The sequence below is a fragment of the Homarus americanus genome, unplaced genomic scaffold (genome assembly GCF_018991925.1).
Source record: "Homarus americanus isolate GMGI-L3 unplaced genomic scaffold, GMGI_Hamer_2.0 scaffold53277, whole genome shotgun sequence".
Taxonomy (NCBI): Eukaryota; Metazoa; Arthropoda; class Malacostraca; order Decapoda; family Nephropidae; genus Homarus; species Homarus americanus.
This window is the reverse complement of record NW_024712723.1, coordinates 1-67,500: the sequence shown is the minus strand read 5'-3', so window position 1 is coordinate 67,500 and position 67,500 is coordinate 1. Positions and strand designations below refer to the sequence as shown.

The 67,500-nt window shown below is 45.0% G+C and overlaps 4 protein-coding genes and 1 long non-coding RNA gene across 9 annotated transcripts; 2 read left to right on the top strand and 3 right to left on the bottom strand.

Annotated features, from left to right (window-relative positions):
- Window positions 1-15,435: 15,435 nt before the first annotated feature.
- Window positions 15,436-30,381, bottom strand: LOC121864121. Its single transcript, XR_006088555.1, has 3 exons — window positions 30,158-30,381; window positions 29,111-29,176; window positions 15,436-15,496 (listed from the first exon to the last, which is right to left on the bottom strand). It is a non-coding gene; the product is annotated as an uncharacterized LOC121864121 (long non-coding RNA).
- LOC121864075 (serine/threonine-protein phosphatase 6 regulatory ankyrin repeat subunit A-like) lies at window positions 19,801-40,101 on the top strand. 3 transcript variants are annotated; one of them, XM_042362981.1, is made up of 9 exons: window positions 19,801-19,837; window positions 31,901-32,202; window positions 32,315-32,366; window positions 32,586-32,892; window positions 33,620-34,032; window positions 34,382-34,702; window positions 36,180-36,452; window positions 36,692-37,102; window positions 37,792-40,101. In XM_042362981.1, exons 3-9 carry the CDS (start codon window positions 32,331-32,333, stop codon window positions 39,436-39,438), a joined length of 3,408 nt encoding a protein of 1,135 aa, XP_042218915.1. In that variant the 5' UTR covers window positions 19,801-19,837; window positions 31,901-32,202; window positions 32,315-32,330; the 3' UTR covers window positions 39,439-40,101. The 3 variants fall into 3 exon arrangements, with proteins under 3 accessions (XP_042218915.1, XP_042218922.1, XP_042218930.1); XM_042362988.1 differs by lacking the exon at window positions 19,801-19,837 and having other exon boundaries at window positions 31,795-32,193; XM_042362996.1 differs by lacking the exons at window positions 19,801-19,837; window positions 34,382-34,702 and having other exon boundaries at window positions 31,795-32,202.
- LOC121864095 (carbohydrate sulfotransferase 11-like) lies at window positions 40,029-53,419 on the bottom strand. 3 transcript variants are annotated; one of them, XM_042363004.1, is made up of 10 exons: window positions 53,103-53,419; window positions 51,932-52,164; window positions 51,488-51,637; window positions 45,347-45,519; window positions 44,698-44,784; window positions 44,316-44,536; window positions 42,942-43,043; window positions 41,544-41,799; window positions 41,370-41,415; window positions 40,029-40,233 (listed from the first exon to the last, which is right to left on the bottom strand). In XM_042363004.1, the coding sequence occupies exons 4-10, from the start codon at window positions 45,467-45,469 to the stop codon at window positions 40,043-40,045; spliced, it is 1,026 nt and encodes a 341-aa protein (XP_042218938.1). In that variant the 5' UTR covers window positions 45,470-45,519; window positions 51,488-51,637; window positions 51,932-52,164; window positions 53,103-53,419; the 3' UTR covers window positions 40,029-40,042. The 3 variants fall into 3 exon arrangements, with proteins under 3 accessions (XP_042218938.1, XP_042218953.1, XP_042218943.1); XM_042363019.1 differs by lacking the exon at window positions 45,347-45,519; XM_042363009.1 differs by lacking the exons at window positions 51,488-51,637; window positions 51,932-52,164; window positions 53,103-53,419 and adding an exon at window positions 45,686-45,934.
- LOC121864113 lies at window positions 46,357-50,097 on the top strand. Its single transcript, XM_042363032.1, has 4 exons — window positions 46,357-46,657; window positions 47,618-47,791; window positions 48,312-48,467; window positions 48,665-50,097. The coding sequence occupies exons 1-4, from the start codon at window positions 46,483-46,485 to the stop codon at window positions 48,910-48,912; spliced, it is 753 nt and encodes a 250-aa protein (XP_042218966.1). The 5' UTR covers window positions 46,357-46,482; the 3' UTR covers window positions 48,913-50,097.
- A 2,341-nt stretch (window positions 53,420-55,760) lies between the features above and the next one.
- On the bottom strand, window positions 55,761-66,149 carry LOC121864066 (tachykinin-like peptides receptor 99D). The gene is made up of 8 exons (XM_042362970.1): window positions 65,863-66,149; window positions 64,454-64,585; window positions 64,183-64,313; window positions 61,080-61,314; window positions 57,173-57,277; window positions 56,599-56,700; window positions 56,324-56,475; window positions 55,761-56,084 (listed from the first exon to the last, which is right to left on the bottom strand). The coding sequence occupies exons 2-8, from the start codon at window positions 64,563-64,565 to the stop codon at window positions 55,761-55,763; spliced, it is 1,161 nt and encodes a 386-aa protein (XP_042218904.1). The 5' UTR covers window positions 64,566-64,585; window positions 65,863-66,149.
- Window positions 66,150-67,500: the final 1,351 nt, after the last annotated feature.

Here is a 67,500-nt window from a genome sequence, read left to right as displayed (position 1 = left end):
CCATGATGGAGCTAATACTTGTGTGTGGTTGAGTGTTCTACCTCCTCTTCCTCACCTCACAACCCTTCCCTCACCTCACATCTCCCTCATCTCATACCTTCCTCACCTCACCTCACAACCCTTCTTTCCAATCTCTGACAGCAAGAATAATATTTGCTAACAGGAGAAAGAGAGAGAGAGGAGAGAGAGAGAGAGAGAGAGAGAGAGAGAGAGGGAGAGAGAGGAGAGAGAGAGAGACGTTACCCTCGGTACTGTGAACATTCGGGTCAAGACGTTCTTGTAACCCTTCCTTGTGTGTGAGGGCTGGTAGTGAGGGCTGGTGTAGTGAGGGCTGGCCGAGGACTGGCTCGTGGCTGGTCGTGAGGGCTGGTCGTGAGGGCTGGTCGTGAGGGCTGGTAGTGAGGGTCTCTGTCTCTACAATCAACAATTACTTCAGAATGGCCCTTGATACATCCACTGACTCCCACGCCTTATACACACACGCCTTATACACGCCCCATACACACACGCCTGGGTGGCCTCAACCTTGACATCCTTCCTCCTCCTCCTCTTCTTCCACCTCTTCCTCCTCCTCTTCCATCCCCTCTCCCTCCTCCTCTTCTCCCCCTCTATCTCTTCCACCCCTTCCTCCTCCTCCTCTTCCATCCCCTCTCCCTCCTCCTCTCCTCCCCCCCTATCTCTTCCACCCCTTCCTCCTCCTCTCCCATCCCCTCCCCTCCTCTTCCATCCTCTCTCCACCTCCTTTCTTCCATCCCTTCCTCCCTCCTCCTCCCCTCTCCTCCCCCCATCTCTTCCAATTCTTCCTCCTCCTCCTTCTTCATATAAACACACAACTAAATATTGTCAACAATGACACAAACATCAGATAAAAATATTCATGACTGGTTTATCTGATGTAAATTCGCCAAATTATGCTGCTATGGATGATCTTGTTAATTGGTGTGTGTGTGTGTGTGTGTGTGTGTGTGTGTGTGTGTGTGTGTGCGTGTGTGTGTGTGTGTGTGTGTGTGTGTCAGCCTGTCACGCCAGTAGCAGCTGCCGCTCATAGGTCGCATAATTCCCACGGCCAGTAGCAACACACACCCCCATTACTGCCAATCAACACCCCATGGTCACTGTCCAAGACCACGCCTCACTTCTCACTCAACACACCTCACATTACCTCAACACGTCACTCTACCCCTACTCCTTGTGCTTTGACCAGGTGCTGTGAGGCGAGAGGTGAGGGAGAGGAGGTGGAGGGAGAGTGAGGTGAGGAGAGTGAGGTGTGAGGGCAGTGAGGTGTGAGGGCGAGCGAGGTGAGGGAGAGGAGGTGGAGGGAGAGTGAGGTGAGGGAGAGTGAGGTGTGAGGGAGAGTGAGGTGTGAGGGCGAGTGAGTGTGAGGGCGAGAGGTGAGGGAGAGGAGGTGAGGGAGAGTGAGGTGAGGAGAGGAGGGTAAGCGACGTGAGGGGTGAGTAACAGCTGCTGCATGGTACAGTACCTAAGGTTGTGGCTGTTTGAGTGTACTACAGTTAACAGCATCATGAAAAATGTCTTGATGAATGCAGTCACGACAGCTTACAGTGTGTGTGTGTGTGTGTGTGTGTGTGTGTGTGTGTGTGTGTGTGTGTGTGTGTGTGTGTGTTTTAAACAATGTGGAGTACATTATAACATTCCTTTACATATACAGTACATGTATAGAAACAGTGAGTAGATCCGGGTCGAGATATCGTTTAAAAGCTTCTTCCCATAAAGTCCCATAAACCACCATGAGACCAGACAGACGCCTTCACTAAACCATTTCACCCTCAGTCGTCATTAACCTCTTCACTCATACTTCTAAACCGATCGTAAATTATGCTACGAACTCGAGTTAATCCTTGAGTTTAGGTTAATTTAATCCTTGTTTGTTAAGTTAATCCTTGAGTTTAGGTTAAGTTAATCCTTGAGTTTAGGTTAATTTAACTTGAAAAGGTTGTTAATCTTGAGTAAAGGTTGTTAATCCTTGAGTTTAGGTTGTAATCCTTGAGTTTAGATTGTTAATCCTTGAGTTTGGGTTGTTAATCCTTGAGTATAGGTTAAGTTAATCCTTGAGTTTAGGTTAATTTAACTTGAGTTTAGGTTAAGTTAATCCTTGAGTTTAGGTTAAGAATCCTTGAGTTTAGTTAATTTAACTCAGTTTAGGTTGTTAATCCTTGAGTTTAGTTGTTAATCCTTGAGTTTAGGTTGTTAATCCTTGAGTTTAGGTTAATTTAATCCTTGAGTTTAGGTTAAGTTAATCCTTGAGTTTAGGTTAAGTTAATCCTTGAGTTTAGGTTAATTTAATCCTTGAGTAAAGGTTAAGTTAATCCTTGAGTAAAGGTTAAGTTAATCCTTGAGTTTAGGTTAAGTTAATCCTTGAGTTTAGATTAAGTTAATCCTTGAGTTTAGGTTAAGTTAATCCTTGAGTTAATCCTTGAGTTTAGGTTAAGTTAATCCTTGAGTTTAGGTTAAGGTTTTAATCCTTGAGTTTAGGTTAAGTTAATCCTTGAGTTTAGGTTAAGTTAATCCTTGAGTTTAGGTTAATTTAATCCTTGAGTTTAGGTTAAGTTAATCCTTGAGTTTAGGTTAAGTTAATCCTTGAGTTTAGGTTAAGTTAATCCTTGAGTTATAGGTTAAGTTAATCCTTGAGTTTAGGTTAAGTTAATCCTTGAGTTTAGGTTAAGTTAATCCTTGAGTTTAGGTTAAGTTAATCCTTGAGTATAGGTTAAGTTAATCCTTGAGTTTAGGTTAAGTTAATCCTTGAGTTTAGGTTAAGTTAATCCTTGAGTTTAGGTTAAGTTAATCCTTGAGTTTAGGTTAAGTTAATCCTTGAGTTTAGGTTAAGTTAATCCTTGAGTATAGGTTAAGTTAATCCTTGAGTTTAGGTAAAGTTAATCCTTGAGTATAGGTTAAGTTAATCCTTGAGTTTAGGTTATCGCAGGTGTAAGGCAGCCCGGGTGTAGGTTAATTAGCTTAAAAAGGTGATGTTGTACAGTGTGAGAGCCGCCTTAGTACCGTGGGCCCCAGTACCATTAAATCCTAGTCCTATTGGGCCCCAACCTAACTAACTTCCTCATAACGATCGGAGGTTCAAGCACTTAATGAAACCCAATCCTTATGCCACCACACTTACAAAGGGCCCGTCCTAAATAATGTAATTTTAATGGAGCCCCTACTTCTAATGGGGCCACAATTCTAATGGTCGACAATCCTTAAGTAAACCTAACATAATGGCCCCTAGTCCTGATAGGTTGGGTTAGGACCCGGAACTGAACCCGTCCCATGACCTGCATCCATCACCAACCTGTAGTTACTGAGTGAGGCCAGACCGGGCCAGACAGGGTGAAACACGCGGAGCATCTCTCTCTCTCACACACACAGTATACCAAGAAGCAGGTCATTGAAGATTGGCGGGAGCTGGAAACGAGACACCCCAAAACTCAACATCACACCTCCACTCACCTGATCACACCTGAACACACCCAACAATTAGCTGGTGTGATACTGTACGTCTAAAGCTCCACATTAAGAACGAGGCTACACTGATGGGGCAGTTTGTACACGTCTTATCTAATGTTTTTCTGAGCCTCAACACCGCAATTAACGAAACAAGTTGTTCAGGAGAGTTAAGACACACACACACACACACACACACACACACACTAAAAATCTTCACATTTTGTTAGTGTTCGAGATGATATTTTAACATACTACCATGCTATTGTACTATTCCAGATGATACTAAATGTTACATAATACTTCCTTGAGATAAATGTATAGTATATATCAGGTGCAGCTCAGGTTCTCAGCCATGTTAATATTGTTATTATTATCCACTCTGTGTCTGTGTTTTTCTGGTTAAATAAACCGTTTCAATTCAATTCAGTAAGTCCGGTGAATGGGGGGGTGAGTGAGGGTGGTGGTGATGGGGGGTTGGTGAGGTGGTGGTGAGGGTGGTGGTGAGGGTGGTGATGGGGTGATGGTGAGGGGGTGGTTGATGGGATGGTGAGGAGGGGGTGGTAGGGGTGGTGGTGATGGGAGGTTTGGTGAGGGTGATGGGGGAGTGGTGGTGATGGGGGTTGGTGAGGGGTGGTGGTGATGGGGGGTTGGTGAGGGTGGTGGTGAGGGTGGTGGTGAGGGGGGGTGGTGATGGGGTGATGGTGAGGAGTGGTTGAAATTGATGGTGAGGTGGTTGATGGGGATGGTGAGGAGGGTGGTGATAGGGGTGGTGGTGATGGGGAATTGGTGATGGGGGTGGTGGTGATGGGGTTGGTGATGGGGTGGTGGTGATGGGGGGTTGATGGGGGTGATGGTGAGGGTGGTTGATGGGGGTGGTGATGGGGGTGATGGTGAGGGGGTGGTAATGGGGATTGGTGTGAGGGGGTGGTGATGGGGGGTTGGTGGGGGTTGGTGAGGGGTGGTGATGGGGGTGATGGTGGGGGGTGGTGTTGGGGGATTGGTGCGGGGGTGATGGTGAGGTGGTGGTGATGGGGGATTGGTGAGGGGTGGTGATGGGGGTTGGTGATGGGGGGTGGTGATGGAGTTGAGGGTGGTGATGGGGTGGTGGTGGTGATGGGGGTTGGTGAGGGGGTGGTGGGGGATGGTGAGAGGGGTGAGGGTGGTGGTGAGAGGGGTGGTGAGAGGGGTGGTCGGGGGGTGTCAGCTGTCAGTAGGCATCTCCCAATACAGAGTCCTAATGACCCGCCTGGAGGAGGTGATCCTGTCAGCTCCGTCAGGCTCTACTGCAGGGGTCCGCCGCCACCACCTTGTCCTGCGGGAGATGGGTGGGTGCTTGGGTATGGGTGGGTGGGTAGGTGGGTGGATGGATGTTTAGGTGGGTGGATAGGTATTTGAGTGGGTGGGTGTCCGTCCACACAAGGTCGTCGTGTTGCTTTCAAACCATCAGTAAGGTCGATGTGAGGTGGATGACGATGATGGATGACCCGGACGAGGAGAGAGGAGACAAGGATACGAACGTAGTAGGGTCTCTCTCTCTCTCTCTCTATCGTTTTTTATTTAAATTTCGTTTATCTAATTCCTTCACGTCTGTTTATTTCCTTTTCCTTTTCCTCTGATTCGCGCGCGCACACACACACACGCACACCATCGGGTAGTGTGTGTGTGTGAGCCACCTAAGTTGTGGTGGCCTGGGGCGGCTCTTGCCTTATGAGTCACCTGAACCAACGGGTCTGGCAGACATTGTACCCTCTCTCACCTCACCTCACCTCTCTCACTTGCCTCACCTCACCTCACTGCACTCACCTCACAAGCGACAACCAAACCTTACCCAAACAATGAACTTCTACTCTACATAACAGATCAATGACGCAATATATAATACTAACGAGTCAATGAAAGAGTATTTTGATAATTATAACAGAAGATTAGATTAAATTTGAGAGGTACTGGTCAGTCTTGAGAGGTAGAGGCTATCAAAGACTCGGGGGTGAATAGTTGTGCTGGAGGCCGCTAGACTGCATAAGAAGCCCCGCCTCTTCGGAAGGCCCTTGAAGAAGCATAAGACGCGCAGGAGTTTTGCCACACAGCTGCGACGCCCCGAGGCGGGCGGGCAGGCGGGCGGGCGGGCACACCACACCGCACCACTCACATTTGAACCTGTTGCCTCCGTCTCTTTAAATCCGCGACGGAACTTCCTCAACTGTCACTTGGGGTATTATCTCAGATAGTCCTGCCACCGTCTCTGTCCCGTACAACATTCAAATAAAAAATAAATAAGATGATCGAGCAAGTAATATTAACATGTGTGGAGCACCTCAAGATTCCCTTACCTCCCTCTCCTACCTCTCTCAAGCTTATCACACCTGAAGATTAACCACCCTAACGCTACCTGGGGGGGAGGGGGTTAGGTTAGGTGAAGTTAGGTTCCTCTATATAAGATAAGATTAGGTTAGATTAAGTTAAGTTACATTAGATTAGGTTAGGTTTCATTCTGTTACGTTGTGTTAAATGAGGTTAGGTTACGTTACGTTGGGTTAAGTTAGATTATACTAGGTTAGATTATATTAAGCTAGGTTAGATTAGTCTAGGTTAAACTGGTTAATCTTAGAAGCTGGCGTAGGGGGCGAGAAGGGGGGGGAGGACCTACAGGTGAACACAGTAGGCTGACTTAATGAGGCGCTACGTCTACAGGTGACTGAGGTGAGTGTCGCTTGACGGTCCAGGAACAGGTGACTGAGGTGAGTGTCGCTTGACGGTCCAGGACCAAGGTGGGCGGAAATAAAGTCCACAGGAAAAAAGGTCACATGACTTGTACACATTGACAACACAATATATCTATGATGGCATTGCACGTAGGTTAGGTTAAGTTAGGATAGATTAGTGTTAGGTTAGATTAGGTTAGGATATGTTAGGCGTTGGTTCACGAGTAATAATAATGACATATATTAAAGAAAGATTTGGATTTTATCAGTGAAGTCAGTTGGGGGTTGAGCTGAGAGGTGACCACCGCCCTTGGATAACTAAGCCAGTGTCTTCTTCCTCCTCCTCCTCTTCTTCTCCCTCCCCCTTGTTCTTCTTGTTCTTCTTCTCTTCTTCCTCCTACTCCTCCTCCTCTTCTTCTTCTCCCTCCTCCTTGTTCTTCTTGTTCTTGTTCTTCTCTTCTTCCTCCTCATCTTCTTCTTCTCCCTTCTTGTTCTTCTTCTTCTCTTCTTCCTCCTCATCTTCTTCTCCCTTCTTCTTCTTCTTCTTCTTCTTCTTCTTCTTCTTCTTCTTCTCTTCTTCTTCTTCTCTTCTTCCTCCTCATCTTCTTCTTCTCCCTTCTTCTTCTTCTTCTCTTCTTCCTCCTCTTCTCCCTCACCACCAATCACAACTACCCCCCCCCAGGTAACGTTAGGGTGGCCAATCTTCAGGTCATCTTATACTACAGTAAAAAATTATCAACAATGTGTGTGAGAGAGAGAGCAGACACCTGGTGTAGGCTTTGTGCCAACACCTCGTCCATTAGTGGTGGCAGGTGGTCAGGACCTTGGACCACGGGAGAGGAGGAGGAGGAGAACGAACGGGAAGAAGAGGGAAGAGACAAAGAAACAGAACCAAAACAAAAAACAACTACAACAATTCTCAAACGTAAAACAGAAGCAGGTTGTAACAGATTAGGTATAGAGACAATATTTTTTTTTACCCATCCTCAAGGAAGTAACTATTTGGTGTGTGTGTGTGCGTGTGAGTGCGTGTGTGCGTGTGTGTGTGCGTGTGTGTGTGTGTGTGTGTGTTACCACCATCACTATTCACCAAGATAACATGGCACTAAATAACTCATTAAACTAATTATGTAACTCAAGACGTTATTTAAGGACCTCCTCACCAGCCGCTCCCTCCCTCGGTCCTCACAACCATTATGACTCTTGTTCTGCGTCACCTGATGATTAACTTTATTACACCCCGATGATTAGGTTACGTTAGGTTAACGTTAGGGTGTCTAATCATCAGGTGAAATAAGCTGGGGTGTCTAACGTTCAGGTGATGTTGTTCCTCCCAGTGCTATCTTACTGAGAGAAGTGACCAACACACACACACACACACGTCTCGCTACCTTGTGCACTTCGTAAGACATGTAATTAGGGCCACACCTGACCTTGCTGCATACCTCTACCTGCCTACCTGTCTCTCACCTGATGCCCTCCCTCCCTCCCTCCATCTCCACCCACCTGATGCCCTCCCTCCCTGACCTCCACCCCCTCCCTCCCTCCACACACCCCTGATGCCCTCCCTCCCTCCCTCCCTCCATCTACACCCCCCCTGATGCCTCCCTCTCCACACCCCCTGATCCCTCCCCTCCCTCCCTCCTCCCTCCATCTCCACCCACCTGATGCCCTCCCTCCCTCCACCCCCCTGATGCCCTCCCTCCCTCCATCTACACCCACCTGATGCCTCCCTCCCTCCCTCCACCTACACCCACCTGATGCCATCCCTCCCTCCATCTCCACCCACCTGATGCCCTCCCTCCCTCCATCTACACCCCCCTGATGTCCTCCCTCCTCCCTCCATCTCCACCCCCTGATGCCCTCCCTCCTCCCTCCATCTACACCCACCTGATGCCCTCCTCCCTCCATCTACACCCACCTGATGCCCTCCCTCCCTCCACCCCCCTGATGCCCTCCCTCCTCCTCCATCTACACTCCACCTGATGCCCTCCTCCCTCCACCTACACTCCACCTGATGCCTCCCTCCCTCCCTCCTACACCCCTGATACCCTCCCTCCCACTTTTTGTAAAGAAAAGAGGAAGGAAGGAAGGCTAGAAAGAGGGAGTGAAGGAAGATAGGAAAGAGAGGGACCGAAGGAGGGAAGGTAAACAATGGGTGACAGTCATGGGCCACAAAAACTGGTCTTGGTGAACAGTTACGTACACACACACACACACACACACGCACACGCACACACACACACACACACACACACACACTTGACCTCTTGAGTACGAAAACTAAACATAGGTCATCATACACCGGAAGTTTAGGTATTGTGGTTAAGTCATCGTACCAGGGGTTGTCATCGTACTCAGGGTCATCGTACTCAGGGGTTGTCATCGCGTTAGGGGGTTGTCATCGTACAGGGGTTGCATGTGTCATCGTACTCAGGGGGTTAAGTCATCGTACTCAAGGGGGTTAAGTCATCGTACTCAAGGGTTTAAAATATATTACTGGACTTATTCACTGTACTCAAGGGGGTTAAATACAGGTAAGTAAAAAAAGTACAGGTTGAGATTGGTTGGTTGGTCACATCAGCTAATCAACGTAAACAACTATGGCGTCTTCCACCAGCCAAACCCACCTGATGTTGTATTTCTCTATGGTTCACTAAATACAAAATATACAATAACAAATACAGCTGTAGTATTTTGTATTTGTAAAAAAATATATAAACTTTCACTTATTCGTCTGAGATGATAAGTGTGTGAGACAGATAGTAGTTTGGAGGAGAGTAAACATGACTGTCTACTGAACTGTCTGTGTTTAAGAGTTATATATAAACATTAAGTTAATTTATCTTCAGGAACACATTGATCATCCATGTGGGTGAGACTCAAGAGCTGGATGAGTGGCAGAACATCCGCATGAATAAAAGAATGAAACCGCCTGAATGTATAAGTGGTGGTAGCAATGAGGTGATGGGATTATGAATGGGCAGGAGAGTGTGTGTGTGTGTGTGTGTGTGTGTGTGTGTGTGTGTGTGGTAACAGCATGAATGAATAACAATGACGGAGTAAGGTGTCAGGTAGCATGACAACTCTCTGGACCTCAGTACCTTCGACCTATCACCACCTGCCGTGCTTGTGTCGTGTTCTCAAACAAAAACAACAACAATAACAAAAACTCCCCCACTTCTCATTATTCACTACCGGTATTTTCCTCCACCAGTCCACCAGTGTCTTATCTTCAGGTGATTCAAAAAACATTTCAACATTAGAGATAATAATACACTTATGAGCTATTAATGACGTCACTCACAGGTAAATAAAACACACCAACTAACACTACTACAGCATAAGGAACCTCGCAGCCACACACACACCTTATCAGCCCCCAGCAGGAACTGAACAATCACATTTCTGGAGAAGCACCACGGCGAGAGACACGACCCACACATTACCACACTTGTGAAATCTGGACATAAACGGCATTGCTCTCTCTCTCTCTCTCTCTCTCTCGTGACTGTACCATGACGCTGCTGGCTCCACTGCTGCCCTCCACCACCCACAAAGACGTCCCACTGAACACCGCCACTACGACAGGTGAAATACAATAACAATCCCTCATAACTTCCCTTTAAAAACTCTCTATGGCGATAAAACTTGCCGGATTAATCCCTGAAATCTCCCAACAATCGGGGGAAATCTACCAGTCGCTCAGATTCTCCCCCCCCCCCCAACAGCGTGACGGACGAAATAGAATGAAAGGCGAGAGATGAAATGTGAACTAAACCCCAGAGAAATGGAGGAGTCTGCCCCTCGATCAGTCCTCCTCCCGTTTTCTGAATGAGCGAGCCAACCAGCAGCTGCCTCGGCCGCCTAATATGGGAGGGTGAAAGTCTTATTTGAATTTCGAGTAGACAAAAAAAAATAACTTGGGCTGCGTGTGACTCCATGGCAGGGCGGCTCACATGTTACCTTACCACCTCATCTCACTTCAACCTCACCTCAACTCACCCCTCCTCATCTCTCCCCACCTCACCTCACCCCACCTCACCTCAACCCCACCTCACCCCTCCCCACCTCGTCTCACCTCACCTCGAATCACCCTACCGCACCTTACCTCACCTCACCTCACCTCACCTACCTCTCTATAATATATGGTAATTAGTGAGATGTGTTCACCTGAGGACTCCATAAATAGTGTGTGTGTGTGTGTGTGTCACAGTGAGAAAGAAAGAAAGTCAGAGAGAGAGAGAGAGAGAGAGAGAGAGAGAGAGAGAGAGAGAGAGAGAGAGAGAGATAATCAATATTCTCCCTCCATATATCAGGAAGTTATCGCCACATGGAGGGACCCAAGACATTGGTGGCCAACTTGTTCCTATTGGTATTTATCCCGAGTACGATACCAGCCCCCTGAGTACGATACCAGCCCCCCGAGTACGATACCAACCTCTTGAGTACGATACCAGCCCCCTGAGTACGATACCAGCCCCCCCGGGTACGATACCAACTTCATTTACTTAATACCATTACTTTATTACTTCTAAGACTTACTTAACAAACTGACATATTTAAAACGTATAAAAGTTACTTAAATCTGACTTACAAACTCCTGCGCAATCTTAGCGCCTGCTTATAACTTGTTCCACTGCTTCAAGTACTTATTGAGTGAGGAAACCACCCGCTGTCTTGTGTGTGTGTGTGTGTGTGTGTGTGTGTGTGTGTGTGTGTGTGTGCGTTAGAAAAATGTAAATATATTCATAGGTCAGATATAATGCATAGTGTGAGAGCTGGCTGAAGCGGGTGTTACTGTACACACACACATCAATATCTCATTTGCTGTTATTGTTGTTGTTATCATGGGAGTGAAGTCATCATACACAAGTATAGTGTGTGGTGGCCGGCACTGCACCTGACCACTATCACTTCCCAAGCAGCACCACACCCTATCACAGCTGGGTGAACTGTGGGGTGCCCTGAGGGTGAACCAGGACATGTGGTGAGTGTTGTAGCCACTCTCTATACTGGAAGGTTATCACAACTAAGGATGTCTCAGATAAATGCATACACACAGGTCTATATTGCTTTGAATGTTTGTAAAATTTTTCTGAGACACCCTGAATATATAAACGGGGTAGGTAGGTAAGGACATTAGATTAGAGGAAACTGCAGCGTGCCTATTGACCCATCCTAAAGGCAGTCCCATTTACACCCAACCCCTATTGCTCATATATCCATCCAACCTATGTTTGAAGCTATCCAGCGTATTCGAGTTAATGATGATGTTTGGTAACTTGTTCCACTCATCCACTACTCTAAAACCATTGTTGCGAGTTCGCTCCTGGTTGAATAGTTTGAGTACCTTTGTTATATCACCTTTGTTTAAATTCTCGGAGAACTCTTAAGCTGACTTAAAGAGAATAAAAAAATAATATTGAAAAAAAGGTATTAATAGTAAAAATAATCAAAATGGTGACTAAATTACTCAGACTCTACCTTGGTGATGCTTCCTGCCGCCACCAGTCAGTCAGCCAGGTCTACCCTGCAGAATGTTAATGACACCTCACCACCGCTTGCTAGTCCACACAGTCACAACACTCATAAAATTATTCCCAGAGAGAGAGTCATTTGTAGGTCAATTGGGTCCAAGTCCTGGTGGATCCAAGTCCGATTGGACCCCAGGCTTAATAGGCCCCAACCTAACCCGTCTTACTTATTAGGGCTTAATAGAATTGAGGTATATTAGCACTGAAGCCCAATAGGACGAGGGCCCACTAAGACTGGAGCCTTCTACTACCGGAGCCCAGTGAGATTTGGTCTATTAGCTCTGGGGCCCATGGGGACTGGGGCCCATTTATCCAGGCACCATCACGTACTGTAGCGTGGGAGTGTGTTAAGTCAACATCCTGTGTCAGTGTGTGAGGTAAGACGCCCCAGGTGCTTCCAGGTCACCACCCAGGTGCTCCCAGGTAACCACCCAGGTGCTCCCAGGTCACCCAGTTCACCATCCCATGTGCTCCCAGGTCACCATCCTATGTGCCCCCAGGTCACCCCCAAGCGCCCTCACGTCACCCCAGAGTATCCCAGGTCAGCCCCCAGCACCCCTAGGTCAGCCCCTACAGGTGACCCCGTCCTACATAAAGCGGCCATCAGTCTCCGTACATCATCACAATATACAGGACCGTGTAGGCGGCCCCTGGCGGCGTCTGGGAATGTGGGCGTGGCAACCAGGATCCTATTGCAAAGGTGAGTGCAACATGCAACCCCAATGACTAGCTATCACGTGTCCAGTGTAACATATTGACGAGTGAGTGACGCGTCAGTGGCACCTATGCTGTACCTTCAGTTCTTATCCATTCAAAGGCTAAAGTTAAGTTTAAGAACAAATCTATCTATCTATATATCTATCTGTCTGTCTGTCTGCCTGTCTGTCTGTCTGTCTGTCTGTCTGTCCACCCACCAGCTGAGGAAGGATCCGAGAAGCATCAACAACAAGGAGAGGAAATAACAAGAGGGCGGTGTAAGGCGCCAAACATTACGACACAACTGTAACCCTTTCCTTGAGTACGATGGCATTAACACCTTGAGTACAAACGTATTAGCTTCTTGAGTACGTTGACATAAACCTAACCTAACTTATCCTATACCTATCCTAACCCGTTATTTTAATCCAAGTGTTCGGCTCCTATTCCTAATCCGGGAGATCAATTTGAGTTGATACCGCGTCGAGGATGTCCTGAGAGAGAGAGAGAGAGAGAGAGAGAGAGAGAGAGAGAGAGAGAGAGAGAGAGAGAGAGAGAGTGGAGCAATTTATTCAGAGCTCAGTGACATGTACACTCACCCACCATCCGTTCACAATAAGCTGCAGGTATTATCAAGTCCTCCCCCCTCCCCTCCTCCCCTTCCTTTCCTCCTCCTCTCTGCCTCTATCCTTCCTTCGTCCCTTACCTGTGTGTGTGTGTGTGTGTGTGTGTGTGTGATGGCCCCAGGCACCACCATCACTATATCACCAACATCTCCAACACGAGTGAGGTCAGGAATGTGGAAGGATTATGTAATATTAACGTCTATGGATGAACACACACACACACACACACACACACACACAGTTATATGACCAAGAATTAAGTAAACTATGATTTTTTGTATTTTCTTATTAATAAATCTTTTATATTTTATTTATTATTAATTAATCCTTATTTTCACCACCTTAATGACTTAACAACCCGCAGGTAACGTTGAGGTGTTTAATGGTAAGGTGTTTAAGGCTGGTGGGGGGGGGGGGTGTTGGTACAGTCATGTGAGATGCAGAAACAAGTGTCCCGAAGGATACAGGTGAGTACAGGTTGTCGGTTACAGGTATATAATATCCATGTCGAGGCGGCTCGTATGTGGGCGGGAGGAGTGTGGGCGGGCGGCAGCAGCACCACCAGGTGTGTGTGGGCGGCCCCGGCTTACCTCGTCAAGGTTATTGATTCATTAACGGCTTCATCCTACCCATAGTGACACGGGGAGACCCTCATACTGTACACCTATAAATACACTTAATGACTTCACAGGTAACTTCAATTATTCATCCTAAAATGACTCGTGAATTCCTGTAGACGGGACAGGTAGCAGTGGATGCCTCAGGTGATTACAGACCCAGGTAAGTGATTAGCAACAAGAAGCGAGGAGGAGGAGGAGGCAGGTGATACCCTTCCTCCTCCTCCTTCCACTCCTGAGGTGCACCTCCTCCTTACTCCTCTACCTGTTCCTCCACTTCATTTACCTCTTCCTTTTCCTGTCCTCCCTCATTCTCCTCCTCTACCCCTAACCCATCCTTCTCTATCCCCCCTTCCTTCTCCTATAACTACCCTCTACCCCTTCCCCCTCCCCCTTACCCCCTTCCATCCTCCTACCCCTCCCTCTGGCCGCCCACACACTGGACCTAACAAGACTCCACCCAGCCTTAGCACCGAATCTCTCGCCACAAGCTCTCCTCCGTCTCCTTCCTCACTGGTGTGTCTGTCACCTCACCTACCTCACTGTCTCAATCATTAACACACGGTAACTCCCTTTTAAAACACTTACACATCTTTATCTGAGACCTGAGGTAGTGTATGTATGTTTGTGTGTGTGTGTGTGGGGCGGGGGATCGTGTATGTATGCATGAGTCTGTATGTGTTACTGTGTGCGTGTGTCTGTGCGGGCGTGTTTACCTTTTGTCTCGTATCTTCCCGCCAAAAATTAGCCAGGATAATGACGTCATCGTGGCTATAAATAGGGATGACGCCCAGCTGACTCTATTATTCCGCCCAAGGTCTTGTTTTTAGGACGCCAATTTGAATAAAGATTATCAGTTATAGAATTTACACCTTAAAACATGTTATCAAGTGTTTGTGTGTGTGTGTGTGTGTGTGTGTGTGTGTGTGTGTGTGTGTGTACAAATGTCTACCACACTTTAATGCTGGTTCGACTTACATGACAAAATGATGACTTATAAACTGCCGAAAACTAATACTTTATGAAGTGATAAACGTCTTGAGTACGATGACTTAACTTCTTGAGTGTGATGTCATGGTAACCTTGAGATTAAGTCATCATTTTCAAGAGGTTGAGTCTCTGTACTCGGGGTGTTACAACTCTGTACTCGGGGTGTTACAACTCTGTACTCAGGGTGTTAAAAGGGTTAAGACATACAGCATATTGCACTCATGGGGTGAAGCTAATGTACTCAAGGGGTAATTCAATGTACTCGAGTGGTAAAAATATCGTTCTCATCACAGCCAATGAAGAATTATATTAACGTTTATAAACAAATCGCATCATATTTTCGTTGGCTTCAAAGAAAACGAAGAAAATTTTAAGCCTAACTAACTTAAAAACTGTTTCCCCGTTAATACACCAATATAGACCTTGTTTACATGACCTTTAGGGTGTGTTAAGGGTTCATCTGATCATTAATTAGTCTTCTGTGAGTTAAGGGTCGCGTACACTCATGCCTTGCTGAGTGTTAAAACCTACGTTACGTTTCAGGGTATTGATATGACGAGGTGAAGTCTTTTAGTGTTTTAGAAGGTGATTTAGCGTTAACCAGTGTTTATATTATCTGTATGATGTCAACAAATGTGGGCTCTTATATGGCGATTTTACTGAATAAATATTTCCCTTTGTGGTGTAAACGATATTCCGGGAGACATTATAACGTCATACGAGAACATTATCTTAAAAACTGCGTCAATATGTATTTAGTTTTGTTTAATATTTACACAGATAAGACTTAAAGGTGACGTTTACGCTAACTCACCTGTTATTGAAGTATCTGAGCTGACTCGGCACTCCGGGGGGACATGGTTCAGCGGCTGAGAAAGAGAACGGATACAATTTAGCATCACAGAAAACGTAACTTTGAAGGAGTCTGTATATTCGAGTGGTGACTACACTAGTTTCCTTCGATCCCCGTCATGGATAGTCTGTTTCAAGAGAAAGTTTAATAAAGAGGTTGTATAAATCTAGTCTCTCTCTGTACTGAAAACAAGTATCTAAATTATATAAATCATCGTATATGTAGGTAGTTAGTACACAAATCACATATACACCACAACCCCATACATACATACATACATACATACATGCCACTGTAGCAATACTGAGCTCAGTTGTGGCACTCGCATGGCTGTCAAGGTCATAGTGCCAAGCAGGTGCCAGTGTATATATACCACTACCACAACTACTACAACTACTACTTCCACCACCACTACTACCACAACGTTTTCATGGGCTCCAACCTCCATTTTGAGTTATGCCTTCTACACATTTTATAATCTAACTATCCTAACAAACACGTAACTACCCCACCGAGTTAGTTAAGCCGTAGATCTATATGGCTGACTACCACTACCACCATTAGTACTATAACCAATACTACCACCACAACTACCACCACCACAGCGAGGGTGGAGGCGGTGAGTGCAATGACCTGTCCTTGGAGATTGGAAATAAACACACACGCACATATTTGCACGTACACGGTGTATGTGTGCATAAAAAACGATCACATCACCTGACACTGAGAACACATACACAGGTAAACATCTCAACACCCCAGTATTTATCTCTACCAAAATATTATGACAGGTAGGCAGGTGAGCAGTGTCTAAGGCAGAAGAAAACTACTTAAACTCAGCCAAATTTTCCATCAGAACTTGTATACATAAATTGTTTGGCATCACCTGAAGAATAGGCCCCCCCCCCCCGCCCCCACAGCTTATTTTACCTGATGATTAAACTATTTTCTGATTAATGTTTATATTTTTTTAAGTTGTATTAGCAATAATAAATATATTTTGTTCTAATTTGGAAATATTTTTGACATTTGGTGAAACATATTGAAAGGTATGGGAGGGAGGGAGGGAGGGTACGAGAGAGGGTAGGAGGGAGGGAGGAATTCAGAATGCCTCCAATGATGATTCAACTCTCCACAAGGGAATCCAACACGCTGCAGCCACGACCATTATGCCACAAAATCAAATGGCGTATATAAGAGAGGAGGGGTGGTGCGGTGAGCCTCCAACAGGTCCACCAGAGTGTTGCACAATATTTATCTTTTTCACACACACAAAACTCAGTGTAACGAGAAGTAAATTATTATACTTCAGTTTCCCCTGACCGGAACAAGGGACAGAGAGAGAACGGTAATGTACTGTATGTGTCTTGGTTCTGTATCAGCGTGTGCTATTAGTGCTATTGGCTATAAGATGTGTCCTACTAGTCACTACAGATGGTTAATAGGCTCCACCTCACAGAAACCCAACACTACCATATAAGACCACCATCTACCATTGACCTTTTCGCCTGACACTATTATTATGGCGCACCGCTGCTATTATTAGTATTATTCCACACCACGCTTGTGAGATCTCTTGGCAAGGTGGTGAGGGGGGGAGGGGGGTGATGGAGGTTAGGTATGAGGGAGGGAGGGAGGTGGGCAGCCTTCCCCTGACAACACCAACTTGGCTCTGGCACCCACAACAAGTTCTCTCAGGTGACATGATTGTACTTCCTCCCAGCAGCTACCACAACTACCATCATCACTACCACAACTACCACCACCACCATCATCAACACCACCACAACTACCACCATCACCACCACCACCACAATCACCACACCTACCACCATCACCACAACTACCATCATCACTACCACAACTACCACCACCATCATCAACACCACCACAACTACCACCATCACCACCACCACCACCACACACCACACCACCACACCACCACCACACATCACACCACTACCACCACCATCATCAACACCACCACAACTACCACCATCACCACCACCACAATCACCACACCTACCACCATCACCACCATCACACAACTCACCACCACCACCACAATCACACACCTACCACCATCTGTCACCACATCAACACCACCACAACTACCACCATCACCACCACCACCACAATCACCACACCTACCACCATCACCACCTACCATCATCATACCACAACTACCACACATCTCTACCTCACCACCACCACACTACCACACTACCACCATTGCCACCACACTACCACCATCACACACACACACACACACCACAACCACTACCACAACTAGCCAGGCAGCAGCAAGCAACCACGTCAGGCAGCAGCAGCAACCACGTCACCAGGCAGCAGCAAGCAACCACGTCACCAGCCAGCAGCAAGCAACCACGTCACCAGCCAGCAGCAAGCAACCACGTCACCAGCCAGCAGCAAGCAACCACGTCACCAGGCAGCAGCAAGCAACCACGTCACCCAGCAGCAAGCAACCACGTCACCAGGCAGCGTAAGCAACCACGTCACCAGGCAGCAGCAAGCAACCACGTCACCAGGCAGCAGCAAGCAACCACGTCACCAGGCAGCAGTAATCAACCACGTCAGGCAGCAGTCACCAGTAAGGCAGCAGTACCAGCCGTCACCAGGCAGCAGTAAGCAACCACGTCACCAGGCAGCGGTCACACCAGGCAGCAGCAAGCAACCAACAGGCAGCAGTAATCAACCACGTCACCAGGCAGCAGTAATCAACCACGTCACCAGGCAGGCAGTGCAGCAACCACGTCACCAGCAGGCAACCACGTCACCAGCAGCAACAGTAACCACGTCACCAGGCAGCAGCAAGCAACCACGTCACCAGGCAGGCAGCAAGCAACCACGTCACCAGGCGGCAGCAAGCAACCCGTCACCAGGCAGCAGTAGCAAACCACGTCACCAGGCAGCAGCAAGCAACCACGTCACCAGGCGGCCACGTCACCAGGCAAGCAACCACGTAAGCCAGCAGCAAGCAGCCACGTCACCAGGCAGCAGTAAGCAACCACGTCACCAGGCAGCAACCACGTCACCAGGCAGCAGCAAGCAACCACGTCACCAGGCAGCACGTCACCACTATATATTCCGGTAAAGTCAGTCACCAACCGGCATAATATTTACTTTCAGCTGTAACAATATGCTTCCTGGTGCCGGCGACCTGTGTGCGCGGCTGTGTGTGTGTGTGTACTCGGCTGTGTGTGTTTCTGTACGTGGCTGTGTATGTGTGCGTGTACTCGGCTGTGTGTGTTTCTGTACGTGGCCATACTTAACAACTATCACGTCCACTACAACAGACACCCCTCTCGATAGCCACACACACACATACACGCGCGCATTGATCTCTTTTTCCGACATTAACGCAAGGCAAGGTAGAGGTGAGCGTGAGGAGATGGAGGTGGGCGTGAGGAGAGGGAGGTGGGCGTGAGGAGAGGGAGGTGGGCGTGAGGAGAGGGAGGTGGGCGTGAGGAGAGGGAGGTGAACGTGAGGAGAGAGAGAGTACCACTAGAGGGAGGAAAAGTGATGGACGTCACCGGAAGATGTCTCGTGATCTTCAAAGAAACATCAAAAAATTGCGCAAAAAATTACCTACAAAGTTGTCTAGACTCGGTGCTGAGGGTGCCAGACGCATGACTGTGGTGGCACTGTCGCTCACATCTGCAGTACGACATTTGAGCCCCCCCTCTCCCCCACCCCACCATCTACCGTGTTGACTTCCAGGGCGTCTTGTGTCGTAAACCTGACTACATTAGACCCCATAGACACGATCAGCTCAGTTTAGGTGATGGTGATGACTGTGGTGGTGGTGGTGATGACTGTGGTGGTGATGACTGTGGTGATGACTGTGGTGGTGGTGGTGGTGATGACTGTGGTGGTGATGACCGTGGTGGTGATGACTGTGGTGGTGGTGATGACTGTGGTGATGATGATCGTGGTGGTGATGACTGTGGTGGTGGTGGTGGTGATGACTGTGGTGATGATGACTGTGGTGGTGGTGGTGATGATTGTGGTGGTGATGACTGTGGTGGTGATGACTGTGGTGGTGGTGGTGGTGATGACTGTGGTGGTGGTGATGACTGTAGGGAGGTGGACGGTGAGGGAGGTAGGGAGATAAGGAGGCTGACAGTAAGGTAAGTAGGGAGGAGTAGTCAAGAGACAGTAATGAGAGGTGATCAGGGGAGGGAGATGACAGCACCGTGCCAAAGTCGACAGACTTCTTCTCTCTCTCTTCTCTCTCTCTCTCTCTCACACCCCCCTATTACTCTCTCCTCCACAATAACTCCTCACGCGCTAGCTTCTCCCCAACACTGCCCTGCGACACACACACGGACTGGGGGTAAGTTGTTGATGTCCACTATTTTGGTTGGGGAGGAGGGCCAGGGTCGCCAACCCTCAAAATGACTTGACTGAATGGTATTATGACGTAATTCCATGACTAATCAATCATTCAATCAATCAACTGTGAGATTCGACTGATCATCTATGTGCCCCAGTCTTAATAAGTCACGACCCAGCCTAGCTTACCTAACCTTAGCCTAGCTCTAACCTAACTCAACTCCAGCCCAGCCTGGCCCAACCTAACCTAGCTTCAACCCAACCCAGCCTAACCTAACCATGTTATTGGGGTCCAGCTCTAATATGTTGTTGTCGAGCTATTAACACCAGTCGGTCGTGTTAATAAACTTAACTAACACGTATATTTAAACCACATGAGTCACTTATATACATGTGCATGCCTACCAGGTGTGGTGGGGTGTGGGAGAGTGTGTGGGGGGTGGGGTGTAGGGGATGTGGGTGTGGGGGTGAGGGGATGGCTGTGGGGGGTGAGGGGATGTGTGTGTGGAGGATGTGGGGTGTGGGAGGAGGATGTGGAGGGATGTGGGGGGAGGGGATGGGTGGTGGAGGTGTGGGGGTGGTGTGGGGCGGAGGAAGGACCCGGGAACCCCTACCACACACACAGGTGGGACTCAAGTAAAGATAAAAACACGAGGTAATTATCTTGATACAAATACTATAGGCCACAACAAAGAGGTTTTAACAGTTAACTGAGGCAACACAGTCATAGAGCCACACTTATATAACGCCCGGTCACCTGGAGGTAGAGGTCACTGGGGTCTCACAAGAAGGTCATGGAAGAGGTCACTGGGGTCTCACTAGGAGGTAGAGGTCATGGAAGAGGTCACTGGGGTCTCTCACAAGGAGGTCATGGAAGAGGTCACTGGGGTCTCACTAGGAGGTAGAGGTCATGGAAGAGGTCACTGGGGTCTCTGACAAGGGGTCATGGAAGAGGTCACTGGGGTCCACTAGGAGAAGTCATGGTAGACGATATATGGTCAGGTCCCACAAGGATCTGTTAAAGGCAGTACGCGTGGAGGAGGGTGAGGAGGAGGAGGAGGAAGATCACGCGCTGGGGGAGGGAGGAGGGTTGATATATGGCTAACAGAGGGAAACGAGATGCCCTGGGAGGAGGGAGGGAGGGAGGGGAGAGGAAGGGAAGGTTGAAGAGGAGGGAGGGAGGGAGGGGAGAGGAAGGGAAGGTTGAAGAGGGTGGGAGGGGAGGGAGGAAGGGAAGGTTAAGAAGGGAGGGAGGGGAGAGGAAGGAAGGAAGAGGGTGGGAGGGAGGGGAGGAGGAAGGAAGAATCAGTTAAAAACCATCGTAAATACACTACACAACAACGTGTGTCAAGGAATAGTCCGAGAAGACCGACAACTCGCCAACTGCACTGGCTAACCATTACCCCGGAACACGATCAGCAAATCGATTAACATCGAGGTTCCCAATTCCACTGCTGGTAGACAGAGGCAAATGGCGTAAAAAACCTGCCCATAGCTTCACCCTGCCCGGTGATCGAACCTGTGTCACTGCCTGGGAGGCGAGGATGCTGACCATTGCACCACAGGTCGCCACACATACATACATAACGAAAGAAGAGAACCAGGGAAAACACAAACGTCTTGACTAACAGGTTTCATTAATCACCAATGTTTCGTAAAATCATTTACCATCAGAGCTTACTGTATAGAGAACAACCAAAAGGTTTTAACACATTACAGGTCATACACAATAAAAACGGAACATTATTCTAAAATTGACCTTCCGCAAAACTTTAAAAGAGCAATATAAGTTAAAACCAATAAACATGACAGGAGACCTACGTACACAACTAAAATATACAGGAGGTATTACCTTAATTTAGACGAGCCTAGTGTGAAAAAACACAACAATTCACAGGAAGCCATAACACAAATGGATGGCTTTACTTAAAGTTTCCATATCGAGGAGGCCCGTCTCACAGTTGGTCCTGCCAACAACTGTGGAAACGGGTGAGATGTTGGTGGGCGTGGTTACGAATAAGCTGAATTTGGTGGTTGGGTAATTAACTGGGCCGTTCAGGCCGTGCTCATTAAGCGAGTTATCAAATGTCTTTTAGTTTTACCTATATATGCTGCCCTACAGCTAACACGTAAATTGACAAACAACTTACGGGTGTGTGGGTGGTGTAGTGCCTTTAGTTTCAAAGAATTTTTAATTGAACTCTGGGCTTTGAAGACTAGTCTAAGAGAAATTTGTGGATAAAATTCATTGAGGAGCTTCTTAAGTTTGTTTGTAAGGGTGAAAATGGGTTACTGTGTGCAGGATGGTGACATAGATAGAATATTTAGGGACGGTGAGGCGCTGTGGGACCAAAACCCTATGAAGTGTTTTGCCTCTATAAGCGTCTGTAAGTTCTTAGGAAACCATTGTTAAAGAGTACAGTAGTTCCTTTATGAGAACATAAGAACATAAGGAGTCTGCAATAGGCCGGTTGGCCTGTATGGCAGCTCCTGTCGAGTTACTACCACTCTATCATCCATGAATCATCCAGCCTCCTTTTAAAACTTTCCAGAGTTCCAGCACTTACTACAAAGTTGCTAAGCTTTTCACCTCGTCCACCGCCCTATTTAGGAACCAGTTCCTTCCTATCTCCTCCTAAACCCTAAACATCAACGAATCCGTTGCTCCGAGTCCAATCCTGCTCGGATATTATAAGAACTTTATCTATATCCCTTTATTGATTCCTTTCACCCTCAAATACTTCTATCATATCTCCCTGCACTCTTCGTCTTTCTAGGGATGCAAGTTAAGTTTCTTTAACCTATCCTGATATGGAAGGTTTCTAAGTCGGAATCATTTTTGTCATTCTTCGCTGCACCGACTCTAGTGAATTTATATCCATTCTATAATAGGGGCACCAGAACTGAACCGCGACACGACTTTTATCTTTGATTGTGCCTTTGGTAGCCCGTACAGGATACCTGGTTTGGACCCGCTAACGAAGGAGGTCATTTATGATATTCTTGTTTTAAGTTAATCTTGACCTCATACTTAAGAATTACCTTGAATAAGTCGTCTAGGATGGGGGCCAATTTAGTGCGGTCGTTAAGTATATTCAATATTTTCTGAATGTATAACGTTTTATTAGTCAAGATGTTTGTGTTTTCCTGGTACACCTCTTCGTTATAAAACTACGCTTTCCACGTAACAAGTCCATTACTGAAGTTACTTAATACATACTGGGCCATCATGAACAGTAATAAACAATAAGTCATCTTAGTCGATTAAACCAAAAGTATCTCGGAGCACCGGCTGATTAGACACCACAGCTTATTTTACTTGAAGATTAACCATCCTAACGCTAACCTAACCTAATACTAATCTAGCTTAACCTAATTAAGCAACCTAACCTAATTCCCTAACCCCTTCTAACCCCAGGAGGCGTTAGGGTGGTTAATCTTCAGGTGAAATAAACCGGCACAGGTGAGAGAGAGAATCCCGTCGTGTGTGTGTGTGTGTGAGGAAGACACGTGTAAGACGCTCCCCAAGCCCTTAATGACAAACAATGGTGAGAAATGGTTGGATTTGAGGCACAGGGAGTGTGTGAGGTGGGTTATGGGGGTGGGGTGGGTTATGGGGGTGGGGTGGGTTATAATGGGTGGTGGGGTGGGTTATTAGTTGTGGGATGGTGTGATTAATAGGGGCATGGGTCACGAGGGGTGGGGTGGGTTATTGGGTGGGGACGATAGTTTCATAAAATAACCCTACACATTTAGGTTAGGTGTAAGATAAGGAGTGAAGATGAGGTGAGGGTGAGGAAAGAGGTAAGGTAAGGGCCAGAAGAGGGGTGAGGTGGGTGAGATGCTTGGGATACCCCCCACTCATGATACACGAGGGGGGTGGGTTAAGGCCCTGGGCGCTTTTGAGTAGCTGGAAAGGTTATTTTTATCTTTATGGCCTTTAGGGAGTTTTAATGGTGGGGAATTATTCTGGCGTCGAGTTTATTATATTTTCTAAAAGGTATTTCTGTTTTGATGTTGTTTGTTATTATCCCAACTCATCCTAACCTAACCTAATCCACACCACCATCACCAACACTACACCACCACACCACACCACCACCACCACACCACCACCCTCAACACGCCCTCAGTCACACTTCAACGTAAGCTCCTTCTTCACCTGTACAAGATAATTAACAGCGAACAAAATACCTGTAGATGAGAGTACTGTACAGGTATTACTGGTGGAGAGAGAGAGAGAGAGATTGGTGCTGTGCCAACATAAGCTCAGTGCTGGCTGGTGACACACGCGACCACATCTTGCTGGTGATGGTGAGGTGGGACCACACCTGCTGACCACATCTGCTGATCGCACCTTCTGATCATACTTAATGACCACGCCTACTGACCACAAATACTGATCATGCCTGCTGACCATACCTGACCATACCTGCAGACCACACCTAATGATCATACCTGCTGACCACACCTAATGATCATACCCGCTGACCACACCTGCTGACCACACCTGCTGACCCCACCTGCTGATCACACACTTAACACCACTACAGCTACCTTTCTATTGTTAAATGAAGGGAGGAAGGTGAAGATGAGGGGAGAGGGGTACAAGAGGTGAGGGGTGAAGGTGAGGGGAGAGGGGTGAAGGTGAGGGGAGAGGGGCTGGACGCTGTGCAACACACCCAGGTGGTTACCTCATCAAGGCAGCTGGTGCCAAGTTCTCAGGTGGTACACACTGCAGGTGATGCTCTCTCTCTCTCTCTCTCTCTCTCTCTCTCTCTCTCTCTCTCTCGTGTTCACACCAGTTAATGCCTTAAGGTAATTTAATATAAGATTATTTTATCCGTAAATTATGAATTTATATGTAATTGTGAGAGAGAGAGAGAGAGAGCCAGGAAGTGAATGCACCAGACACACTGTCATGTGATGCCATGGGTCTGTGGGCTCTGCCAAGTTACCCTGGGGGGGGGGAGGAGAGAAGGAAGGTAAGGGAAAGGGCAGAAGGAAGGGTAATTAATAGGAGGGAAGAAGGAAAGAGAGATAGACAGATAAAGAGTATTAAGTCATTACAGAGAGAGAGAACAACATCCTCCACCAACAACTAATCATTAACATTACATCAACACAGGTGAACACGACCCGGCTCAGGTGTCACTCACAACCCCGATATAGTGATGACTGTGTGTCGCTCCCCCGGGTAACAAGGGCTCCTGTTTGGGGGTTTATTATGACACCTGTTGAAGGTATTAGGGGGGGGGGGTCAGATGGGGCCCAGTTCTAATAGACCCCAATCCGGATGACCTGAAGATTTGTTCTCACTCTATCTTACAGGAGGAGGAGGTCAAGGTAGCACGTACACACACACACACACACTTGGCTAACAGACACACCGTCAGCCTGGTGGTCTAACTATACTAGTTACGTTACGCTGTAGGTATCACATCACAGCCACTAACTTCCAACTTGAAGAATTTCGTGTAGTTTCGTCTCACAGAGTCCTTGTGGGGGGGGGGAGGGGGGGCCTGCCTGTTCGGTGGGTTATGATGGATTTTGACTAAATTTAGCGTGTGGATATTGTCATGGCGGTATCCGAGACGTATTCGATAATCCGGACGAAATGTGAGGAGGATAGTCCGGATTAACCAAAAGTCCGGACTATCCGAAATAAAAATAAGCATATACAGTATAATACTCCCACCAAATCCAAAACACTATACCTGTACAGTACTAAATTATCGACACTGCACTCTACTGCCATCACTTCCCCATCTGTAAAGTTAGGTACTGGTACCCATTTAAACCTGCGTAGACTGTGAGGTCCCCGAGATCGAACCAAATTCCCAAGAGACAAGACACTGGCGTGTGTGCGTTGTGGCGCCGGGAGGGGAGGCTGCCATGTGCTGCTGAGCCTTTATTGCCTCTCTAATGGTTTAAAGGTGCTTCCTGCCTCCTGGGGTGGGTTATAGGGGACACTGTGAACGACCCACCCTGCTTTTAACCCAACATACCTCCCAGGGGTGGGTTCTGGGTCCTCCAGGCAACAGTAACAACAACAACAACAACAACAACAACAACAATAATAATAGTAACACTGTCTTCACACAACTAAGACACACGTAGCTTCCGTATTTTTCCCGTCACTCATAAACACGCACAGGTTACCCTCTAGGTGGCAGGGTAGAGTGACGCAGGGAAACTCACAACTGCAGTTCCCGACAGATTCCTGACGTGTTTCTCCCTCCTCCTTCGTGTGAGGAGGAGACCAGCTGTGTGATGCACTGTGAGGGTGAGGTAGGGGGTGGTGGGGGGCAGTTCTTGTGTCTCACACTTCCTTCGCTTCTCTATATGTGTAATTGTGCACATGGGTAGTGGTGCACACGTTTAAAAGTGCACATGAGCAGTGGTGCACTATGATGGTGCCACCCACTACTGAGTTAAGAGTGTCCATGGCGCCACAACTGACGTGTGAGTCAGGTGGAGTCGACTCATAAGGCTGACTCATAATCAGGAAGCGGGCAGGGGGTCTTAGTGCGTATGTGCTTATACAGATATTGTCACGAGAATATAACAAACTGTGGAATAGAACTAAGACCATTATAGTTCACCATATTTGTACCAACTGTAGCTACTGCGTCAATGTGCTATACTCTTAAGACCATAATCCCTTAAGTAGTTAGTATGATAACAAACACTGTACTACGTCTGGGAGGAGAGCGGTGACGTGTTGACTCAAGGTAACTCCCCAGCCATTACCAACCGGAAGGTAAACACGACGCAGTCACTCTTTTTCTCCCTGACGTCACACACTGAGCCTCGTGGGGACTGTCACACACTGAGCCTCGTGGGGACTGTCACACACTAGTATACACCTGGCCGGTAAAGAGTCGGTACAGGACAACCTCAGAAATAAAACAAAATATTAATTCCTTCATGTTTCAATAGAATTTGACCACCTACCTCGGTATCAACAATTTTCATCACACACAGTAGGCAGGGCTTTGAAGTCGAGGGTAATTGTCGGGTGAAAACATTAACTTTTTTTTATCAAACCTAACCTGACGTGACCTGACCTGACCTGACTTAACTTCACCGAACATTATTTTTACCGAATGCACTACATTAATTTGTGTAAACGTTTTCACCATCACTCTTACGAAACTAAGGCGGTGTAGCAACAACTGAGAACATTATTATTATTATTATTATTATTAGTAGTAGTAGTAGTAGTATCGTTATTATAATCAATAAGGAAGAGTAACTACCTCTCCTAAGAATGATTAGGCCACACTTAACATCTGCAAGAATGATAAAGTAATCATCCCTGTCTGTTGGTTTAGCATCTATTTCCTTCTGCCTGTCTGTTAGTTTGTTTAATAAGCGTCTAAGAACAAGGTAGAAACAGTGAAGGAATACCCGGTAAGAGCGAAGGAGGAGGAGGAAGATTGTGGACAAGGATAATGAAGGATAAGGAGAGTGATGGAGGAGAAGAAGGATGAAAGGGAAGGGGGAGAATCTTCAGGTGATCCGACATCTGTCTTAAATAATTTATTAATCTATGTAACTGTGTAAACCTTCCAAACACTACCACCGCCACACACGACCTTCACCAGTCACAAAAGCATCCAAACATCTGCTTCAAGACATTCACGTGTAATCTACTTCGTGGTTGTAACTCTTCTAAAACACCATGTGCTCCCCCTGCACACCAACCCCTGCGGTGATAACAGCGCCTCGGGAGTAATAAAAATATGAGACGTTTTCTCAACTTGATATGAGCGAAGATAAATTTCCGGATGAGGAGAGGAGGGAGGGGCCGAGTGTATGTCTGGTATATTTATAAATGTTTTTCCTTATAAAATATAACTATTTAGTTATAAATCACAGTTTATAATAAGCAGTAAGTGTATATTGCCATTGGTCTGGATGAAAGAGATCCCGCAGTGATTAGTCGTATTTTGGTGATAGTTATTGACTTTAGTATATTTAAATTCACTGTTTACTGAGTCTGATCTTGAACTTAACGCAGGTTTAGCTGGTGTCGTGGGAGCCTCTTAAGCTTATCGTGGCTTTAGAGAGAAATATTAAAATACTGTGTGAGGGTAAATATAGTTTGTTGTGTAATTGGTGATTCGTGAGTTTGACGAATGGAACTGACTAGTTGTTGAATTGGTTGGAGTAATTGAATTAGTGAATGTTAAAATTAAGAGTGTTAACATTTGTACTTTAGTGGCACACACACACACACACACACACACACACACACACACACACACACACACACACACACACACACACACACACACCAACCTTCCCTCTAGTGGTATTTCCGGGTTCAAGTTGCCGCCTTGAAGAATGTTGTTAATTCCTAGTTATATAACATAACTCAGCCATAATGAGGGAATGTAGACTGGGTATAAAGTGCATAAGTATACGGGTTATATTATTAAGTGTGTGAAGGCGGAGGAATCATAGTATAAACCTTTTCAATAGATACCCTACTGCTTGTAACACTGTGTAGGAAAAACACTGTAACACTAAGCGAAGGAAAAACTCTTACTGTAACACTAAGCGAAGGAAAACACACACAGTAACACACAGTAACACTATGCGGATGACCAAACAGACCATGCGAGTAGGCGGGCGAGAGGTGACACCATGTTGGCTAGATTAGGTTTTGGCAATGGCACAAACTTTTCTTCCTCTTCCACCTCCTCCTCCTCTTACTACTCTTCCACCTGCTCCTCCTCCTCCTCCTCTTACTCCTCTTCCACCTGCTCCTCCTCCTCCTCTTCCACCTGCTCCTCCTCCTCCTCTTCATCCTCCTCCTCCTCACCACTGTATCGTAACTAAGATCCTAATTAATGTGATGAAGGAAGAATAATAATGACCGTAGATGATAAAGAGTAATTAGAGAAAACAGTGAATAGGAGAGAGAGAGAGAGAGAGAGAGAGAGAGAGAGAGAGAGAGAGAGAGAGAGAGAGAGAGAGAGAGAGAGAGAGAGAGAGAGAGAGTCTATTTGTTGTAAAGAAAACCAAACTTTTTTTTTGTTAATGTGACAATGACAATAGTTAGTTAGTACTAGTACGTGTGTGTGTGTGTGTGTGTGTGTGTGTGTGTGTGTGAGGGTTGTATGTGTATGTGTGGATTTCCCTGTACGTTTTTATTATAATTATGCTTTTATGTATGGTGCGTGTATACATGTGTGCGGGAGCCCCTTTAGGTACACACACAAAAACACACACACACACACACACACAAGTAGGACACATTTACCTGAGTGTACTTGCGGGCTGTCCAACTCACTAACGCTTGTAGACACATGCAGAGCGAGAGCATCACCTGGAGTTAAGGAACCAGTGTCAGCGCTATCAGGGTTGTGTTATGGCTCTCTACGGGGATCAGGAGCTGTGTTGCCTAAATCATGTCAGAATTTTGATGAGAATGTTTTCTAAATATGGCTGCTGGAGTTGTTATTGGACCTTGTAACTGGTTTGGTTAGGTTAGGTTAGGTTAGGTTAGGTTAGGTTAAGGTTAGGTTAGGTTAAGGTTAGATTAGGTTAGGTTAGGTTAGGTTAGGTTAGGTTTGACTAGTAAGGTAAAGAGATGTTAGGTTAAGGTTAGGTTAGGAACACGAGGAACAGAACAGAGTTAAAACATATGGCACAGCTGACCATAACCTCAGGTGGCTACACTTGGCCAGACACCTTACTGTTTATCATTGTTTATGTACCTGCAGTGTCTAGGTAAATTGTTTATAAGACATGTATGACGATTTTATTGAATTATCTATCTATCTATCTATCTCTCAACGGAACATAATGTAATAAAAAATGCTTAGAAGGAATAAGATAATACTAAGAAACTATAACTAAGATAACACAGGAATTGAGAAAGTTAAGATAACAGGAAGGAAATATTATGATTATTTACTGTTTCCCTAAGACAATACACTGTACTCGTCCGTGTTCATTTCCTCAACCGTAAAGTAAGGTACCAAACCACAGCTGGGTGGGATGTGGATACCCTGGGAGCGAACCAGCGAGCTTTAGGGGCGAGTGTTGTATCCACTCCGCCACACACCACAGACACTGATACATACATGAATACTCACACAGACAGACACACACACTAAAGACGTGTAAGGTTCCAGAATGTTTCCCCACCATCTATTTACTAAACAAAAGTTTGCAGACAGTAATTGACTTTTGTGTTTGAACAAAAACACTGTAAGGTATACTAACACACACACACACACACTGCCTGTAACTACTAACACAGGTAACACGCGACTCGGCTCAGGTCTCTTTGACCTGTACTGACCTGGCTGGGGCAGCGAGGGGCCACGCCCCCGCCCAGGGGCTCTCACGGAGTCCTGCCTCCCTGGGTCGGGCGCACCACCAACACGTCGTAACAAAAGTTCGTAAATAAAAGTTCGGAAAATATCGAATTCGTCGGAGAGTTTGGGAAGGTTCGTTGGGGCTCAGCAGTGGGACACGCACGGTAACACACGGGCACACACACACACACTGCCGCGCCCTGCCCTGTCCTGCCCCACGCCTCCCGTCGCCAGATAGCCACGCCTTCCCCGCGCCACACAGCCACGCCTCCCGTCGCCAGATAGCCACGCCTTCCCCGCACCACACAGCCACGCCTCCTGTCGTCAGCTAGCCACGCCCTCTCGGCGCCACCCAGCCACAACATTATAATGACTCAAGAGAACATTATGATGACGTCACAGAACATTATTATGACGTCACAGAACTACACAACACCCATCCCTCAGCCTCCAACACCCTTCATCACCCTTCATCACCCTTCATCACCCTTCAAGACCCCTCCAACACCCTTCATCACCCTCCACACCCTTCATCACACCCTTCATCACCCTCAACACCTCTTCATCACCTTCATCACCCTCCAACACCCTTCAACACCCTTCATCACCCTTCAAGACCCTCCAACACCTTCATCACCTCCAACACCCTTCATCACCCTTCAAGACCCCTCCAACACCCTTCATCACCCTCCAACACCCTTCAACACCCTTCATCACCCTTCAAGACCCCTCCAACACCCTTCATCACCCTCCAACACCCTCCATTAGCCTCCCTCATCCTCAGTAACATATCAATCTCTAAGGACTGATTAAGACTGCACGTTATCAGGTTCGGAGTTAAAGGTTATCTTGTGCTTTTAATTATTACCTGAGATACGTGTTAATTATTACCTGAGATCCATGTTAATTATTACCTGAGATACGTGTTAATTATCACCTGAGATACATGTTAATTATCACCTGAGATACATGTTAATTATCACCTGAGATACATGTTAATTATCACCTGAGATACATGTTAATTATCACCTGAGATACATGTTAATTATTACCTGGGATACATGTTAATTATCACCTGAGATACATGTTAATTATTACCTGAGATACGTGTTAATTATTACCTGAAATCCATGTTAATTATTACCTGATACATGTTAATTATTACCTCGGAAACGTGTTAATTATTACCTGAGATACGTGTTAATTATCACCTGGGAAACGTGTTAATTATTACCTGAGATACATGTTAATTATCACCTGAGATACATGTTAATTATTAACTGAGATACATGTTAATTAACTTTGTATTCAATAAAAACATAAGGTGTGTATGTGTGAATTAGATGAAAAATTTAGCCCACCAGAAAATCATAGGCATCCCAGCTTATTTCACCTGTAGATTAACCTAACCAAACCTAACCAAACCTAACCTAACAAAACCTAACCTAACCTTACGCATAATGAGCCTCACGTGTGCGGGCTGACATATAAACAATATACAATAAATTCATTGACGGGCATTTGTCACCAACACAACAATGAACTGATAACAGGAGGCGATAAAAACGATATCTAATCACTCGTATGGGTCGGTAGAGGCTAGTAAGCTTTGTGTAGCAACCAGTATTGAAGTTGAGTGTGGCGTTGTTGGCTGTCGTGACCTGTCTCTCTAGGTCTCCAGTCATCACCTGTGTCTCTAAGTCTCCAATCATCACCTGTGTCTCTAGGTCTCCAGTCATCACCTGTGTCTCTGAGTCTCCAATCATCACCGGTGTCTGTAAATCTCCAATCATCACCGGTGTCTCTAAATCTCCAATCATCACCTGTGTCTCTAAGTCTCCAATCATCACCTGTGTCTCTAAGTCTCCAATCATCGCACATGGCCACACTGGGGAGGGAAAATGCCCGAGGATGAGGTAACACGTTATCACACCTGTGCGACAATGACCTCAAGTAGTGCGTTACCTGTGAGCCTCCACCTGCTAATTACTCTACCATAATGGCCGGCCAACATAACAAGGTGACACAGGTAATTTAAGTGTACAATATATCAAGTTCTATATAATCAATGTCTGAATATACAGGTAATTATCCAACAGGTGTACTACATTAATCACGTGTCATTAACCTCCCCTCCACAGGTGTTCTCAGACAGGTATGGCGTCTTCAGGATTCAGGAGCTTGGCAACAATAGTGAGTGAAGCACACCTGTCAATTACCTGAAGCACACCTGTCAATTACCTTCTTCATTACTTCTTGTCTGGTCAATCATAGTTAATATATGTATTTAAATTTGCCTTCTGATAAATGTTTACTATATATCAAGGTCACATATTCTGCTATATATATGTATACCGTATATGTGTGTGTGTGTGTGTGCGTGGTAGAGACTCACTTTCACGTCTGCAACAGAACTTGGAAAGGGCAGTCATCTCTGGTAACGCAGAGGAGGTGAAAGACTCTCTCTCCCTGGGCGCTGATCCCACCACCATCGTCAGCGTTGATTCTGATGATAAAGGTCTCTGTCTACTGAGCAAAGCGGCGAGGGAGGGCCACAGTCAACTGATATCTCCTCTTCTGCTAGCAGGACTCTCAGCAGATGGTTCAGGGCAGTCCTGCTACACGCCGCTACACTGGGCCTCTCAGTCTGGTCACCACCAGTTTGTGAGGAGACTAATACTCCTAGGCTCACCCAACCTGGAGGCTGTAGACGACAATGGTGAGTATATTGTGTGTGTGTCGAGTATACAGTTGTTTTAATAAGTGGTTTGGCTTAGAAACTTTGTATGAAAGTAGATGAATGTTTATTAAAAGTATTTCAAACCGGTAAATGTAAGTGTTAGTACAAGACAACACTAACGCCCGGAGTTTTAAACACCCTTGAAGAGGGTCGTCGTGTTTCAACCCATTAAAAAAAAAAAAAAATTACCGCCACACCACCCCCAAGTGAGCTCGTAATCTAGTGCATAACTTATGCCATCTCCTTAGGTGCTGTAACACTCAACCCGGATGTACTGTAGTAGTCGCTAACTCCCGATTGCATAAATAATAATAATATATGTTTTAATAATGTTTGTTAGACTTGTTTTATCATAGAATAATGAATAAAACATTTTACATCAACATTCTGAAATATGAAATTTCACTTTGTCTTTTTCGTACATTTTTGTATATGATAAGAGACTTGATTGTTTGTATTTGTCGTAGTTTGGAAGAGACGCATCTTTTGTCTTCTTACAAATGTTCAAGTATTTTTATATCAAAACAGAAGGTTTGTATTGTTCACACTTAGGGTACAAATATTTTTAATGACAGAGTATCCGGCCCCAGGACTCGTTTTTTTTTAAACGGGTTGAAACACGACGACCCTCTTCAGCGGAAGAGGGTGTATACAACTCGGGGCGTAAAGGTCTATATCATCAGTTAAGGTGAACCTGACACCACAGGTTACACCCCCCTACGTGTGGCAGCCAGCAGGGGTCACCAGTCATGTGTCAAGGAACTGCTGAGTGAAGGAGCTGACCCCAACACTAGGGACTCAATCGGTCGCACGCCGCTCTACATTGCATCCTTGCTCAATCACACACTTGTTGTGCAACAGCTTCTGCAAGATACCCGCTGCGACCCACATGTATTAGACATAAACAACAACACGGCACTACACGCGGCAGCACAGGGAGGAGGGTTAGAGGCAGCGCAAGACCTGGTAGTGGCTGGTATTGATCCAGATGCCAAGACCAAATGCGGAAACACACCTGTGGACCAAACCAGCCTCTATGGTTACCACTACCTCGGCTGGTGGCTCAGGAAGCTCCCTCGTTCACGACCTCTTGTTGAGACGCCTACCTTACAGATAGTGGTACGTACCGTCGTCGAGGTGCAGTACCTTCACCCGCCTGCTTGTACAGTTCTGCATTGGGTGTATGTGGTGACGCTATTGTGTCTGTGGTGACGTTATTGGGTGTATGTGGTGACGCTATTGTGTCTATGTGGTGTATGTGGTGACGTTATTGGGTGTATGTGGTGACGTTATTGTGTCAATGTGTGGTGTATGTGGTGAGGTTATTGGGTGTATGTGGTGAGGTTATTTTGTGTGTGTGTGTGTGAGTTGTGTACGATGTCTGAACCTCTCTGAGTACGATGTCTTAATTGTTGATGTTTTGTCCTGTTAGTGATGTTAATTCTAAAGATGATGATGATGTTTACAGAAAGATTGCTGGAGGAAATGTAAGACGGACTATGGGAGACTGTCACAGCTGATCCACAATAACGAATACGTCACCCTCAGAGTCAACACCCACCTCACGCTAGACGTTCACCAGCAGGATGACAATGGCTTCACACCTCTTCACATGGCAGCACAATTAAACAAACCTGAAGTAGTACGCACCCTACTGCACAAGTGTGGGGTATATCCTGACGTGGTGACCTGGGGTGATGAGACTCCCCGTGATATAGCACTAAAGAAAGGTCACCATGAGTGCCTGACCTTCCTCACAAAATTCATCTCTGGTCAACAACAAACACAGGTTTAAAGGGTGATGCAAGTTTATTGGACTCTGTGGCCTCCAGAGTTTTATAATACAGGTTTTATACGTGTTTCTCTTATGTATTATAGTGTTGTAGTGTTATAGTGTTGTAGTGTTATAGTGTTGTAGTGTTATAGTGTGTGTATGTAGTAGCGTAGCAGACTCGACTGACTGAAGGACATAGTTATCTTCTCAAGACATACTCAGTCAACACCAAGACGCATTCATGTCTCGGCAGAGCTCTGAGTGGCACACACACACACACACCTCTGCCAATTCAAACCTTCCTACTGCAAACATGACAAGTATAGTGTCAGGAAAACAGCTGTACAGGTGTGTGCTGGCGTGTTGGGTCATGAGAACAGCTGTACAGGTGTGTGCTGGCGTGTTAGGTCATGAGAACAGCTGTACAGGTGTGTGCTGGCGTGTTAGGTCATGAGAACAGCTGAGAACAGCTGTACAGGTGTGTGCTGGCGTGTTGTCATGAGTGCACAGCTGTACAGGTGTGGGCGTGTTAGTCATGAGAACAGCTGTACAGGTGTGTGCTGGCGTGTTAGGTCATGAGAACAGCTGTACAGGTGTGTGCTGGCGTGTTAAGGGTCATGAGAACAGCTGTACAGTGTGTGCTGGGTGTTGGTCATGAGAACAGCTGTACAGGTGTGTGCTGGCGTGTTGGGTCAAGACAGCTGTACAGGTGTGTGTTGGGTCATGAACAGCTGGTGTGTGCTGGCGTGTTGGGTCATGAGAACAGCTGTACAGGTGTGTGTTGGGTCATGAGAACAGCTGTGCAGGTGTGTGCTGGCGTGTTGGGTCATGAGAACAGCTGTACAGGTGTGTTAAATGTAGAACAGAACAGCTGTACAGGTGTGTGCGTGGCGTGGGTCATGAGAACAGCTGTACAGGTGTGTGTGTGTTGGGTCATGAGAACAGCTGTACAGGTGTGTGTTCTGGTGTGAGGGCACAGGTGAGGTGTGTGTACAGGTGTGTGCTGGAACAGTAAGTGTGGGTCGTGTGTTGTTGGCTGTACAGGTGAGTCATGATAGCTGTGTACAGGTGTGTGCTGTACAGGTGTGTGCTGTGTTGGGTTATGAGAACAGCTGTACAGGTGTGTGTTTGGTCATGAGAACAGCTGTACAGGTGTGTGTTGGGTCATGAGAACAGCTGTACAGGTGTGTTGGGTCATGAGAACAGCTGTGCTGGCGTGTTAGGTTGAGAACAGCTGTGTGTGTCATGAGAACAGCTGTACATGTGTGCTGCGTGTTGGGTCCATGGAGAACAGCTGTACAGGTGTGTGTTGAATCATGAGAACAGCTGTACAGGTGTGTGTTGGGTCATGAGAACAGCTGTACAGGTGTGTTGGGTCATGAGAACAGCTGTACAGGTGTGTTGGGTCATGAGAACAGCTGTACAGGTGTGTTGGGTCATGAGAACAGCTGTACAGTACCAATATAATAGTGGCAGCATCCCTCACTTTCAGAACCCACAAGAGCAGCTGTTATGGGTCATCAGCCGGAGTGACAACGTAAGGAAGGCCAGTGATCTACTGCGAGGTGGGGCGCGGCCCGAGACTGTGGGTGACTACTCCACACAACCACTCGCCCTGGCCATCACCTGTAATCGATCCAGGATAGTGAGCCTCCTGCTGGCAGCTGGGGCGCCTCTCACCAGCACCACCCAGGGTCTCGGCCTACTGAAGCTGGCCTGGCGCTCACCTGATGTCACCCCCATTGTTCAAGTGACCGTCACAAGGGTGAGTCTCCACCAAACACTAGCTGATGACTGTATGTGTGATGCCAACTGCTGGGGTGAGAGTACTCTTGAGCAGTGGCCAGTAGTGGGACTCGTGTGTTGACATCACCACACAACACCAATATGGAGTCAAAGAGAATTTAGTCTGAAGGTCTTGTGAGTGTCAAATACTCAACCAAAGAGTGTGAGTTGTCATGGTAGTGTTTATCAGTATGTTGACAGGTGTTAATATGTCGACAGGTATTTCTCCATAAACTGAAGGATGAGCGTCGTCGTATAGAGGACCTTTCGCCAAACCTCCGTACAGGTGTTGATCAACTCATATCTACCTTAGACAGAGAAGATGACACCCCCTGGCGCGCCTCTTGGCCTCCGGGTGAGACAATAGCCCAACTGACACACCTCATGGTAGAGGCCGCCCGAGTCAACTGTACCTTGACCTGCTACTTCCTTCATCGTGCGGGTGGTCGACCTTCTCTCCGCGACAAGTCCTACGTGAGTCCTGTACGCACGGCTCTGGAAGCTAAGCACTGGGGTCTGGCGAAGGAGCTAATCAAACACATGGGAGGCTGCCTGTATGTGGAGGAGGACGCTAGAGGTCGACTGCCGGCGGATATGTTGCCTGTAGACCTCCAACACTCTATAGACAAGGTCAGTTGTTCTCTAACTCCTTATGATAAGAGTGTGTTGTTGTGTTGTAGTGTGTGTTGTTGTAAGTTGTAGTAGTGGGTTGTGCTATAGTTTGTGTTGTTGTTGAAGTGTGGTGTAGTGAGTGTTGTTCTGTTGTATTGCTGTACTGTGTTGTGTTGTGGTGTGTGTTGCTGTGTTGTATTATCATTGTGTTGTAGTGTTAGTGCTAGTGTTGTAGTGTTGTAATGTTATAGTGTGTTGTAGTGTTAGTGCTAGTGTGTTGTAGTGTTGTAATGCTATAGTGTGTTGTAATGTTATAGTGTGTTGTAGTGTTGTAATGCTATAGTGTGTTGTAATGTTATAGTGTGTTGTAGTGTTGTAATGCTATAGTGTGTTGTAATGTTATAGTGTGTTGTAGTGTTAGTGCTAGTGTGTTGTAATGCTATAGTGTGTTGTAATGTTATAGTGTGTTGTAGTGTTACAATGTTATAGTGTTTTGTAGTGCTATAGTGTGTGATGTAGTATGTACAGTTTATTTGTATACTTGCACTGTTTACATAACATGCTAAATTAATGTGAGCTTGTATGACTAAATATGTATATGCATACATATGTGTATGTCTGCATATATGTATGCCTGCCTGTCTGTCTTGAAATCTTGTCATTACTTATAAAGAAAACATTATAGCTGTCAGTGTTGTCCTTATCAGAGCATCTACGACAAGGAGAGGAACAAGCTGATGGAGATGGAAGAGAAAACAAGTGACCAGATGATCAAGCAACAGGTGCAGGAAGTGTTGGAGCTTCAAGAGATTCTCTACACCAGCCACTTAAAGGTGAATCTTCCCCAAGACCCCCTCCTCCATGCCCTCCTACTGGCCTCACAGAATGGACTAAAGCAGCTGGTCTACCTGTTGGTCAAGGTGGGAAATCTGCCAGTTGACGAAGTGGTGGATCCTACGACCCAGACGACCGCCCTCCATCAGGCCGCCTCTCACGGGAAGACCAGCTGTGTTATTCTCCTTCTGAGTTTTGGCGCTCAGCCTCTGATGCCTGACAGGTATAGCCAAACAGCGGCACATCTCGCAGCAATGTTTGGACATGATGACACCTACCAGGTTTTAGCCCAGTTTATGCCGCAGTGCAAACCTTCCTGCAGGGCTGGAACCACTCCACAAGAAGTAAACAAACACTTCAACATATACCTGAAGATGTACCACAAACACACAGACACAAATGTATCACCACAAAATGCACAAATATGGAATGACCCAAGAGAGGCTACTAAGAACGTTCTCAGTCAAATTGACTTAAGGAAGTTGATGATGGATGCACAGTCGGTGGCTGTTAATTTCTGTCAAGGTGAAGCGAAACAGGTGAAAGACATAGTGATGCAGGAACTGAAGGCGATTATAGATAAAGTTTCAGGTAAAGATGAAACATACAGAGGGTTACTGGAGCTGCTAGGAAGCGCCGCAGATGCCACAAAACTCTACTGCCCGGACGAGTATGACGTCAATCTCCTCCTCTACACGTGTTCTGGAGTGACAATTAAAGTCAAGGAACAACCCGAGAAAGATGTATCACTCAGCGGTCATAAGTTGAAGATCGAGGTCGAAACAGAAGATGCTGCTCTACAAGGTAATGCACTGCTAAACAATCTTTATCTCAGAATGAGGGAGATTCTTGTTAGCTACAAGATTAAGGACAAGAGAGTAAGCCTTGTGCCACCTGGCTTAACAAAGACACAAGTAGGCGTGACACTGTTAATGTCTTGGCAGGGCAGTGAGTATCCTCTACTGTTGATCGGCGTCGACTTAGTGCCGGTGGTGGTGGTTCCTTGGCCTAGTGAGGTACACAAGCCTCGTCTCACACCCGATAACTCACAGGTGATACCTCTCAGCTACGTGGTAGATAAAAACTGGCGTGGCAGCTTCGCCAACTGTGAGGTGGTGGTGTTGAGTCAGCTGGACCCTCAGGAGCGCCAAGTGTACCTCACCGCCAAGACTCTCCTCTCCTGCATGAAGGCTGAACCCTGGATGCCCAAGAAGTATAAGAATCAGTTCTGCTGGTGGGATTCCCGTTACTGGAAAATCCCTACTCCAGCAGGATTCTGCCTCAAAAATTCCTTCTTGAAGCTGCTGGAGAAGAAACGACAAGAAGAGGTCAACTGGCAAGAAAGTGACCTCAGAGAATGTGTGACAGAAGTGTTCAGAGGAATGTGTCTGCAGGAGGACACTGACGGCCAACATCTTATACCGGCCAAGGTTCACGCTTACTTCGGTGGCGATTGTGAGGTGCCCAAGATTGGTGAAGGAGCTCCAGAAATAATTGCGTTTTTGGAGGAAAATTCTTAGTAAGATGCTGGTGAATGCCAGAGTACAGACAAGGTTTACCGAGTCATAGTGAGAGGAGGAACAGGTCTGTCCGTAACTTATGAATAATGAACACCATCTTGAGAATCATCAATAATCTTACAATGCATCAATAACCTTACAGTGCATCAATAACCTTACAGTGCATCAATAACCTTACAGTGCATCAATAACTTTACAGTGCATCAATAACCTTACAGTGCATCAATATCTTTAGTGTACCAACAACCTACCAGTGGACCAATAACCTTACAGTGCATCAGTAACCTTACAGTGCACCAAATACTGAATGCCTAAGTAACAAATTCAGAATTAAGTTGTAGAGTAATTGTTATAATGATCATGTTGGTGGTGACACAAGTGTTAAGTGATCTTGTTAGTTAACTTTTATAATATTTACTTGTGGCATAAAACTTGTACTCTGTTCTCCCAAAATAATTATTTTTATATCAAAGGAACTTTACATAGTGTAGTGTTCAGTCGTTTGCTTTATTTAATAACTATTACCTGACACTATATGTATATACTGTACAAGTATATATATAATGCCCGAGAAAGTATAAAATAAACAATTACAATACAAACTTTATTTATTTGCAGTACAGTCAAGGTACCTCTGAATGTCGTACTCAAACAACAATATGTCATACTTGTAGAGGTCAATGAGCTTTGTCATCTGGTCATGTGACAGCTGACACAGGTAGTGGTCTGCCAGGTCACTGGTGGCTCCATCCTGTGACCTGTTGATGACCCGGGGGGCCACAATCCCCTGGATACCTGCAAGAGACACCTGGGAGTTAACACATTTCCACCTACAGTATAAACTGTAAAGAAAAGTATCAGTTGAATAGTTCCCCCTTCACTTACTTACAAGACTCACCCCAGCTGTTGGCATCACACACACACACACATGCACCTCACCAGACTACTCATCGCTACAAGGCACCCTGGACAGGCTACAGGCATGGACTACGGAGAACAAGGTCACCATCAACCACACCAAAACCGTAGTCATGTACATCAATACCGCCACCACTCCAGTGCAAGTTCCAGCAGTCACAATGGGTGCCCATCCTCTCCAATTAGTGCAGTCTGCCAAACTCCTGGGTGTTACCATAGACCACAAACTGGACTGGAAGGCCCATGTAAACAACACAATCAAGGCAGATGCCACCTACATGCTACGACGACTTAGGTCACTTGGGGCACCCACGCCAGAGCTGAGGACTATCTACAGCGCCTTTATTCTCCCCAAACTAATGTATGCGTCACCAGCCTGGTCGTCTTCTCTCAACTCTACCCAACAACGTCGGCTAGAGAACGTACAGAAAAGGGCCTGCAGAATCATGCTCGGCGCAGACTACTCCGGCTACAACAACGCTCTCTCCACCCTGGAAATGCCATCCCTCAGTGACCTCCACCACCAAGTACTAGCAAGGTTTGGCAGTGGACTACTGCACCATCCTCGTCATTGCCACCTCCTGCCACCGGCAGTCCCCCACCCAACTCGCGCAGTCCGCCACTACAACAAAATTCAGCCCATAAGAGCCCGCACCGATAGATATAAGAACAGCACCATCCCATCTATTGTTAAAATAATAAACAACTCCTGATTTATGTACTGTACAGCCCTGTAAATGTATTCAATGCATATTATATCATTATGTCTAAATCAAATGTAAGTCTGTATATTTTCAGCCACCGGCTGCAACTCTATTAATAAACTGTTTATTATTATTATTATCATTACATGCACACACAGACACTTGAGATTTAATAAAACAAGATAAAATTAGTATACTGTATATTGCTTAGTTGTTGATAGTGGTTAATGAAAAGAGTAGAGTACAGTAGAGCACAGTAGAGTACAGTACAGTAGAGCATAGTACAGTGCAGCACAGTACAGTACATACCAGAGGTGAAGATTATATACTTGGCATCCTCCTCCAGAGTCTCAACCTGTGGGAGAAACAATGGTTAAAACATAAAGAGCTCTCTCTCTCACCCCCATATTATCCTCACTATACCAGTGTCCAATCTCAGTGTAGTTAACCTTACTTTGGCCAACACAGTGTAGTTAACCTTACCTTGGCCAACACAGTGTAGTTGATTAGACAGGGTGTACAGTAGCTAGTGGCAGGGATCCAGTGTTCGTTTAAGGGCAGGTGTTTGGCGTACCTCTCCAGTAGGTACTGTACAAATTGCCTGAAGGTGGGAATGCCTATGTGAAGGGGCAGTGACTCCAGCCACCCCCAAGGCCCTGTTGCCCCGAGTTCAGGATGCCGTGATTTCATGGTCCGAACTGTCTGGCGGTAATTCTTCCTGTCCACCAACAACTTATTCCTAATGAGAGAGGAGGGTGAGATTTTAATGGAGCAGGGGGAGATATGACGAGGGGTGATACTATGGGGGTAGATATGTCATGATGGGGTGATGATATTATGATGGGGGTGAGAATATCATGGGGGTAGGAATATCATGGGGGTAGGAATATTATGAAGGGGAGAGGTAGCAATGAACAAGTACAGTAATTAAATTATCGCTGTATTGCATCACTACATCAAGATAACTGTTGTAACTCTTAATTACTATTCTCCATTAGTTACTACTTTGTCTTTTTGCACACACACACACACACACACACACACACACACATCAAAGAGTTTCTATAGTGGAAGTTAAGCCTAAGTTCCAATACTTTTTCCCTAACTCACCACATAAGAATGTCATTAACTCTCATATATCCTAATTTATCCTGACACTATCACAAGTACAGTATATCACTCTGTTGATCTCTATACTGTACTGAGATCTTGAACAAACTCTAATTTGGGACGAAAATAGCTGAAACTTCAAGTATATTGTCTTAATATTATTTACACCCAAATATAATTATCTCTCGGGAGTGGAATTTAACAGGCTTAAATAATTAAGTACTTCCAGGAAAAAAACACCACAATCACACCTCAGAAACCCATAGTTGGCAAATAATCAGTCGTGAAATAATTAAAATGCTCCGAGTATCATTACCGTACTACAGGTACCATTAATTACCTCGCAATCAAATTATCGACCATAGATTCAGAATCAGCTCGGGAGTACTGTACCTACACTGAATAGGTTGTCGGTGAATAATACAGGTAGTATACTGACAATTAACATCTAGGGTACAGTATTATCTTAAGGTGTGTGTGTGTGAGGTAACGTCTGATAAAGTATATTTATTGGTGCACATAATTGAGATGCCGGGCATATTGGGCACCCCAGCTTATTTTAAGTGATTATTACCTGATCTAACCTTACTAAAACTAACCTAACCTAATCTTACCTAACCTACCTACAAAACATATTAGATTAAGTTAGGTTAGGCTAGGCTGTATTAATAAGGCTAGGTTAGATTAGGTTAAGCCAAGTTAGGTTAGTCGAGATTAAGTTACATTAAATTAGTTTAGTTTAGTATAGGTTAGGTTGGGGCATCACCATACCTGTAGGCTGAGACAAGCCGCAGTAACGGGTGGCGAGCAATCATGAAGGACAGTGGAGGTGGACTGCCTGCCAACACTGACTTCAACTCTGCTAGGCTTGGGCTGTGGAAAACCTATATTTAACGGACCACATGGGAGAGTGCAGTCCCTTACATCGAGGTGTATTAGATATTAAACCTCCAAATAACAGACCATATAGGAGAGTGCAGTCTATTATATCAAGGTCCATTTGATGTGAACCTCTCTCATATAACCGACTGTACTTGTTAGATTGGTGTCCGCTAAATGAAGATTCTATTGTAAATACCAGATAGATTAATAAAAGGGTAAATACAGAGATAAGATAGATAGAAAATAAGTACAAATAAGATAAACAAAAATACTAAATGAGGGAAATATTTAGGTCAACGGAAATACATAGAGATGACATATCATCAAAAAAAGCGAGAAGAGTCGCTACATCAGAGATAAGAATTTTCAGTCATTGTTCCTTATGTGAGTTAAGCCTTCAGCAGCCCCTTATGTATACAACAGATATATCCAATAAAAAATGAAAGATAAACAAGAATAAAAGATAATCAATAACTCGATCAACCAAGACAACAATGATTATAAACAATGATTAAAGCAAACAACAGTCAGGGAAAGGACAGTAAACAGTACACATGTTGGACTCTATACTTGACTCTGGTCTAACCTGCCAAGATATTAACCTAATCTATCTGGATATTAGGATTGAAGAGGAAATTAGACTGGTAGGATTATGCCCAGTAAGGGATTACTATCTGATTAGATTCTGATAACAATATTAACAGTACAGTACACGTAAGACCTTTATTTCTTACACTGATATACTGCCACTTACACTTTCATCTACACTGCCATTTACAAAACCATTTACACTACCATCTCGCATAAGCCTCCTCACCACCATGACTCTTACTGATACTAATCCTATGTACAAATTTCCTCCTAACTAGTAGCAACAGGTAATTGGTTCAACCTGTGGATTATCAGGAGTCCATACCTGAAATAATTCCCCCCTAACTGTTGAGAAAATATATTAACTGGATAAAAGATTTTCCCTTTTAACTGGTGATGTGAGAAATTATTAATATAACTTGTATATGTATCCTATGGCAAATGTTTCTTGGAGAGTTGGATGGACGGATGAATGGAAATGAACATACACGGATGGACGAGCACACAAAAAAGACATTAGTTAGAACTGACTGACATTTGGATGGAAACAAACACAGATGAGATACAGACAGAAATATAGACAGACAGGCAAACAGATGGACAGATACACGTACATACTCAAGTTAGAACCGACACGAACAGGTGATTGAACGGAGCTGTACACACACACACCTCGGGTACTTCTCTCTGGCCATGGGCAAGGGGCGGTGTATGTTGTCCAGCAGGTCAGCTTGGGTGTATCCGGCCAACAAGTTGAAATTCCAGAGCCAGGTGGAGGAAGCCGCCTTATACACGGGACACCAGACCAGCGAGTGTTCCCGGCTGACCACGAACCCTGCACTCCAGATGTGGTTGACGGGAGTTGATACATCTAAACCATATTTCTTACACATCTACAAAAGTTGATATACTCTAAGGCTTGATATAAAGGCATACAAGAAGTTACCAAGTGCAAATGTATAATGAATTACCTGGTATAATGAGTTACCTGGTATAACATATGAGTTACATGGTATGACACAATATGAGTTACATGGTATGACATATGAGTTACCTTCTGTAGGTGGTGGCGGCGGTGGTCGAGTCGTTGGGTCAGCTGGTCACTCAACATCCACCTGGCAGGTAAGGTGACCTCCTCCACCTGTTGGTCACCCAGGGGTCAAAGGTTAATAAGACCAACAGATTGTGTCCTGTACCAATATAATGTGTCCTGTAACCTGTACCAATATATTGTGTCCTGTAACCTGTACCAATATATTGTGTCCTGTAACCTGTACTAATATAATGTGTCCTGTAACCTGTACCAATATATTGTGTCCTGTAACCTGTACCAATATATTGTGTCCTGTAACCTGAACCAATATATTGTGTCCTGTAACCTGTACTAATATAATGTGTCCTGTAACCTGTACCAATATATTGTGTCCTGTAACCTGTACCAATATAATGTGTCCTGTAACCTGAACCAATATATTGTGTCCTGTAACCTGTACCAATATACAATGTCCTGTAACTTGTCCCAATATAATGTGTCCTGTAACCTGTACCAATATACAATGTCCTGTAACTTGTCCCAATATAATGTGTTCTGTAACCTGTACCAATATATTGTGTCCTGTAACCTGTACCAATATATTGTAACCTGCACTCATGTTAACAAGAGGATGGTTGGTAATTGTATGCGAGTTAACCTGGTAACTTACCGACGTACGTACGTCAGGAGGATCTAGACTATAGTAGACGGCCACACACAAACTCAGGAACACCATCCACGTTAGCCCCTCCAAACACAGCCGTCTACCACACAGATATCGCCGCAGCACCATTTTCTACCACCACGCTCACCAACCACCTCCAGAACTCACCATCACCCCCACTGGAACGTAACACAGATATAATGGTCACTAGAGAAGGACACTACAGTTATAAATTAAATTTGGTCACATGTTAAGACGTCTCATTTCTTAAGTAACTTTATAGAAATGGTGTATTTATTTGGACCACTCAAACATAACTTGGAAATAGAGGGACACTGTATTTACCTGTGTGTGAGTAAATTGGTGAGATTTATTGTAGAATGGACTATGGGCTTGGTGATCGTGTGTAGGGTGCACCTCAAGGCTGGTGCTTCACCCCTTGAGGCACGACACACTATTACCTATACTGTGGCCATATCACCTGGCTACGCTACCTGTAACTCACTCTATTGTACCGCGTTACTCTCTCATGGAGGCACCTTGTCACACTCCGGACTTGGCAGAGGTATAGTCTAGCCTGGCCACATCAACAAAGGCTGCTTCTCAAGTCACCTGATAACCATGATAAGGATATAAAGGTTTCTTGCATATTCCAGTGTCACCATAGTGATATATTCTTAGAATTATGAGTTGATAAGATTGCATAGATAAGGTGTCTCTCTCTTCTCCCTAACTTAATCTAATCTAATTTAACCCAACCTAACCTGACCAAGAACTATGTTAACATAGCCAGAGTGTACAAGGAGTATTGTACACAAATAACCAAGAAGACACACAAACATCTATGACATTTTTCTGTGAAAGAATAACGAAAAACTTTGTTCACCAGAAGTTCAGCAATAGTTCTTATGTAAGTTATGGATATTCGAACGAGAGAGTGTGTGTGTGTGTGTGTGTGTGTGTTGGTCCACAGCGCCTCTGGGAACTCTTGCGACTGCGTACACTGGTGCTGGTGAGGGCAGAGGCAGACCCTAGTAAAGTACAGTAGTAGTTGGCCAGCCCTCACCACACTCACAAGTGCTCTTCTCACCAACCACACATCGTGCTCCTACAACCTGTGACTGAGGGAGGAGGTGGTGGAGATGATGGTGGACAGGTGGGTTGTGGTGGTGGTGGCACTCATCCACACAGCCACAGTCGCCGCCCCAGTGAAGTTTGTTGACCTCATCCAAGATGGCTTCGATCACTACTACAAGATCTACGGCTACTCTATGAACGACACAGCTGAGTACAGGGTGGTGGCTGCCAACTCTACCTGTGAGTGTTTGTGAGTGTGTGAGTGAGTGTGTTAGTGTGTGAGTGAGTGTGTGTGTGAGTGAGTGTGTGTGTGTGTGTGTAGGCAGGTTGAGACACAGGTAAATTGGTCAATAGGACAGGCAGGTCGCTCAATAAATACCACAACACCAATACAGTACTTTGAGGAATGCCATTATTTTTTAAGGCAGTCCACACATAATGCACTACCACACCTATAGCTGTCATGTCTGGTCACTATATACCAGAGGTCACACACCATACATAACCTCACCATTACCTATGATGTCTTGTGTGGTGAAGTCTTCAGTGAATATAAAGGTATCTGAAGTATGAGTAAAAAGTATCCTTGTTAGTCACACACACACACATTAACAAGAATCCACCTCTCATTTATTACTTATTAACAAACACACACACGCACGCACGCACGTCTTCATGGCTTCCCGGGACAGGTGATCTATCCACATGCCAGTCTACAGGTAAATAAATTATGGTAATTGGTGGTGGTAGTGAGGCAGGATACACCATGCTTGTGTGGTGCTGTGCAGGGGTCGTTGTCATGACTCACATGAACCAGGGACATATTTATATAAACTGGAGATTAGACACCCTGATTTATTTCACCTGGTGATTAAACAGCTTACCATTACCTGGGGGATTGGGCAAGGATAGGGTAAGGTGGTGTAGGCAAGGGTAGGGGTAGGGTAAGGTTGGGTAGGTTAGGTAAAGTCTGGACAAATGTTTTTCGTTTTGTTTTTAGCTCAGAAATTTTCCTCGACGTTTGTGGTAACTCTGCTGATAATCCCCCCCCCACCTAACCCCTCTCCTTCCCTCACCTCCCCCACCTCACCCCCTCTCTCCCTCACCTCACCCCTCTCTCCCTCACCTCACCCCCCCCTCTCTCCCTCACCTCAACCCCCCTCTCTCCCTCACCTCATCTCTCTCTCGTCACTGAACCAGGTGAGTGTCGCCGTAAGTGTCAAGTAGTGCCAAGGTGTAGTTCAGTGACGGTGCTGCCACTTGAGGGAGGAATGGTGGAGTGCAGGGTCTCCAACAAGCCAGGACCACTCTCCGACACTAGTGATCGTCCCAAACTGTACAGGACACCAGGAGCCTTCCACTTTCTCTCTGCTGGTAAGAGTGCTCCAGTGTGTACAAGTGTTCCAGTCTGTACAAGTGCTCCAGTGTGTATAAGTGTTCCAGTATGTACAAGTGTTCCAGTATGTACAAGTGTTCCAGTATGTACAAGTGTTCCAGTGTGTACAAGTGTTCCAGTGTGTACAAGTGTTCCAGTATGTACAAGTGTTCCAGTGTGTACAAGTGTTCCAGTATGTACAAGTGTTCCAGTATGTACAAGTGTTCCAGTATGTACAAGTGTTCCAGTGTGTACAAGTGTTCCAGTGTGTACAAGTGTTTCAGTGTGTACAAGTGTTTCAGTGTATACAAGTGTTTCAGTGTGTACAAGTGTTCCAGTATGTACAAGTGTTCCAGTATGTACAAGTGTTCCAGTGTATATAAGTGTTCCAGTATGTACAAGTGTTCCAGTGTGTACAAGTGTTCCAGTATGTACAAGTGTTCCAGTATGTACAAGTGTTCCAGTGTACACAAGTGTTCCAGTGTGTACACAGTAGTACAAGTGCTCTCATATTGCCAGCCACAACAAACTGGGTGGCAGTAGAGGCTGACGGGTACAAGTACAGGGTCGCAGGAAACCTCAAATCCTGGGCCTCACCCCCCAGCTGGTGTGTCAACATCATGGCTGCCTGGCGGACCCCACACATGCCACTCGTTCTCTTGAATGTCATACCTGGTGAGTACTGAACCATGTGGACAGGACATGGGTTTGTGAGCACCATGATATTAAGTTCAATACCTGGTCATGTCAGTTCAATGTTGACATGATCCTGTGTGTTTTACGTGATACAAATGATATATTATACAACACTGTACCTCCTACAGTATACAGAACTTCATATAGCTGTAATAATATGGCATATATTTTTCCAGCCAATTACCATGTTTACATTGACCTGTCGCGAGTTGCCAACGGCCCAGTTACGTGGAAGGCTAGAGGAGACGCCGTGCTGTATGAGGACACAGGTCTGGATCCAGCCCTCCTACAGGACCTGCCAGCCACCCAGCCCTCAAAGTTCTATGCCGTTCACGATGGTTCTCAGGTGACCCTTATGGGGGATACCGGCACCACCCCTCGTAGGATACTGTGCCAGGACAACCCCCTTAACCTCCAGTGGTAGTGGCCTGTCCAGTGGTACCTCCAGGGGAGATAACAATGTAGGGAGTACTCTACTTTGGATTAAGTGACATTATGACTGAACCGGACCCCAACTCATGGCTTACACTCTCTCATGTATACAATACAGCACACAGCATTGCCTCAACTGTCTTTGGCAGCTCACTTGACGATGAAGCATCACAGGTTTCTACGTCCATGTGTTTACCTGCACGTTATGAGTTTGTCTTTTGTTGTTATATCATCAACTATGTTATGGTTAGTAGAAGTTAGATTTAAGTTCTTGGCCAGGCTGTAGTGTCACGTGTGTACTGATGAGTCACCACAATACACATGGGCCACTACTGTGATGGAGGAAACTGCGATTACCTGCAGATTAGACACCTCAGCTTAATTCACCTGAAAATTGGCCACCCTACTCCTAACATAACCAAACCGACACTACCCTAACCTAACTTACCCTACCCTAACCTATCTTACCCTAACTGGACTTAACCTAACCTTTATTACCCGAACCTAACTTACCCTGCCCTAACCTAAACTTACCCTAACTGGACCTAACCTTTGTTACCCTAACCTAACTTACTCTGCCCTAACCTATCTTAATCTAACTGGACTTGACCTAACCCATTCAGGTAGCATTAGAGTGGTTAAACTTCAGGTGATATAAGCTAAGGTTTCTAATTTTCAGGTGATCAAGGTAGAAAGTACTATTTATCATCCTCTTGTCAACATTCAGGCAAAAAATGTTTGGCTGACTGCCGTGTGTGTGTGTTTCAGTAACCTAACACAATGGTACTCGACCCCAGCCATCCACGCCCTGCTATAATGTGATCTACTGTGACCATAAGAGTGTTTAAGAATCTACAGCATGTACATTTAAGAATCTATAGGAGTTTTGATTTGGAATTTTGGAATATAAAGAGTTGTAACTTAGAATTTAGGAATATGTATGCCAGGTTCCATCTTAGAATTTAGGAATAAGCCAGGTTCTAACTTGGAATTTAGGAATATATTGAGTTCTACTTGGAATGTTAGTGGTGCTTTTCATCTTCCTAGACATTAAGTTACCAGTATTATGTGCCTTACACCATAACACCCAGTGCAGTATTATCTAGTCTCAATGGTAATGAATACAATGCACTGTACTGTAATTGATCTCAAATAAACCAATAAAAGAAAATGTGACTCTTACTGTTTCACTCAACCGACCTTCTGAGACTTTATACTTAACTATGTAAAGTAACTTAGTAAAACCATAATGAAAATTGTACATAATAAAGTAAAAATAACTGCACATACTTAAGAATTTTAGGTAGATAGATATATAGATGAATGATAAATATTTGTTCCTTAAGATACACATTCTTAATAGTGACTTGTATTTGTGAAGGAATGTTGTACTCAAGAAAATAATAATATATTAACACGAGACGACGAGAACATTAACGCCGTCTGTGAGTTAACTACGTAACTAACATTGCTAAATCATCACCAAAAATTCCAACTAGATGGATAGATAGATTGACACATGAATAATTAAATAGGTTTTAGTTAGTGAATGGCTTGGTAAATATAGATAGATACATATAGCTCAATAAATTTTATCAATGTTAATAATTCAAAATCTTACAGTTCTTCAAAAGATAACTGAAGTAATTGGTTGGTCTAGTTACCCCGAGGTAGATCAGTAATGTGTTTCCCGGTAGAATCAATCACAAGCTGTGAGCCGAGTTATTGTTATTTTTCAACTTGTATTTTTGGGTCGATTTACATATTTAATTATTATTATTTTTTTACTCTGTAACATGTATACACAGAATGTGCCCAAAAAATTAAAAATGTTTATCATAAGGTCAACAATATAAAAGGGAGTGTAATGTATATTGAAAAATATGTGGTGAAAGTTGCCGATTAGGAATGCACCCCCCCCCCCCAATATTTACATTAATTCTTCTGGGGAAAATTGTCCTCATATTCACAATGACTTTTAGGAATGTATCCTTTGGGATAACCAGGGTATTCTTGCAATAATAATAATAAGATAACAAGTACAGTACATCAAGATAAGTTACAGTTCATTTAGTAAAGAATATATCCACAAAATTCTGTAGTAAACATACTGTCACAATATTCCAACATCTACCATCATGAACTGATATATATAAAACCTTCAAGCTTTACTGGTTGTGTTGACACCATACACAGGTAAGCTTGTGTCAATATTTGTCAAAAGGGAACAAAAACACCTCACAATACTCCTCTCCAACCTCCACTAATATGTACTGCACCTGTATCCACTTCTACAATACTGTCAATTACCCCAGAGACAATTTTTGGGTACTGTACCTAATGTTACAGTTGAGGAAGTAAAAGTGGTCGAGTGCAGTGTTGGTCTCTGTCAGCTGTGTACCAAAAATATGCTTAATGTAGTGAACAGTGTGTTGTATCTGCACCAGCCCAGCCAGCGATGGGACCCTCTTCTACAGTGACACATCTCTTCTATTATTACTGTAATTCTATGTTAGTGAGAGTTAATTATCATGCCAGTTGGTTTTTGTAAGAAGAGCCAGACTTACATTAAGAAATATGTCAGTTCCATTGGTAAGTCTTTGTTGATCAGCTCGATGTAGCGGACCAAGTCATAATGGGTAACTCGCTGCACCTCACCGTACATGTCGAGGACGGGCTGGAGCACGTCATACTTGGAGGTCCACCTCTTGTATGTACTGTAAACAAAAACCTACAATTATTGTTACAGGTTTGGGAAGCTATCATGATGGGGTAGTGGTTTAAACAACTTAATATTAGCTACTGCCAGTACTGTACGTCAAATTTTTATGAACCTGATGGGTAAGTTTTGCACAATCCTGCAGTCAATAGTAAAAAAAATACTGTGGAATTCTTGTGAATCAATGATGGTTGTTTGTTTATTGCCAACACAATTCTTCACTACATTTCCGTGTATTACTGTACAATGATAACTGTTGTTCCCAGTATGGTGCACACATAGTTTACATTACCTAGTGTCACAAAACTGTGTCGACTCATGAGGCAGGAGGCTGGACAATCCAGTCTTCTTGTAGTACAGTATCTCGTGATGCCCACAACAGCAGGAAGCAGGGCAGTGACATCTGGTGGACAGTGCTTCTTACTACAGTATCAAAGGCCTGACAGAGGACGTTGTTTAGCAGATGGGTGGTGCAGCTCGGTCTGTCCTCACCACTGTCAGCTGAAGTCGTGCTGGAGCTACAGTCTAATATCACACAAATGTATTACAAAATTTATCCATAAGTTGAAGGTCATTGTTGATGTTACACACCAAACATCATCAACATCTTTATTATTAATGATGAAGACACTCTTGATGACTTGAATTATGTTTAGGACAAATTTAACCAAAACAATTATTCAATTTATTAGTTAACTTACACTATTGGTGACAAGGACCTTTTGTTACAGTAAGAAACTGAAAATTTTTATCCTTTGATGTTTTTGTAACACAATATGGTCCTGTACTAACAAGAAGCTCAGTACAGTAGACTTTTCCACCTCACTTGGTATGGTTGTGCTGCTAATAATATATACTGTACTGTGTTTTTCCTTTGAACAAACCTAATTTTCATATAGAGATACAGTACGTGGCTAAGACATGAAACACACAAGAATCTGACCTCATAATATACTGTTCTGTACTGACAAACAGATGTCATGTTGTGACCTGACCTAACCTAACCTAACCTGACCTGACCTGATCAACCCTACCTATAGATACAGTATGTGGTTCAATCCTGGACAACTGTAAATGATATGATCACTCTTGATAGTGAGGATTTTGGGTGTTGGTGACTCTGGAAACCTTTAATTGGATATCGTCAGTCAGAAAAGCCTCATGTGTCAAATATTTACTCAACAACATTTTAAGTAACTTAGCCATGAGACCATATTTGACTCAGTTATTGTTATAATTTATCAATTACATCATTCAACAATATTTACCACATGCACAATATATATTAACATTTTCAAAGTCACCACAACGACCTAGCCACTAACATTCACGTTGAAGGAAGATACTAAGATAATAATGACTGCCACCCAAAAGGCTATAGGAAGATAAGTGTTGAAATGATAAATTAAACTGTAATTTAACCGCCACTACTTATAAACCAAAAGTATGAACTATTAACTTACCTTTTCCCGTCTTTTGAGAATAAATTAATCCTTAGTTCTCCAGTATTTCCCCCAAGAACAACACAACAGGTGGAGCCATGTCACCCTGCGCCACCATCCATTTAATAGGTATTTAATTATTCCCGTAAGACTACAACTTCCTTATAATATTTCTGATTTACTCAATTATATCATAAAATAGTCTTTAAATTTAGTAACACAATACTTTTCAAATCAATATAACGTTTAAAGGACTTCATTTAATCTTCTTTCCTATTTTCAACAACTAAATAAAACTATTACAGTATATTTCACACAAAGATTATAACTAAATTTAAATTAGGAGAAATATGTACAATTTGCAACAAAAAAATCACAAACATTACTAAATGATTCAAGAAACTACAGGATATTTTATAATGCAAAATATTATGAAAAGTAGAAATAATGATAATAATTGGATGTGAGTCAGTACACCCTATGTGACTTCTTCATTCTTTACCCTAAACAGGTGTCCAATTCCTCGTTACCTACAAAATTTCACATTTAGGTGGTGTAGTCGACCATCTTCACTAACTATAAAGTTAAGTTTCCATTCACAGCTGGGTGAACTGAGGGTGAGCTGTTAACTTGTCTACCATTTCCTCTACAACAATATGTAACATTGACTCAGCGGTCAGACAGATAAACTCTTTATTGATATATAATTATAAATATGGTATCATAATTTTCGTTTCGACAACCTACAGTATCCAAACTACTTAATAACTTAAAGTATTAAGATATATTGTACTTATCATTGCGTGAATGCAGTATACTGGCGACAATCTCACATCCTGGAATATAACAGACAAGTGGTCGTGGTCTCATCTTAATGGTCTCTTGAGGCAGCCCGAGTCGGAATCTCTCATCCTCGAGAATTCTTGGCCATATAATATAGATAATGCAGATCCTCGCCCAACCCAGAATTTTGGTCAAACCGGACAGTCAATCCCCCAATTGGTCAGGATGAGAGGAACTTTACTCTAATGCTGTTATTCACATCTTGCATAATACAAGTCAAGTTTTGGATACACTTATCACATCACCTCTCAATAGTGGGTCTCGTAGCTCTAACAGGGAACACTCTACGGTAAGTACACAGGATGGCCGCCACTGCATCTTCACTAACCATCTGTAAAATTTGGTCACCATTCACTGGTGGGTTATTGGAGGTCCCCCAGCGACCCTTAGGACAGGTGAGCGCCCTACCCAGTCTGCCACCGCTCTTATCTTACAGGTTATATCCCACGTGGCCTGCAGCGTAAACAAACGGATATTTTTTCCCATATTTTTTCCCATATTACGTCATACAAGATTATTACATGTTTATGTGTCACCAGACATGTGTCCAGTGTCACCAGGCGCATGTGTCCAGTGTCACCAGACGCATGTGTCCAGTGTCCCCAGACGCATGTGTCCAGTGTCCCCAGACGCATGTGTCCAGTGTCACCAGACGCATGTGTCCCTCTAAACTGTGTCTTCTTTCGTGTCAGTATTAATATTGCCCTTCAGTTTGTTTACGTCATAAAGGGTGAAGGAGGCGCTCTTGGTGCTCCTGCAACACCCACAACATGTGGCCACTCTGCTCCTGCCCCTGGAGGAGGCGGACGCTGGAGCACTGTGATGATGCTCCGTCAGGTGGTGATGCCCCGACGGGCGTTGATGCTCCGCCAGGTCTCCTACAAGGCAGACACAGTGGTTGTTGCACGGGGTGGAGGTAGTGATGCGGGGGCAGCCGTCACCCTTCTGGCGACTATCTCCTCCGCCGCTGTGGTTCTGTACCAGACATAGAAGACGTGGGTTAACATGGGCTGATATAGACGTGAGTTAACATGGGCTGATATAGACGTGGGTTAACATGGACCGATATAGACGTGGGTTAACACTGACTGATATAGACGTGGGTTAACATGGGCTGATATAGACGTGGGTTAGCAGAGACCTGAGTAGTACCACGTTGGGTCTAAAGCATCATCCTTGAGGTTGTTATGATCGAGGTCCTTCTCCAAACGCTCGTCCTCAAGACCCGGCCACTGTGAGTAAGTCAGGAGCACTTCTGCCGACCTGGCAGAGAGTTGGGTGGTGAGAGAGATCCCATTCATTTGTTTATCTCACCCTGTCATCCCTTCTCTCTATAAACACACACACACACACACACACACACACACACACACACACACACTCACCTGCTTTGTTTAAAAATTAAACTCAGCACGACTACAGGTTCAGGACCAGAACCCCCACCTGTCGTATCTCTTGTCCCCTCCGTCACCCCTCTCCAGTTACCTGTAGGAATAGATCACAGGAGGTCGTGATAATTAAACACCCGTTACCTGTATGTGATGTAGGTGTGACAATTATGAGCACCTACCTGCACTCACTCTCACCCATTATACAAGATATTCTTTACCGGGAAATTTATGGATCTATCTGATAGTTCCCCAGATGATGAGCCGCAAACATACATCTGGCAGCACGTATGATTGTGGGTGGTGTATCCTGCCGTCTGACACAGTTATACTCACGACGGTGGTGTATCCTGTAAGTCTGACACAGTTATACTCACGACGGTGGTGTATCCTGCCGTCTGTCACAGCTATCACGACGGTGGTGTATCCTGCCGTCTGACACGTTATCTCACGACGGTGGTGTATCCTGCCGCCTGACACAGTTATACTCACGACGGTGGTGTATCCTGCCGTCTGACACAGTTATACTCACGACGGTGGTGTATCCTGCCGCCTGGACACAGTTATACTCACGACGGTGGTGTATCCTGCCGTCTGACACAGTTATACTCACGACGGTGGTGTATGCCGGTAGAGGAGTGTCTGCAGGTGAGGAAGACATGAGACCTTTGCGAAAGTTGTCGTTGAAGCCGCAGTAGATGATGGGGTTGAGGGCGGAGTTAGACAACGCGATGAAGTAAGCAGAGAACTCCCACTCGAACCACTCCGGCAACTGTGGGGGTGAGGAGCGTGGGTGAGGAGCGTGTGTGTGAGGTGAGGAGGCGTGTGGGTGGTGAGGAACGTGGGCGAGGGCGTGGGTGGGGAGCGTGTGTGTGAGGAGAGGGAGCGTGGGTGAGGGCGTGGGTGGGGAGCGTGGGTGAGGTGGAGAGGATGATATGTGTGTTGAATGTTATAATTTATCACTGGCCTTCAGACCATTAACTTGTGCTTCGTATTGACAAACAGACTTACGGAGTTATGGTCAACGTGGACAGAAGTTACTGTAGAGGATGATGGTCTGTAGCGGCGTCCAACAACAAACACCAGCAGGACGACTGACACCATCTTCACTACCTTCTTCTTGGCCCGTGTGGCTGTGTTGCGGGCAGGTACACAGTGCTCACCTGGCAGCCAGGTCATCCACAACCTCCACACCACCAGACTGTCAACATCATCATCATCATCATCAATCATCATCAATCATCATCATTAACATCATCAATTAACTATACCTGATAACCGCTCACCTGCAAGATAACCGCTCACCTGTGCCTGATAACCGCTCACCTGTACAAGATAACCGCTCACCTGTACAAGATAACCGCTCACCTGTACAAGACAACGCCCACCTGTACAAGACAACCGCTCACCTGTACAAGACAACCGCTCACCTGTACAAGACAACCGCTCACCTGTGCCTGATAACCGCTCACCTGTACAAGACAACCGCTCACCTGACAAGACAAACGCTCACTGTACAAGACAACCGCTCACCTGTACAAGACAACCGCTCACCTGTAACTAATGACCATGATACTGACGGGGAGAAAGTAGAAGGCGGTGTTGAGTATGATGTAGAAGAGCTTTGGGGTCGACACTGCCTACAGTGCCAGAGGTGAAGTTGGCCCACTGAGGAAGAGAAATGGGTGAGACAACAACAACAACAACAACAACAATCGTACATATATACACACACACACACCACACACACACACACACACACACACACACACACGTACAAAACATGGATAAGAGGTCACCTGATGCTGTACAGTTCACGGTAAAAAGCGTCGGCAGGACAAGAGAGCAGACGTCACCCACACCACAGCGATGACACGGTGGGCGCGGTCTGGCGAAGACAGGATAAGCCAACGAACCTGCCCACACTGATATGTAATGTTAACACGCTGGCCAGGAGAGACGTGGCTGTCAGGACAAGAGTAGTGGTGGTTAGTGGCTGCAGCATGAGTAGTGGTGGTTAGTGGCTATCGCGGCAAGAGTAGTGGTGGTTAGTGGCTGTCAGGACAAGAGTAGTGGTGGTTAGTGGCTGTCAGGACAAGAGTAGTGGTGGTTAGTGGCTGTCAGGACAAGAGTAGTGGTAGTTAGTGGCTGTCAGGACAAGAGTAGTGGTGGTAGTGGCCAGACAAGAGTAGGGTGGTTAGTGGCTGTCGGACAAGAGTAGTGGTGGTTAGTGGCTGTCAGGACAAGAGTAGGGTAGCTAGTGGCTGTCAGGACAAGAGTAGTGGTGGTTAGTGGCTGTCAGGAAAATGATATAACGTCTGCCCATTACCCCATAGGCCAAACCTAACCTGGGGTCCCGGTAGTGAGCGAGACACAGGTTATCCGCACGACACACACCAGAGTAAAGTCGAGGCAAACACACACCAAGAGTTAGGTCGAGTCAACACACACCAAGATAGGTCGAGGCAACACACCAAGAGTAAGGTCGAGGCAACACACACCAAGAGTAAGGTCGAGGCAACACACACCAAGAGAAGGTCGAGTCAACACACACCAAGAGTTAGGTCGAGGCAACACACACCAAGAGTAAGGTCGAGGCAACACACACAAGAGTTAGGTCGAGGCAACACACACCAAGAGGTCGAGGCAACACACACCAAGAGTAAGGTCGAGGCAAACACACACCAAGAGTAAGGTCGAGTCAACACACACCAAGAGGAGTTCGAGGCAACACACACCAAGAGTTAGGTCGAGGCAACACACACCAAGAGTTAGGTCGAGGCAACACACACCAAGAGTTAGGTCGAGGCAACACACACCAAGAGTTAGGCCGAGTCAACACACAGAGTAAGGCCGAGGCACACAACAAAGAGTCGAGGCACACACACCAAGAGTTAGGTCGAGGACACACCAGAGTAAGGTCGAGGCAACACACACCAAGAGTGAAGCACACACCAAGAGGTGCCGAGCCAACACACACCAAGAGTAAGGTCGAGGCAACACACACCAAGAGACAAACACATCAGAAAAGTCGAGGCAACACACAAGAGTTAGGTCGAGGCAACACACACCAAGAGTTAGGTCGAGGCAACACACACTAAGAGTTAGGTCGAGGCAACACACACCAGGCAGTCTGAGAGCGGAATAAAACACTGACATTATATATTCATGAGTTCTTCGATTCCAGGTGATAATGATTTATTATGCAAACACCATCGTTTGAGGCCTGCAGACGCCTCCAGGTGTACTGAAGTGGGAGAGACAGGTGGCCTGTGGGAACTGAAAATTGAGTGAGAGAGACAGTGTGGCCCTGTAGACGACCTCTGCATGAGGAGAGAGAAGGTGTACTATCGACCTCCAGTGCTGAGTAGACAGGACGACCTCCAGGTGTACTGAGGTGAGAGAGACAGTGTGGCCTGTAGACGACCTCCAGGTGTACTGAGGTGAGAGAGAGATAGTGTGGCCTGTAGACGACCTCTGAAAAGTGGAGGGAGGCAGTGTGACTGCATTGACTTGAGAGAGAGATGTGCCTGGACGACCTCAGGTGGTACTGAAAAATGCACCTCCATGACCTGAGAGCAGGATTTAGGAGGAACCTTATTAAGACAAGACGAACGCATTACTCTACCCTCCTTCCTCAACCACAACACAACAGATAGGCATCCCTGAATCACAACTCTGTAACCACAAACTGGACTGGAAGGCCTATGTAAAACAACACCAAAGCAGCCTCGTACCGACTCTACATGCTACGACGACTTAGGTCACTTGGGACACCACGCCAGAGCTGAGGACTATCAACAGCAGCCTTTATTCTCCCCAAACTAACGTAGTCACTAGCCTGGTTTCCTCTCTTACCCAACAAGTAGCTAGAAAAGGTACAGAAAAGGGCCTGCAGAATCATGCTCGGCGCAGACTACTCCGGCTACAACAACGCTCTTCACCAGCACATCCTCAGCACTCCCCACCATAGCAAAGTTTAGTAGTATCTCACCCAACTCAAGTAAAAATTCAGCCCATAGACCGACAGAGAGATATAAGAACATAACCATCCCATCTATTGTTAAAATAATAAACAACTTATTGTACTGTGTCAGCCCTAAATGTATTCAATGTATTATATTTACTAAACAAATGTAAGTCTGTATATTTTCAGCCACCAGGTGTAACTCTATTAATAAACCGTTTATTATTGTTATTATTATTATTATTATTATTATTATTATTATTAAAGACACACAGGATATATGTAAAACGATATTAACTGTACTATAATTACTTCGAACGATAAGATAAAAATTACAATACAATGATCACTATGTTTAATTCTCCAAGATACATAATACTCAAGATTTAAAAGGGGATATTAGTTAAGATTCAGTGTTATTTTCATTGTTTTCTGTGAATGATGAATCGTGGATTGTCTATTTTATTTTAATTTTTTTTTCATTCATTCTCCTGTCTATCCTCTTTGTGTTTTCATACCCTGCATTAGAGAGAGAGAGAGAGAGAAGAATGAGTCAGTCTGAATTAACAATAAGATGTTACCAAACACACAACACACCACAATTATGGAGAAAAAAAAATCACGGAGGCAGTTTGTATTGGACACGACCTTCCAATAATACACTTGGAGGATGAGTATTGATCCGACATCTGCTACGTTATGTTTTGGTTTTATAAAAGATTATACAGAAATATTATGTATACTTTGGTGAGTAGTGTAAGTATGACTATGTTCTGTATTGCTGTGAGGCTGACTGTGAGGCTGACTGTGTGACTGACTGAAGAAATGTTGTGACTGAAAGACGGACTGTGAGGCTGTGTGGGCCGGCAGTGTGACTGACTGGAACATTGTTGTGTTACTGTGAGACTGACGGGAACTTTGGTGTATGACTGTTGTAAGAGTGACTGGAGGAAACAGTGTTGTGTGTAATACGGAACTATTCATTATAATCCTTAGCCTCTGCTTATATCCGGGCGGTGCACTGGTCTCTCTCTGCCTGCTGTTATCTCACGTCTCTACAGCCATACACGATACAGTATCTCTCAACCTTTTGATACGAGGAAGGAATTTATTTTTCTGGAAGTTATTCATTCATTCATTTATTAATTCATTGACGAGTCTCAGAGATACACTGATCACCAGATGACAAGATTATGAGTCGCCTTCTGCATAACTCAAAAGAGAGAGAGAGAGATGGTGTTCTTTTGAGTCATGTGAGTCAGCTGTTGTTTAGGAGTCATAGAGTGAGAGTGTGTGTGTGTGTGTGTGTGTGTGTGTGTGTGTGTGTGTGTGTGTGTGTGTGTGTGTGTGTGTGTGTGTGTGTGTGTGTGTGTGTGTGTGTGTGTGTGTGTGTGTGTGTGTTTCACAGTCAGAAATCAGGCAATAAAAATTTACAAAATTAATACCTAATATAACACAAAACATATTGAAACACTGAGGGTGAAGGGTGAGGGTGAGGGGTGAAGGGTGAGGGATGAAGGGTGAGGGGTGAAAGGTGAGGGGTGAAGGTGAGGGGCAGAAGGGGTGAAGGGTGGGGGGTGAAGGGTGAAGAATTGAAATTGAAGAATTGAGAGGTGAGGTGAGGGTGAAGGGTGAGGGGTGGGGGTGAGGTGAGGGGTGAGGTGAAGGGTGAAGGGTGAGGGGTGAAGGGTGAGGGGTGAGGGGTGAGGGGTGAGGGGTGAGGGTGAGGGGTGAAGAGTCAAGGGTGAGAAGTCAAGTGTTACGGGGTGAAAGGTGAGGGGTGAAGGGTGAGACACCTACCTTGTGCGAAGCCGTCCAGTTTACAGAAGATGGCGGGCAGTACGTGGTGTGGGTGGGAGAGGTTGCGCACCAAATGCACCCACGTACACAAGAGAGTCACCAGCAGGTCAGCCACGGCCAGGTTCACCAAGTACTGGTTGGTGGAGGAGCGCATGTGTACGTTGTAGTAGACGACCAAGATCACCAGCAGGTTCCCCACCAAGGACACCATGAACACTATCACGTACGCCACTATCTGGAACACCTTGCCCCAGTTGGCACCAGTCACCATACAGTGTTGTCATTCAGATTTAACTGTTACCTAGTTCAAGATAAGGCCAGGCCAAGGTGCAAATATTACAAGGGAAATTACAATGGGATGAGGGAAGAGATGAGGGGTATCAACTGGCCTGACTTATTAAGGTACAAGAACGCAGACACTACGCTGAATATCATAACTAGTAAAATGACCCATTTGATCGATAAATATATACCCAAGACCAAACCCAGTGCTTCTAGGAATACGAGGGGATCCCTACACATGAACCATGCGGCGGTCGACAAAATTAAGAAGAAACCCAGAAATTCAAGACGTGGGTTGGGTCAAACGATGAGCAAGACAGGAGGATGTATGCAAGAGCCAGAAACCAAGCAAAGATAGAGTGTAGGAGGGCTGAAAAGGAGTTCCAAAGGCTGGTTGCACGCGAGGTCAAGTCAAACCCAAAGGCGTTTTACCGCTATGCAAAGTCGAAATTGAAAACGCGAGTAGGAGTATCAGACCTGAGGCTTGAAGATGGTAGTTACGCAGATTCTGACCAGGATAAAGCTGAGGCATTGAACAGCTTCTTTTCCTCAGTGTTCACAAGAGAGGATGCAACTAACCTTCCTGCGTTTGAGGACAGACGGTTCGACACAGCACTGACCCACATTGTGTTCACAGAAGAGGGTATTAGAAATAAACTGTCCAGGCTAAAGGTCCATAAGAGTCCTGGACCTGACATGGTGCATCCTAGAGTGCTAAGGGAGCTGTGCAACGAGCTTGCAGAGCCCCTGAAGATTCTGTTTTGTAAATGCCTGGATGAACAAATGGTCCCCAGTGAATGGAAAGTGGCTTATGTGAGTCCTATCTTCAAGAAGGGCGATAGGCACTCCACGAACAACTATAGACCGGTGAGCCTGACCAGCATAATATGTAAAGTACTTGAGAGTATTATCAGAGATGCAGCGATGGAACATCTACTACGAAACAACCTTGTAAAAGATTGCCAACACGGTTTTATGCCGGGGCGCTCTTGCTTGACACAATTGCTCAAGGTATTGGATATTTGGACCCATATTCTAGAACGGGGTGGTAATATCGACAATATTTACCTAGATTTTGCCAAGGCTTTCGACAGTGTACCCCACGAAAGGCTGAAAATCAAACTGGAAGGGTACGGAATTCGGGGAAATGTCCTAGCGTGGATAGAAGACTTTCTACATGACCGCAAGCAATGTGTGGTGATTAATGGCACGAAATCGTCATCTGTACCTGTAACAAGTGGGGTACCGCAGGGTAGTGTATTGGGCCCGCTGTTGTTTGTTTGTTTCATAAATGATATGCCTGACGTTGTACACTCCTCCATACAAATGTTTGCCGATGACGCCAAGTTATTTCGGGAAATTAAGAACCAAGCGGACTGTGAAGAGCTGCAGAAGGACCTCTGTGGGCTCCAGGAATGGTCGAAGGAATGGCTGCTGAGATTCAATGTCACGAAGTGTAAGAGGATGCACCTGGGGCGTACCAACGGTAAGGAGGCGTACCATATGTCCCAACGGGATGAAGAAAATGTACTAGTTGAGACTGTGTGTGAGAAGGACCTAGGTGTGTATGTTGACAATGAGCTGAAGTTCTCGGGCCATTGTGAGAAGAAGGTAAATCAGGCAAATAAATTATTGGGTCTTATAAGAAGGTCGTTCAGATATCTAGACGGTCCGTCCCTCGTGACGATCTTCAGGAGTGAAGTGCTTCCCCATCTGGAGTACTGTCACCCCATCTGGTCCCCGAGATATGCTAGGGACTGTCAGTTGGTTGAAAATGTTCAAAGGAGGGCCACCAAGCTGGTGCCTGCACTTCGGCATCTCAGCTACCCTGCGAGATTGGAGCGCCTGAACTTGCCTAGCTTATACTACAGACGGGCAAGGGGGGACCTAGTTGAGGTTTATAAGCATCTCAGGGGGCACTACTCAGTTGAGTGTCCTTACTTGGAGCTGGCGGACGCTCGCCCCACAAGGGGTCACAGCTCAAGATTGAAGAAGCCGCAAGTCCGGAAAACCGTGAGGGCAAACTTTTTCGGAGTGAGGGTTGTAAACTCTTGGAACAATCTACCAGAAAGTGTTGTGACGGCACCGAGTGTGAGCTCTTTCAAGAGAAGACTTGACCAACACTGGAGCGGGTTCAGGTACATTCAGGAGCCGGTGCATGCCCAGTATTTGCCAACAGTGCGTGACAGAGACGTGACCGATCGCCCGGGCGGCTAGCGAGCCGACCTTTTGGTGAAGAATATAAAGGAAAAAGAGTCGTGACCGATCGCCCAAGCGGCTAACAAGCCGATCAGTGGCGAAGAGGATAAAAGTAAAAGAAATATCTGTACAGTACAACAAGAACACTATCACGTACGTCACATCACCTACCACCACAGTCTCCTCTACCACAATACAGCAGTGAAAAATAAGGTGGAGGAGGAGCGTGTTTTTATATTACCATAATAATGAAAGCTGTCACGGGGGGCTAGTACAGCGGTCCATCAGATATATCCTAACCTATTCCAGCCTATCCTAACCTATTCCAACCTATCCTAACCTATCCCAGCCTATCCTAACCTATTCCAGCCTATCCTAACCTATTCCAGCCTATCCTAAGCCTATCCCTATTCCAGCCTATCCTAACCTATTCCAACCTATCCTAACCTATCCCAGCCTATCCTAACCTATTCCAGCCTATCCTAACCTAACCTCATTGGTTTAAATAATCGTACTCACAAAATGTTGTCATCGTACTCATAAAATTCATCTTTCTCATAATATTTAGTCATGTTACTCACAAAATGTTGTCATTGTACTCATAAAATATGATAGTACTCACCTTAACGAGTTCCCGCCAGGTGATAGGTATCCAGGTCTCCTTGCGGTATTCATACAGGTACTCGGTGAAGTTAACAGGTCGATAGTTATACTGACAGGTCTCGTTGACGGCGAAGACCAGGGTAACGTTATCTACACAGGGAGAGAGAGAGAGAGAGAGAGAGAGGTTAGGTTAGGTCTTTCTCCACCTATTCCTGTCACGTTACCTCAATCTTCACTAATCGGGCAAATAAACACAAAAGGTAACAAAGGTGAGGTAACAATTATCTCACCTGGCTGTCCATGAGGTGTGAGGTAGGGAGGTAGAGTGGCTGAGGCGTCAATAGAGGTGGAGGTAGAGGTGGTGAGGAGGTTAGTGGTGACCTCCAGTACTATCAGCTCCATGATGATTCTCTTACCACGACCTGTACAATGTTTTATAAGTTTTATAAGTGGGAGTTTTATAAGTGTGGGAGTTTTATAAGTGTGGGAGTTTTATAAGTGTGGGAGTTTTATAAGTGAGGGAGTTTTATAAGTGAGGGAGTTTTATAAGTGTGGGAGTTTTATAAGTGTGGGAGTTTTATAAGTGAGGGAGTTTTATAAGTGAGGGAGTTTTATAAGTGTGGGAGTTTTATAAGTGAGGGAGTTTTATAAGTGAGGGAGTTTTATAAGTGAGGGAGTTTTATAAGTGAGGGAGTTTTATAAGTTTTATAAGTGGGAGTTTTATAAGTGAGGAGTTTTTATAAGTGTGGGAGTTTATAGGGTGTGGGAGTTTTATAAGTGTGGGAGTTTTATAAGTTTTATAAGTGTGGGAGTTTTAGAGTGTTTATAAGTGAGGAGTTTTATAAGTGAGGTTTTATAGGTGTGGGAGTTTGATAAGTGAGGAGTTTTAAGTGAGGAGTTTTATAAGTGTGGGAGTTTTATAAGTGTGGGGTTTTATAAGTGTGGGGTTTTATAAGTGAGGTTTATAAGTGAGGGTTTATAAGTGAGGGAGTTTATAAGTGAGGGAGTTTTATAAGTGAGGGAGTTTTATAAGTGAGGGAGTTTTATAAGTGAGGGAGTTTTATAAGTGAGGGAGTTTTATAAGTGAGGGAGTTTTATAAGTGAGGGAGTTTTATAAGTGAGGGAGTTTTATAAGTGAGGGAGTTTTATAAGTGAGGGAGTTTTATAAGTGAGGGAGTTTTATAAGTGTGGGAGTTTTATAAGTGAGGGAGTTTTATAAGTGTGGGAGTTTTATAAGTGAGGGAGTTTTATAAGTGAGGGAGTTTTATAAGTGAGGGAGTTTTATAAGTGAGGGAGTTAAATCTGACATTCTCACTTACAAGGCGTTCATATCTCTCATTGTTTCTCCATTATCTCACCTTCACTAATGACCAGGTGAGAGAGGGGGAGGATACCTGTGTACACCTGTTAACACTGAAGTCAAATTATTCATCTCGTCAAACTCTCCCTGGCAACGTAGGCTGACAGGTAGCTGACTCACCTGCTGACGTTCAAGTTATCAGCTGAGTCCAGGGAAAAATGTTCACCTCTTCTACAGGCTAATTACTTGCCGTCTGTCAGCCAGTCTCCAGGTTATAATTAATCAACGGTAATAACTCCTCCGTGTTTAGCAGCAGCCAGGTAAATGTTATGAGAGAGAGAGCGCACCCATGCACCTAACTCGTAAAAATTATATAAACAATAACAGGCACTCACTTACCTCAAGTTCAGTAAACACATACAGGAAATTCTGTATAACCAACAGCACTTGAGACGTTTAATGGCACAGCTTTCAAAGTTTCATGGAGAATGAGTTCACTACTAAACCCACACACATTTTCTCTCGTAAATACAACAGTACAATATTTAAATCACCATTATATTGGCATTGTAACTTTGAGAGTATATTGTATGGGTAGGAGTCGTGTGTGTGAGTGAGTGGCAGGGAGGGAGGAGGCGCCTGCTACCACCTCCTCGACCGAGCCAACACACACAACTGAGACTCGAGTTAAAGACCACTCACGCGGCCACTGACCCCACCCCCGCCCCCGCCTACCTTGTTACCTTGCTCTAACAACTGCTGCTCCCGGCTTTTCTTATAACCATTATGCTAATTGATTTATGATAAAATCGATCGATAAAGTTTAATTCTTCTCTCGGTCATCAATCATGTGAATATTATGCATCCCGGTTTATTTCACGTGATTAATTAATCTCTTTGACTCTAACCTAACTTAACCCATCAAAGTAGTATTAGGGTCTTTAATCTTCAGTCGATCCCCAAAATAAAAAAGCCAAATTTAATAATGATAATAATAATAATAATTCCTCAACATCATTAACGCCACAAGGATGCGAATATAACGAGTAAAATAGTTTGACAAAAGCGGAAATTACTGAATTATTTTTTCCAATATTTACATCCTAGCCGAAAAAAAATTAACAGTTGACACGCAAAGGACATTAAAGTCATTTAGATAATTATTATGCATTTATATATTTATCTGTTTATTCATTCACTTGTTTAACCTTTATATCAGAACACAACCTTAACCTAATCTATCCTTAACCTAAACCAACGTAACTCAATCCAACCTTAACCTAATTTAAACTAACCTATGTTAACCTAATGTTGGTTACCCTAACATAAGCATCCATAAAATAACTCAACCAGCAGCAGCAGTGGATGTTGTTAAGGTGTGTGTCAAGGGAGCCGTCTTGGTCCACACTCTGGTCATGTTCAACATTACGAGGACCAGGTCATGTTACCCTTCACCAGTCTCTTCTTCCCTCTCTCTTCCTCTCATGTACTGTATAACAAACACACAAACATGTTCAACAACATATAACAAACACACAAACATGTTCAGCCACATACAACAAACACACAAACATGTTCAACCACATACAACAAACACACAAACATGTTCAACCACATACAACAAACACACAAACGTGTTCAACCACATACAACAAACACACAAACATGTTCAGCCACATACAACAAACACACAAACATGTTCAGCCACATACAACAAACACACAAACATATTCAACCACATACAACAAACACACAAACATGTTCAGCCACATACAACAAACATGTTCAGTACATACAACAAACACACAAACATGTTCAACCACATACAACAAACACACAAACATGTTCAACCACATACAACAAACACACAAACATATTCAACCACATACAACAAACACACAAACATATTCAACCACATACAACAAACACAAACATATTCAACCACATACAACAAACACACAAACATATTCAACCATGAACACACATTAAAAAAAGTACCTCATGGATTATGTGTGAAACAATATGACACCACGGACG

Bases quoted from the DNA above. Each gene is read 5' to 3' on its own strand.
- LOC121864075 (XM_042362981.1), top strand. From the start codon at position 32,331: ATGGCGTCTTCAGGATTCAGGAGCTTGGCAACAATA. The intron at 34,033-34,381 runs GTACGTACCGTC...TGATGTTTACAG, and splicing joins CGCCTACCTTACAGATAGTG to AAAGATTGCTGGAGGAAATG. The intron at 36,453-36,691 runs GTGAGTCTCCAC...ATATGTCGACAG, and splicing joins TTCAAGTGACCGTCACAAGG to GTATTTCTCCATAAACTGAA.
- LOC121864095 (XM_042363004.1), bottom strand. From the start codon at position 45,469: ATGGTGCTGCGGCGATATCTGTGTGGTAGACGGCTGTGTTTGGAGGGG. The intron at 41,800-42,941 runs GTATGGTGATGC...CTCTCTCATTAG, and splicing joins CGGCTTGTCTCAGCCTACAG to GAATAAGTTGTTGGTGGACA. The intron at 41,416-41,543 runs GTAAGGTTAACT...TTTCTCCCACAG, and splicing joins ACTACACTGTGTTGGCCAAG to GTTGAGACTCTGGAGGAGGA.
- LOC121864113 (XM_042363032.1), top strand. From the start codon at position 46,483: ATGATGGTGGACAGGTGGGTTGTGGTGGTGGTGGCACTCATCCACACA. The intron at 46,658-47,617 runs GTGAGTGTTTGT...TCACTGAACCAG, and splicing joins GGTGGCTGCCAACTCTACCT to GTGAGTGTCGCCGTAAGTGT. The intron at 47,792-48,311 runs GTAAGAGTGCTC...TCATATTGCCAG, and splicing joins CTTCCACTTTCTCTCTGCTG to CCACAACAAACTGGGTGGCA.
- LOC121864066 (XM_042362970.1), bottom strand. From the start codon at position 64,565: ATGGAGCTGATAGTACTGGAGGTCACCACTAACCTCCTCACCACCTCT. The intron at 64,314-64,453 runs GTGAGATAATTG...CTCCCTGTGTAG, and splicing joins CACACCTCATGGACAGCCAG to ATAACGTTACCCTGGTCTTC. The intron at 56,701-57,172 runs GTGGGTGACGTC...TGTCTTGTACAG, and splicing joins CACCGTGTCATCGCTGTGGT to GTGGGCGTTGTCTTGTACAG.